Source organism: Staurois parvus, unplaced genomic scaffold, assembly GCF_062004578.1.
Source record: "Staurois parvus isolate SC_StPar_1 unplaced genomic scaffold, SC_StPar_1.0 ptg001952l, whole genome shotgun sequence".
NCBI lineage: Eukaryota > Metazoa > Chordata > Amphibia > Anura > Ranidae > Staurois > Staurois parvus.
Window position 1 is genome coordinate 157,652 of NW_028319748.1, and position 71,780 is coordinate 229,431.

Genomic DNA, 71,780 nt, shown 5'->3' on the forward strand with positions numbered 1-71,780 from the left:
TGAGTAACAATTCTGTGGCCCTAAGTAACAGTTCTGTGGCCCTCAGTAACAGTTCTGTGGCCCTCAGTAACAGTTCTGTGTCTGTGCGAGTAACAATTCTGTGGCCCTAAGTAACAGTTCTGTGGCCCTCAGTAACAGTTCTGTGTCCCTGAATAACAATTCTGTGTCTGTGCGAGTAACAATTCTGTGGCCCTAAGTAACAGTTCTGTGGCCCTCAGTAACAATTCTGTGTCCCTGAGTAACAATTCTGTGGCCCTAAGTAACGGTTCTGTGGCCCTCAGTAACAATTCTGTGTCCCTGTTTAACAATTCTGTGTCTGTGCGAGTAACAATTCTGTGGCCCTAAGTAACAGTTCTGTGGCCCTCAGTAACAATTCTGTGTCCCTGAGTAACAATTCTGTGTCTGTGCGAGTAACAATTCTGTGGCCCTAAGTAACAGTTCTGTGGCCCTCGGTAACAGTTCTGTGTCCCTGAGTAACAATTCTGTGTCTGTGCGAGTAACAATTCTGTGGCCCTAAGTAACAGTTCTGTGGCCCTCAGTAACAGTTTTGTGTCCCTGAGTAACAATTCTGTGTCTGTGCGAGTAACAATTCTGTGGCCCTAAGTAACAGTTCTGTGGCCCTCAGTAACAATTCTGTGTCCCTGAGTAACAATTCTGTGGCCCTAAGTAACGGTTCTGTGGCCCTCAGTAACAATTCTGTGTCCCTGTGTAACAATTCTGTGTCTGTGCGAGTAACAATTCTGTGGCCCTAAGTAACAGTTCTGTGGCCCTCAGTAACAATTCTGTGTCCCTGAGTAACAATTCTGTGTCTGTGCGAGTAACAATTATGTGGCCCTAAGTAACAGTTCTGTGGCCCTCAGTAACAATTCTGTGTCCCTGAGTAACAATTCTGTGTCTGTGCGAGTAACAATTCTGTGGCCCTAAGTAACAGTTCTGTGGCCCTCAGTAACAGTTCTGTGGCCCTCAGTAACAGTTCTGTGTCTGTGCGAGTAACAATTCTGTGGCCCTAAGTAACAGTTCTGTGTCCCTCAGTAACAGTTCTGTGTCCCTGAATAACAATTCTGTGTCTGTGCGAGTAACAATTCTGTGGCCCTAAGTAACAGTTCTGTGGCCCTCAGTAACAATTCTGTGTCCCTGAGTAACAATTCTGTGGCCCTAAGTAACGGTTCTGTGGCCCTCAGTAACAATTCTGTGTCCCTGTTTAACAATTCTGTGTCTGTGCGAGTAACAATTCTGTGGCCCTAAGTAACAGTTCTGTGGCCCTCAGTAACAATTCTGTGTCCCTGAGTAACAATTCTGTGTCTGTGCGAGTAACAATTCTGTGGCCCTAAGTAACAGTTCTGTGGCCCTCGGTAACAGTTCTGTGTCCCTGAGTAACAATTCTGTGTCTGTGCGAGTAACAATTCTGTGGCCCTAAGTAACAGTTCTGTGGCCCTCGGTAACAGTTCTGTGTCCCTGAGTAACAATTCTGTGTCTGTGCGAGTAACAATTCTGTGGCCCTAAGTAACAGTTCTGTGGCCCTCAGTAACAGTTCTGTGTCCCTGAGTAACAATTCTGTGTCTGTGCGAGTAACAATTCTGTGGCCCTAAGTAACAGTTCTGTGGCCCTCAGTAACAATTCTGTGTCCCTGAGTAACAATTCTGTGGCCCTAAGTAACGGTTCTGTGGCCCTCAGTAACAATTCTGTGTCCCTGTGTAACAATTCTGTGTCTGTGCGAGTAACAATTCTGTGGCCCTAAGTAACAGTTCTGTGGCCCTCAGTAACAATTCTGTGTCCCTGAGTAACAATTCTGTGTCTGTGCGAGTAACAATTCTGTGGCCTTAAGTAACAGTTCTGTGGCCCTCAGTAACAGTTCTGTGTCCCTGAGTAACAATTCTGTGTCTGTGCGAGTAACAATTCTGTGGCCCTAAGTAACAGTTCTGTGGCCCTCAGTAACAGTTCTGTGGCCCTGAGTAACAATTCTGTGTCTGTGCGAGTAACAATTCTGTGGCCCTAAGTAACAGTTCTGTGGCCCTCAGTAACAATTCTGTGTCCCTGAGTAACAATTCTGTGGCCCTAAGTAACGGTTCTGTGGCCCTCAGTAACAATTCTGTGTCCCTGTGTAACAATTCTGTGTCTGTGTGAGTAACAATTCCGTGGCCCTAAGTAACAGTTCTGTGGCCCTCAGTAACAATTCTGTGTCCCTGAGTAACAATTCTGTGTCTGTGCGAGTAACAATTCTGTGGCCCTAAGTAACAGTTCTGTGGCCCTCAGTAACAATTCTGTGTCCCTGAGTAACAATTCTGTGTCTGTGCGAGTAACAATTCTGTGGCCCTAAGTAACAGTTCTGTGGCCCTCAGTAACAATTCTGTGTCCCACAGTAACAATTCTATGTCCCTGAGTAACAATTGTGTGTCTGTCCCTGAGTAACAATTCTGTGTCTGTCCCTGAGTAACAATTCTGTGTCCCTAAGTAACGTTTATGTGGCCCTAAGTAACGTTTCTGTGGCCCTCAGTAACAAATCTGTGTCCCTCAGTAACAATTCTGTGTCTGTCCCTGAGTAACAATTCTGTGTCCCTAAGTAACGTTTCTGTGGCCCTAAGTAACGTTTCTGTGGCCCTAAGTAACGTTTCTGTGTCCCTAAGTAACGTTTATGTATCCCTAAGTAACGTTTCTGTGGCCCTAAGTAACGATTCTGTGGCCCTAAGTAACGATTCTGTGGCCCTAAGTAACGTTTCTGTAGCCCTAAGTAACGTTTCTGTGGCCCTAAGTAACAGTTCTGTGGCCCTCAGTAACAGTTCTGTGTCCCTGAGTAACAATTCTGTGTCTGTGCGAGTAACAATTCTGTGGCCCTAAGTAACAGTTCTGTGGCCCTCAGTAACAATTCTGTGTCCCTGAGTAACAATTCTGTGGCCCTAAGTAACGGTTCTGTGGCCCTCAGTAACAATTCTGTGTCCCTGTGTAACAATTCTGTGTCTGTGCGAGTAACAATTCTGTGGCCCTAAGTAACAGTTCTGTGGCCCTCAGTAACAATTCTGTGTCCCTGAGTAACAATTCTGTGTCTGTGCGAGTAACAATTCTGTGGCCTTAAGTAACAGTTCTGTGGCCCTCAGTAACAGTTCTGTGTCCCTGAGTAACAATTCTGTGTCTGTGCGAGTAACAATTCTGTGGCCCTAAGTAACAGTTCTGTGGCCCTCAGTAACAGTTCTGTGGCCCTGAGTAACAATTCTGTGTCTGTGCGAGTAACAATTCTGTGGCCCTAAGTAACAGTTCTGTGGCCCTCAGTAACAATTCTGTGTCCCTGAGTAACAATTCTGTGGCCCTAAGTAACGGTTCTGTGGCCCTCAGTAACAATTCTGTGTCCCTGTGTAACAATTCTGTGTCTGTGTGAGTAACAATTCCGTGGCCCTAAGTAACAGTTCTGTGGCCCTCAGTAACAATTCTGTGTCCCTGAGTAACAATTCTGTGTCTGTGCGAGTAACAATTCTGTGGCCCTAAGTAACAGTTCTGTGGCCCTCAGTAACAATTCTGTGTCCCTGAGTAACAATTCTGTGTCTGTGCGAGTAACAATTCTGTGGCCCTAAGTAACAGTTCTGTGGCCCTCAGTAACAATTCTGTGTCCCACAGTAACAATTCTATGTCCCTGAGTAACAATTGTGTGTCTGTCCCTGAGTAACAATTCTGTGTCTGTCCCTGAGTAACAATTCTGTGTCCCTAAGTAACGTTTATGTGGCCCTAAGTAACGTTTCTGTGGCCCTCAGTAACAAATCTGTGTCCCTCAGTAACAATTCTGTGTCTGTCCCTGAGTAACAATTCTGTGTCCCTAAGTAACGTTTCTGTGGCCCTAAGTAACGTTTCTGTGGCCCTAAGTAACGTTTCTGTGTCCCTAAGTAACGTTTATGTATCCCTAAGTAACGTTTCTGTGGCCCTAAGTAACGATTCTGTGGCCCTAAGTAACGATTCTGTGGCCCTAAGTAACGTTTCTGTAGCCCTAAGTAACGTTTCTGTGGCCCTAAGTAACGTTTCTGTGGCCCTAAGTAACGTTTCTGTGGCACTCAGTAACAGTTCTGTGTCCCTCAGTAACAGTTCTGTGTCCCTCAGTAACAATTCTGTGTCCCTCAGTAACGTTTCTGTGTCCCTAAGTAACGTTTCTGTGGCCCTAAGTAACGATTCTGTGGCCCTAAGTAACGATTCTGTGGCCCTAAGTAACGATTCTGTGGCCCTAAGTAACGTTTCTGTGGCCCTAAGTAACGGTTCTGTGGCCCACAGTAACAATTCTGTGTCCCTCAGTAACAATTCTGTGTCTGTCCCTAAGTAACAATTCTGTGTCCCTAAGTAACGTTTCTGTGGCCCTAAGTACCGTTTCTGTGGCCCTAAGTAACGTTTCTGTGTCCCTCAGTAACAATTCTGTGTCCCTCAGTAACAATTCTGTGTCTGTCCCTGAGTAACAATTCTGTGTCCCTAAGTAATGTTTCAGTGGCCCTAAGTAACGTTTATGTGTCCCTCAGTAACAATTCTGTATCCCTCAGTTACAATTCTGTGTCTGTCCCTGAGTAACAATTCTGTGGCCCTAAGTAACATTTCTGTGGCCCTAAGTAACGGTTCTGTGTCCCTCAGTAACAATTCTGTGTCCCTCAGTAACAATTCTGTGTCTGTCCCTAAGTAACAATTTTGTGGCCCTAAGTAACGTTTCTGTAGCCCTAAGTAACGTTTCTGTGGCCCTAAGTAACGTTTCTGTGGCCCTAAATAACGGTTCTGTGTCCCTCAGTAACAATTCTGTATACCTCAGTAACAATTCTGTGTCTGTCCCTGAGTAACAATTCTGTGTCCCTAAGTAACGTTTCTGTGGCCCTAAGTAACGGTTCTGTGGCCCTCAGTAACAATTCTGTGTCCCTCAGTAACAATTCTGTATCCCTCAGTAACAATTTTGTGTCTGTCCCTGAGTAACAATTCTGTATCCCTAAGTAACAATTCTGTGGCCCTAAGTAAAGTTTCTGTGACCCTAAGTAATGTTTCTGTGGCCCTAAGTAACGATTCTGTGGCCCTAAGTAATGTTTCTGTGGCCCTCAGTAACAAATCTGTGTCCCTCAGTAACAATTCTGTGTCTGTCCCTAAGTAACGTTTCTGTGGCCCTAAGTAACGTTTCTGTGGCCCTAAGTAACGGTTCTGTGTCCCTCAGTAACAATTCTATATCCCTCAGTAACAATTCTGTGTCTGTCCCTGAGTAACAATTCTGTGGCCCTAAGTAACATTTCTGTGGCCCTAAGTAACGGTTCTGTGTCCCTCAGTAACAATTCTGTGTCCCTCAGTAACAATTCTGTGTCTGTCCCTAAGTAACAATTTTGTGGCCCTAAGTAACGTTTCTGTGGCCCTAAGTAACGATTCTGTGGCCCTATGTAACGTTTCTGTGGCCCTATGTAACGTTTCTGTGGCCCTTAGTAACAAATCTGTGTCCCTCAGTAACAAATCTGTGTCCCTCAGTAACAATTCTGTGGCCCTAAGTAACGTTTCTGTGGCCCTAAGTAACGTTTCTGTGGCCCTAAGTAACAGTTCTGTGGCCCTCAGTAACAGTTCTGTGGCCCTCAGTAACAGTTCTGTGTCCCTGAGTAACAATTCTGTGTCCCTGAGTAACAATTCTGTGTCCCTGAGTAACGATTCTGTGGCCCTAAGTAACGATTCTGTGGCCCTAAGTAACGTTTCTGTAGCCCTAAGTAACGTTTCTGTGGCCCTAAGTAACGTTTCTGTGGCCCTAAGTAACGTTTCTGTGGCCCTAAGTAACGTTTCTGTGGTCCTAAGTAACAGTTCTGTGGCCCTCAGTAACAGTTCTGTGGCCCTCAGTAACAGTTCTGTGTCCATCAGTAACAATTCTGTGTCCCTCAGTAACAATTCTGTGTCTGTCCCTGAGTAACAATTCTGTGTCCCTAAGTAACGTTTCTCTGTCCCTAAGTAACGTTTCTGTGGCCCTAAGTAACGTTTCTCTGTCCCTAAGTAACGTTTCTGTGGCCCTAAGTAACGTTTCTGTGGCCCTAAGTAACAGTTCTGTGGCCCTCAGTAACAGTTCTGTGGCCCTCAGTAACAATTCTGTGTCCCTCAGTAACAATTCTGTGTCCCTCAGTAACAATGCTGTTTCTGTCCCTGAGTAACAATTCTGTGTCCCTAAATAACGTTTCTGTGTCCCTAAGTAACGTTTCTGTTGCCCTAAGTAACGATTCTGTGGCCCTAAGTAACGTTTCTGTGGCCCTAAGTAACAGTTCTGTGGCCCTCAGTAACAGTTCTATGGCCCTCAGTAACAATTCTGTGTCCCTCAGTAACAATTCTGTGTCTGTCCCTGAGTAACAATTCTGTGTCCCTAAGTAACGTTTCTGTGTCCCTAAGTAACGTTTCTGTGGCCCTAAGTAACGATTCTGTGGCCCTAAGTAACGGTTCTGTGGCCCTAAGTAACGGTTCTGTGTCCCTCAGTAACAATTCTGTGTCTGTCCCTGAGTAACAATTCTGTGTCCCTAAGTAACGTTTCTGTGGCCCTAAGTAACGGTTCTGTGGCCCTCAGTAACAATTCTGTGTCCCTCAGTAACAATTCTGTATCCCTCAGTAACAATTCTGTGTCTGTCCCTGAGTAACACTTCTGTGTCCCTAAGTAACAATTCTGTGGCCCTAAGTAAAGTTTCTGTGGCCCTAAGTAACATTTCTGTGGCCCTAAGTAACGATTCTGTGGCCCTAAGTAACGTTTCTGTGTCCCTAAGTAACGTTTCTGTGGCCCTAAGTAACGTTTCTGTGGCCCTCAGTAACAAATCTGTGTCCCTCAGTAACAATTCTGTGTCTGTCCCTAAGTAACAATTCTGTGGCCCTAAGTAATGTTTCTGTGGCCCTAAGTAACGGTTCTGTGGCCCTCAGTAACAATTCTGTGTCCCTCAGTAACAATTCTGTGTCTGTCCCTAAGTAACAATTCTGTGGCCCTAAGTAAAGTTTCTGTGGCCCTAAGTAACGTTTCTGTGGCCCTAAGTAACGATTCTGTGGCCCTAAGTAACGTTTCTGTGGCCCTAAGTAACGATTCTGTGGCCCTAAGTAACGTTTCTGCGGCCCTAAGTAACGGTTCTGTGGCCCTCAGTAACAATTCTGTGTCCCTCAGTAACAATTCTGTGTCTGTCCCTAAGTAACAATTCTGTGGCCCTAAGTAATGTTTCTGTGGCCCTAAGTAACGGTTCTGTGGCCCTCAGTAACAATTCTGTGTCCCTCAGTAACAATTCTGTGTCTGTCCCTAAGTAACAATTCTGTGGCCCTAAGTAAAGTTTCTGTGTCCCTAAGTAACGTTTCTGTGGCCCTAAGTAACGGTTCTGTGTCCCTCAGTAACAATTCTGTGTCTGTCCCTGAGTAACAATTCTGTGTCCCTAAGTAACGTTTCTGTGGCCCTAAGTAACGGTTCTGTGGCCCTCAGTAACAATTCTGTGTCCCTCAGTAACAATTCTGTATCCCTCAGTAACAATTCTGTGTCTGTCCCTGAGTAACAATTCTGTGGCCCTAAGTAACGGTTCTGTGGCCCTCAGTAACAATTCTGTGTCCCTCAAGAAACAATTCTGTGTCTGTCCCTGAGTAACAATTCTGTGGCCCTAAGTAACGGTTCTGTGGCCCTCAGTAACAATTCTGTGTCCCTGATTAACGTTTCTGTGACCCCAAGTAACGGTTCTGTGGCCCTCAGTAACAATTCGGTGTCCCTGATTAACGTTTATGTGGCCCTAAGTAACGGTTCTGTGGCCCTCAGTAACAATTCTGTGTCCCTGAGTAACAATTCTGTGTCTGTGCGAGTAACAATTCTGTGGCCCTAAGTAACAGTTCTGTGGCCCTCAGTAACAGTTCTGTGTCCCTGAGTAACAATTCTGTGTCTGTGCGAGTAGCAATTCTGTGGCCCTAAGTAACAGTTCTGTGGCCCTCAGTAACAGTTCTGTGTCACTGAGTAACAATTCTGTGTCTGTGCGAGTAACAATTATGTGGCCCTAAGTAACAGTTCTGTGGCCCTCAGTAACAATTCTGTGTCCCTGAGTATCAATTCTGTGGCCCTAAGTAACGGTTCTGTGGCCCTCAGTAACAATTCTGTGTCCCTGTGTAACAATTCTGTGTCTGTGCGAGTAACAATTCTGTGGCCCTAAGTAACAGTTCTGTGGCCCTCAGTAACAATTCTGTGTCCCTGAGTAACAATTCTGTGTCTGTGCGAGTAACAATTCTGTGGCCCTAAGTAACAGTTCTGTGGCCCTCAGTAACAGTTCTGTGTCCCTGAGTAACAATTCTGTGTCTGTGCGAGTAACAATTCTGTGGCCCTAAGTAACAGTTCTGTGGCCCTCAGTAACAATTCTGTGTCCCTGAGTAACAATTCTGTGGCCCTAAGTAACGGTTCTGTGGCCCTCAGTAACAATTCTGTGTCCCTGTGTAACAATTCTGTGTCTGTGCGAGTAACAATTCTGTGGCCCTAAGTAACAGTTCTGTGGCCCTCAGTAACAATTCTGTGTCCCTGAGTAACAATTCTGTGTCTGTGTGAGTAACAATTATGTGGCCCTAAGTAACAGTTCTGTGGCCCTCAGTAACAATTCTGTGTCCCTGAGTAACAATTCTGTGTCTGTGCGAGTAACAATTCTGTGGCCCTAAGTAACAGTTCTGTGGCCCTCAGTAACAGTTCTGTGGCCCTCAGTAACAGTTCTGTGTCTGTGCGAGTAACAATTCTGTGGCCCTAAGTAACAGTTCTGTGGCCCTCAGTAACAGTTCTGTGTCCCTGAATAACAATTCTGTGTCTGTGCGAGTAACAATTCTGTGGCCCTAAGTAACAGTTCTGTGGCCCTCAGTAACAATTCTGTGTCCCTGAGTAACAATTCTGTGGCCCTAAGTAACGGTTCTGTGGCCCTCAGTAACAATTCTGTGTCCCTGATTAACGTTTCTGTGGCCCCAAGTAACGGTTCTGTGGCCCTCAGTAACAATTCGGTGTCCCTGATTAACGTTTATGTGGCCCTAAGTAACGGTTCTGTGGCCCTCAGTAACAATTCTGTGTCCCTGAGTAACAATTCTGTGTCTGTGCGAGTAACAATTCTGTGGCCCTAAGTAACAGTTCTGTGGCCCTCAGTAACAGTTCTGTGTCCCTGAGTAACAATTCTGTGTCTGTGCGAGTAGCAATTCTGTGGCCCTAAGTAACAGTTCTGTGGCCCTCAGTAACAGTTCTGTGTCGCTGAGTAACAATTCTGTGTCTGTGCGAGTAACAATTATGTGGCCCTAAGTAACAGTTCTGTGGCCCTCAGTAACAATTCTGTGTCCCTGAGTATCAATTCTGTGGCCCTAAGTAACGGTTCTGTGGCCCTCAGTAACAATTCTGTGTCCCTGTGTAACAATTCTGTGTCTGTGCGAGTAACAATTCTGTGGCCCTAAGTAACAGTTCTGTGGCCCTCAGTAACAATTCTGTGTCCCTCAGTAACAATTCTGTGTCTGTCCCTAAGTAACAATTCTGTGGCCCTAAGTAATGTTTCTGTGGCCCTAAGTAACGGTTCTGTGGCCCTCAGTAACAATTCTGTGTCCCTCAGTAACAATTCTGTGTCTGTCCCTAAGTAACAATTCTGTGGCCCTAAGTAAAGTTTCTGTGTCCCTAAGTAACGTTTCTGTGGCCCTAAGTAACGGTTCTGTGTCCCTCAGTAACAATTCTGTGTCTGTCCCTGAGTAACAATTCTGTGTCCCTAAGTAACGTTTCTGTGGCCCTAAGTAACGGTTCTGTGGCCCTCAGTAACAATTCTGTGTCCCTCAGTAACAATTCTGTATCCCTCAGTAACAATTCTGTGTCTGTCCCTGAGTAACAATTCTGTGGCCCTAAGTAACGGTTCTGTGGCCCTCAGTAACAATTCTGTGTCCCTCAAGAAACAATTCTGTGTCTGTCCCTGAGTAACAATTCTGTGGCCCTAAGTAACGGTTCTGTGGCCCTCAGTAACAATTCTGTGTCCCTGATTAACGTTTCTGTGACCCCAAGTAACGGTTCTGTGGCCCTCAGTAACAATTCGGTGTCCCTGATTAACGTTTATGTGGCCCTAAGTAACGGTTCTGTGGCCCTCAGTAACAATTCTGTGTCCCTGAGTAACAATTCTGTGTCTGTGCGAGTAACAATTCTGTGGCCCTAAGTAACAGTTCTGTGGCCCTCAGTAACAGTTCTGTGTCCCTGAGTAACAATTCTGTGTCTGTGCGAGTAGCAATTCTGTGGCCCTAAGTAACAGTTCTGTGGCCCTCAGTAACAGTTCTGTGTCACTGAGTAACAATTCTGTGTCTGTGCGAGTAACAATTATGTGGCCCTAAGTAACAGTTCTGTGGCCCTCAGTAACAATTCTGTGTCCCTGAGTATCAATTCTGTGGCCCTAAGTAACGGTTCTGTGGCCCTCAGTAACAATTCTGTGTCCCTGTGTAACAATTCTGTGTCTGTGCGAGTAACAATTCTGTGGCCCTAAGTAACAGTTCTGTGGCCCTCAGTAACAATTCTGTGTCCCTGAGTAACAATTCTGTGTCTGTGCGAGTAACAATTCTGTGGCCCTAAGTAACAGTTCTGTGGCCCTCAGTAACAGTTCTGTGTCCCTGAGTAACAATTCTGTGTCTGTGCGAGTAACAATTCTGTGGCCCTAAGTAACAGTTCTGTGGCCCTCAGTAACAATTCTGTGTCCCTGAGTAACAATTCTGTGGCCCTAAGTAACGGTTCTGTGGCCCTCAGTAACAATTCTGTGTCCCTGTGTAACAATTCTGTGTCTGTGCGAGTAACAATTCTGTGGCCCTAAGTAACAGTTCTGTGGCCCTCAGTAACAATTCTGTGTCCCTGAGTAACAATTCTGTGTCTGTGTGAGTAACAATTATGTGGCCCTAAGTAACAGTTCTGTGGCCCTCAGTAACAATTCTGTGTCCCTGAGTAACAATTCTGTGTCTGTGCGAGTAACAATTCTGTGGCCCTAAGTAACAGTTCTGTGGCCCTCAGTAACAGTTCTGTGGCCCTCAGTAACAGTTCTGTGTCTGTGCGAGTAACAATTCTGTGGCCCTAAGTAACAGTTCTGTGGCCCTCAGTAACAGTTCTGTGTCCCTGAATAACAATTCTGTGTCTGTGCGAGTAACAATTCTGTGGCCCTAAGTAACAGTTCTGTGGCCCTCAGTAACAATTCTGTGTCCCTGAGTAACAATTCTGTGGCCCTAAGTAACGGTTCTGTGGCCCTCAGTAACAATTCTGTGTCCCTGTTTAACAATTCTGTGTCTGTGCGAGTAACAATTCTGTGGCCCTAAGTAACAGTTCTGTGGCCCTCAGTAACAGTTCTGTGGCCCTCAGTAACAGTTCTGTGTCTGTGCGAGTAACAATTCTGTGGCCCTAAGTAACAGTTCTGTGGCCCTCAGTAACAGTTCTGTGTCCCTGAATAACAATTCTGTGTCTGTGCGAGTAACAATTCTGTGGCCCTAAGTAACAGTTCTGTGGCCCTCAGTAACAATTCTGTGTCCCTGAGTAACAATTCTGTGGCCCTAAGTAACGGTTCTGTGGCCCTCAGTAACAATTCTGTGTCCCTGTTTAACAATTCTGTGTCTGTGCGAGTAACAATTCTGTGGCCCTAAGTAACAGTTCTGTGGCCCTCAGTAACAATTCTGTGTCCCTGAGTAACAATTCTGTGTCTGTGCGAGTAACAATTCTGTGGCCCTAAGTAACAGTTCTGTGGCCCTCGGTAACAGTTCTGTGTCCCTGAGTAACAATTCTGTGTCTGTGCGAGTAACAATTCTGTGGCCCTAAGTAACAGTTCTGTGGCCCTCAGTAACAGTTTTGTGTCCCTGAGTAACAATTCTGTGTCTGTGCGAGTAACAATTCTGTGGCCCTAAGTAACAGTTCTGTGGCCCTCAGTAACAATTCTGTGTCCCTGAGTAACAATTCTGTGGCCCTAAGTAATGGTTCTGTGGCCCTCAGTAACAATTCTGTGTCCCTGTGTAACAATTCTGTGTCTGTGCGAGTAACAATTCTGTGGCCCTAAGTAACAGTTCTGTGGCCCTCAGTAACAATTCTGTGTCCCTGAGTAACAATTCTGTGTCTGTGCGAGTAACAATTATGTGGCCCTAAGTAACAGTTCTGTGGCCCTCAGTAACAATTCTGTGTCCCTGAGTAACAATTCTGTGTCTGTGCGAGTAACAATTCTGTGGCCCTAAGTAACAGTTCTGTGGCCCTCAGTAACAGTTCTGTGGCCCTCAGTAACAGTTCTGTGTCTGTGCGAGTAACAATTCTGTGGCCCTAAGTAACAGTTCTGTGGCCCTCAGTAACAGTTCTGTGTCCCTGAATAACACTTCTGTGTCTGTGCGAGTAACAATTCTGTGGCCCTAAGTAACAGTTCTGTGGCCCTCAGTAACAATTCTGTGTCCCTGAGTAACAATTCTGTGGCCCTAAGTAACGGTTCTGTGGCCCTCAGTAACAATTCTGTGTCCCTGATTAACGTTTCTGTGGCCCCAAGTAACGGTTCTGTGGCCCTCAGTAACAATTCGGTGTCCCTGATTAACGTTTATGTGGCCCTAAGTAACGGTTCTGTGGCCCTCAGTAACAATTCTGTGTCCCTGAGTAACAATTCTGTGTCTGTGCGAGTAACAATTCTGTGGCCCTAAGTAACAGTTCTGTGGCCCTCAGTAACAGTTCTGTGTCCCTGAGTAACAATTCTGTGTCTGTGCGAGTAGCAATTCTGTGGCCCTAAGTAACAGTTCTGTGGCCCTCAGTAACAGTTCTGTGTCGCTGAGTAACAATTCTGTGTCTGTGCGAGTAACAATTATGTGGCCCTAAGTAACAGTTCTGTGGCCCTCAGTAACAATTCTGTGTCCCTGAGTATCAATTCTGTGGCCCTAAGTAACGGTTCTGTGGCCCTCAGTAACAATTCTGTGTCCCTGTGTAACAATTCTGTGTCTGTGCGAGTAACAATTCTGTGGCCCTAAGTAACAGTTCTGTGGCCCTCAGTAACAATTCTGTGTCCCTGAGTAACAATTCTGTGTCTGTGCGAGTAACAATTCTGTGGCCCTAAGTAACAGTTCTGTGGCCCTCAGTAACAGTTCTGTGTCCCTGAGTAACAATTCTGTGTCTGTGCGAGTAACAATTCTGTGGCCCTAAGTAACAGTTCTGTGGCCCTCAGTAACAATTCTGTGTCCCTGAGTAACAATTCTGTGGCCCTAAGTAACGGTTCTGTGGCCCTCAGTAACAATTCTGTGTCCCTGTGTAACAATTCTGTGTCTGTGCGAGTAACAATTCTGTGGCCCTAAGTAACAGTTCTGTGGCCCTCAGTAACAATTCTGTGTCCCTGAGTAACAATTCTGTGTCTGTGTGAGTAACAATTATGTGGCCCTAAGTAACAGTTCTGTGGCCCTCAGTAACAATTCTGTGTCCCTGAGTAACAATTCTGTGTCTGTGCGAGTAACAATTCTGTGGCCCTTAAGTAACAGTTCTGTGGCCCTCAGTAACAGTTCTGTGGCCCTCAGTAACAGTTCTGTGTCTGTGCGAGTAACAATTCTGTGGCCCTAAGTAACAGTTCTGTGGCCCTCAGTAACAGTTCTGTGTCCCTGAATAACAATTCTGTGTCTGTGCGAGTAACAATTCTGTGGCCCTAAGTAACAGTTCTGTGGCCCTCAGTAACAATTCTGTGTCCCTGAGTAACAATTCTGTGGCCCTAAGTAACGGTTCTGTGGCCCTCAGTAACAATTCTGTGTCCCTGTTTAACAATTCTGTGTCTGTGCGAGTAACAATTCTGTGGCCCTAAGTAACAGTTCTGTGGCCCTCAGTAACAATTCTGTGTCCCTGAGTAACAATTCTGTGTCTGTGCGAGTAACAATTCTGTGGCCCTAAGTAACAGTTCTGTGGCCCTCGGTAACAGTTCTGTGTCCCTGAGTAACAATTCTGTGTCTGTGCGAGTAACAATTCTGTGGCCCTAAGTAACAGTTCTGTGGCCCTCAGTAACAGTTTTGTGTCCCTGAGTAACAATTCTGTGTCTGTGCGAGTAACAATTCTGTGGCCCTAAGTAACAGTTCTGTGGCCCTCAGTAACAATTCTGTGTCCCTGAGTAACAATTCTGTGGCCCTAAGTAACGGTTCTGTGGCCCTCAGTAACAATTCTGTGTCCCTGTGTAACAATTCTGTGTCTGTGCGAGTAACAATTCTGTGGCCCTAAGTAACAGTTCTGTGGCCCTCAGTAACAATTCTGTGTCCCTGAGTAACAATTCTGTGTCTGTGCGAGTAACAATTATGTGGCCCTAAGTAACAGTTCTGTGGCCCTCAGTAACAATTCTGTGTCCCTGAGTAACAATTCTGTGTCTGTGCGAGTAACAATTCTGTGGCCCTAAGTAACAGTTCTGTGGCCCTCAGTAACAGTTCTGTGGCCCTCAGTAACAGTTCTGTGTCTGTGCGAGTAACAATTCTGTGGCCCTAAGTAACAGTTCTGTGTCCCTCAGTAACAGTTCTGTGTCCCTGAATAACAATTCTGTGTCTGTGCGAGTAACAATTCTGTGGCCCTAAGTAACAGTTCTGTGGCCCTCAGTAACAATTCTGTGTCCCTGAGTAACAATTCTGTGGCCCTAAGTAACGGTTCTGTGGCCCTCAGTAACAATTCTGTGTCCCTGTTTAACAATTCTGTGTCTGTGCGAGTAACAATTCTGTGGCCCTAAGTAACAGTTCTGTGGCCCTCAGTAACAATTCTGTGTCCCTGAGTAACAATTCTGTGTCTGTGCGAGTAACAATTCTGTGGCCCTAAGTAACAGTTCTGTGGCCCTCGGTAACAGTTCTGTGTCCCTGAGTAACAATTCTGTGTCTGTGCGAGTAACAATTCTGTGGCCCTAAGTAACAGTTCTGTGGCCCTCGGTAACAGTTCTGTGTCCCTGAGTAACAATTCTGTGTCTGTGCGAGTAACAATTCTGTGGCCCTAAGTAACAGTTCTGTGGCCCTCAGTAACAGTTCTGTGTCCCTGAGTAACAATTCTGTGTCTGTGCGAGTAACAATTCTGTGGCCCTAAGTAACAGTTCTGTGGCCCTCAGTAACAATTCTGTGTCCCTGAGTAACAATTCTGTGGCCCTAAGTAACGGTTCTGTGGCCCTCAGTAACAATTCTGTGTCCCTGTGTAACAATTCTGTGTCTGTGCGAGTAACAATTCTGTGGCCCTAAGTAACAGTTCTGTGGCCCTCAGTAACAATTCTGTGTCCCTGAGTAACAATTCTGTGTCTGTGCGAGTAACAATTCTGTGGCCTTAAGTAACAGTTCTGTGGCCCTCAGTAACAGTTCTGTGTCCCTGAGTAACAATTCTGTGTCTGTGCGAGTAACAATTCTGTGGCCCTAAGTAACAGTTCTGTGGCCCTCAGTAACAGTTCTGTGGCCCTGAGTAACAATTCTGTGTCTGTGCGAGTAACAATTCTGTGGCCCTAAGTAACAGTTCTGTGGCCCTCAGTAACAATTCTGTGTCCCTGAGTAACAATTCTGTGGCCCTAAGTAACGGTTCTGTGGCCCTCAGTAACAATTCTGTGTCCCTGTGTAACAATTCTGTGTCTGTGTGAGTAACAATTCCGTGGCCCTAAGTAACAGTTCTGTGGCCCTCAGTAACAATTCTGTGTCCCTGAGTAACAATTCTGTGTCTGTGCGAGTAACAATTCTGTGGCCCTAAGTAACAGTTCTGTGGCCCTCAGTAACAATTCTGTGTCCCTGAGTAACAATTCTGTGTCTGTGCGAGTAACAATTCTGTGGCCCTAAGTAACAGTTCTGTGGCCCTCAGTAACAATTCTGTGTCCCACAGTAACAATTCTATGTCCCTGAGTAACAATTGTGTGTCTGTCCCTGAGTAACAATTCTGTGTCTGTCCCTGAGTAACAATTCTGTGTCCCTAAGTAACGTTTATGTGGCCCTAAGTAACGTTTCTGTGGCCCTCAGTAACAAATCTGTGTCCCTCAGTAACAATTCTGTGTCTGTCCCTGAGTAACAATTCTGTGTCCCTAAGTAACGTTTCTGTGGCCCTAAGTAACGTTTCTGTGGCCCTAAGTAACGTTTCTGTGTCCCTAAGTAACGTTTATGTATCCCTAAGTAACGTTTCTGTGGCCCTAAGTAACGATTCTGTGGCCCTAAGTAACGATTCTGTGGCCCTAAGTAACGTTTCTGTAGCCCTAAGTAACGTTTCTGTGGCCCTAAGTAACAGTTCTGTGGCCCTCAGTAACAGTTCTGTGTCCCTGAGTAACAATTCTGTGTCTGTGCGAGTAACAATTCTGTGGCCCTAAGTAACAGTTCTGTGGCCCTCAGTAACAATTCTGTGTCCCTGAGTAACAATTCTGTGGCCCTAAGTAACGGTTCTGTGGCCCTCAGTAACAATTCTGTGTCCCTGTGTAACAATTCTGTGTCTGTGCGAGTAACAATTCTGTGGCCCTAAGTAACAGTTCTGTGGCCCTCAGTAACAATTCTGTGTCCCTGAGTAACAATTCTGTGTCTGTGCGAGTAACAATTCTGTGGCCTTAAGTAACAGTTCTGTGGCCCTCAGTAACAGTTCTGTGTCCCTGAGTAACAATTCTGTGTCTGTGCGAGTAACAATTCTGTGGCCCTAAGTAACAGTTCTGTGGCCCTCAGTAACAGTTCTGTGGCCCTGAGTAACAATTCTGTGTCTGTGCGAGTAACAATTCTGTGGCCCTAAGTAACAGTTCTGTGGCCCTCAGTAACAATTCTGTGTCCCTGAGTAACAATTCTGTGGCCCTAAGTAACGGTTCTGTGGCCCTCAGTAACAATTCTGTGTCCCTGTGTAACAATTCTGTGTCTGTGTGAGTAACAATTCCGTGGCCCTAAGTAACAGTTCTGTGGCCCTCAGTAACAATTCTGTGTCCCTGAGTAACAATTCTGTGTCTGTGCGAGTAACAATTCTGTGGCCCTAAGTAACAGTTCTGTGGCCCTCAGTAACAATTCTGTGTCCCTGAGTAACAATTCTGTGTCTGTGCGAGTAACAATTCTGTGGCCCTAAGTAACAGTTCTGTGGCCCTCAGTAACAATTCTGTGTCCCACAGTAACAATTCTATGTCCCTGAGTAACAATTGTGTGTCTGTCCCTGAGTAACAATTCTGTGTCTGTCCCTGAGTAACAATTCTGTGTCCCTAAGTAACGTTTATGTGGCCCTAAGTAACGTTTCTGTGGCCCTCAGTAACAAATCTGTGTCCCTCAGTAACAATTCTGTGTCTGTCCCTGAGTAACAATTCTGTGTCCCTAAGTAACGTTTCTGTGGCCCTAAGTAACGTTTCTGTGGCCCTAAGTAACGTTTCTGTGTCCCTAAGTAACGTTTATGTATCCCTAAGTAACGTTTCTGTGGCCCTAAGTAACGATTCTGTGGCCCTAAGTAACGATTCTGTGGCCCTAAGTAACGTTTCTGTAGCCCTAAGTAACGTTTCTGTGGCCCTAAGTAACGTTTCTGTGGCCCTAAGTAACGTTTCTGTGGCACTCAGTAACAGTTCTGTGTCCCTCAGTAACAGTTCTGTGTCCCTCAGTAACAATTCTGTGTCCCTCAGTAACGTTTCTGTGTCCCTAAGTAACGTTTCTGTGGCCCTAAGTAACGATTCTGTGGCCCTAAGTAACGATTCTGTGGCCCTAAGTAACGATTCTGTGGCCCTAAGTAACGTTTCTGTGGCCCTAAGTAACGGTTCTGTGGCCCACAGTAACAATTCTGTGTCCCTCAGTAACAATTCTGTGTCTGTCCCTAAGTAACAATTCTGTGTCCCTAAGTAACGTTTCTGTGGCCCTAAGTACCGTTTCTGTGGCCCTAAGTAACGTTTCTGTGTCCCTCAGTAACAATTCTGTGTCCCTCAGTAACAATTCTGTGTCTGTCCCTGAGTAACAATTCTGTGTCCCTAAGTAATGTTTCAGTGGCCCTAAGTAACGTTTATGTGTCCCTCAGTAACAATTCTGTATCCCTCAGTTACAATTCTGTGTCTGTCCCTGAGTAACAATTCTGTGGCCCTAAGTAACATTTCTGTGGCCCTAAGTAACGGTTCTGTGTCCCTCAGTAACAATTCTGTGTCCCTCAGTAACAATTCTGTGTCTGTCCCTAAGTAACAATTTTGTGGCCCTAAGTAACGTTTCTGTAGCCCTAAGTAACGTTTCTGTGGCCCTAAGTAACGTTTCTGTGGCCCTAAATAACGGTTCTGTGTCCCTCAGTAACAATTCTGTATACCTCAGTAACAATTCTGTGTCTGTCCCTGAGTAACAATTCTGTGTCCCTAAGTAACGTTTCTGTGGCCCTAAGTAACGGTTCTGTGGCCCTCAGTAACAATTCTGTGTCCCTCAGTAACAATTCTGTATCCCTCAGTAACAATTTTGTGTCTGTCCCTGAGTAACAATTCTGTATCCCTAAGTAACAATTCTGTGGCCCTAAGTAAAGTTTCTGTGACCCTAAGTAATGTTTCTGTGGCCCTAAGTAACGATTCTGTGGCCCTAAGTAATGTTTCTGTGGCCCTCAGTAACAAATCTGTGTCCCTCAGTAACAATTCTGTGTCTGTCCCTAAGTAACGTTTCTGTGGCCCTAAGTAACGTTTCTGTGGCCCTAAGTAACGGTTCTGTGTCCCTCAGTAACAATTCTATATCCCTCAGTAACAATTCTGTGTCTGTCCCTGAGTAACAATTCTGTGGCCCTAAGTAACATTTCTGTGGCCCTAAGTAACGGTTCTGTGTCCCTCAGTAACAATTCTGTGTCCCTCAGTAACAATTCTGTGTCTGTCCCTAAGTAACAATTTTGTGGCCCTAAGTAACGTTTCTGTGGCCCTAAGTAACGATTCTGTGGCCCTATGTAACGTTTCTGTGGCCCTATGTAACGTTTCTGTGGCCCTTAGTAACAAATCTGTGTCCCTCAGTAACAAATCTGTGTCCCTCAGTAACAATTCTGTGGCCCTAAGTAACGTTTCTGTGGCCCTAAGTAACGTTTCTGTGGCCCTAAGTAACAGTTCTGTGGCCCTCAGTAACAGTTCTGTGGCCCTCAGTAACAGTTCTGTGTCCCTGAGTAACAATTCTGTGTCCCTGAGTAACAATTCTGTGTCCCTGAGTAACGATTCTGTGGCCCTAAGTAACGATTCTGTGGCCCTAAGTAACGTTTCTGTAGCCCTAAGTAACGTTTCTGTGGCCCTAAGTAACGTTTCTGTGGCCCTAAGTAACGTTTCTGTGGCCCTAAGTAACGTTTCTGTGGTCCTAAGTAACAGTTCTGTGGCCCTCAGTAACAGTTCTGTGGCCCTCAGTAACAGTTCTGTGTCCATCAGTAACAATTCTGTGTCCCTCAGTAACAATTCTGTGTCTGTCCCTGAGTAACAATTCTGTGTCCCTAAGTAACGTTTCTCTGTCCCTAAGTAACGTTTCTGTGGCCCTAAGTAACGTTTCTCTGTCCCTAAGTAACGTTTCTGTGGCCCTAAGTAACGTTTCTGTGGCCCTAAGTAACAGTTCTGTGGCCCTCAGTAACAGTTCTGTGGCCCTCAGTAACAATTCTGTGTCCCTCAGTAACAATTCTGTGTCCCTCAGTAACAATGCTGTTTCTGTCCCTGAGTAACAATTCTGTGTCCCTAAATAACGTTTCTGTGTCCCTAAGTAACGTTTCTGTTGCCCTAAGTAACGATTCTGTGGCCCTAAGTAACGTTTCTGTGGCCCTAAGTAACAGTTCTGTGGCCCTCAGTAACAGTTCTATGGCCCTCAGTAACAATTCTGTGTCCCTCAGTAACAATTCTGTGTCTGTCCCTGAGTAACAATTCTGTGTCCCTAAGTAACGTTTCTGTGTCCCTAAGTAACGTTTCTGTGGCCCTAAGTAACGATTCTGTGGCCCTAAGTAACGGTTCTGTGGCCCTAAGTAACGGTTCTGTGTCCCTCAGTAACAATTCTGTGTCTGTCCCTGAGTAACAATTCTGTGTCCCTAAGTAACGTTTCTGTGGCCCTAAGTAACGGTTCTGTGGCCCTCAGTAACAATTCTGTGTCCCTCAGTAACAATTCTGTATCCCTCAGTAACAATTCTGTGTCTGTCCCTGAGTAACACTTCTGTGTCCCTAAGTAACAATTCTGTGGCCCTAAGTAAAGTTTCTGTGGCCCTAAGTAACATTTCTGTGGCCCTAAGTAACGATTCTGTGGCCCTAAGTAACGTTTCTGTGTCCCTAAGTAACGTTTCTGTGGCCCTAAGTAACGTTTCTGTGGCCCTCAGTAACAAATCTGTGTCCCTCAGTAACAATTCTGTGTCTGTCCCTAAGTAACAATTCTGTGGCCCTAAGTAATGTTTCTGTGGCCCTAAGTAACGGTTCTGTGGCCCTCAGTAACAATTCTGTGTCCCTCAGTAACAATTCTGTGTCTGTCCCTAAGTAACAATTCTGTGGCCCTAAGTAAAGTTTCTGTGGCCCTAAGTAACGTTTCTGTGGCCCTAAGTAACGATTCTGTGGCCCTAAGTAACGTTTCTGTGGCCCTAAGTAACGATTCTGTGGCCCTAAGTAACGTTTCTGCGGCCCTAAGTAACGGTTCTGTGGCCCTCAGTAACAATTCTGTGTCCCTCAGTAACAATTCTGTGTCTGTCCCTAAGTAACAATTCTGTGGCCCTAAGTAATGTTTCTGTGGCCCTAAGTAACGGTTCTGTGGCCCTCAGTAACAATTCTGTGTCCCTCAGTAACAATTCTGTGTCTGTCCCTAAGTAACAATTCTGTGGCCCTAAGTAAAGTTTCTGTGTCCCTAAGTAACGTTTCTGTGGCCCTAAGTAACGGTTCTGTGTCCCTCAGTAACAATTCTGTGTCTGTCCCTGAGTAACAATTCTGTGTCCCTAAGTAACGTTTCTGTGGCCCTAAGTAACGGTTCTGTGGCCCTCAGTAACAATTCTGTGTCCCTCAGTAACAATTCTGTATCCCTCAGTAACAATTCTGTGTCTGTCCCTGAGTAACAATTCTGTGGCCCTAAGTAACGGTTCTGTGGCCCTCAGTAACAATTCTGTGTCCCTCAAGAAACAATTCTGTGTCTGTCCCTGAGTAACAATTCTGTGGCCCTAAGTAACGGTTCTGTGGCCCTCAGTAACAATTCTGTGTCCCTGATTAACGTTTCTGTGACCCCAAGTAACGGTTCTGTGGCCCTCAGTAACAATTCGGTGTCCCTGATTAACGTTTATGTGGCCCTAAGTAACGGTTCTGTGGCCCTCAGTAACAATTCTGTGTCCCTGAGTAACAATTCTGTGTCTGTGCGAGTAACAATTCTGTGGCCCTAAGTAACAGTTCTGTGGCCCTCAGTAACAGTTCTGTGTCCCTGAGTAACAATTCTGTGTCTGTGCGAGTAGCAATTCTGTGGCCCTAAGTAACAGTTCTGTGGCCCTCAGTAACAGTTCTGTGTCACTGAGTAACAATTCTGTGTCTGTGCGAGTAACAATTATGTGGCCCTAAGTAACAGTTCTGTGGCCCTCAGTAACAATTCTGTGTCCCTGAGTATCAATTCTGTGGCCCTAAGTAACGGTTCTGTGGCCCTCAGTAACAATTCTGTGTCCCTGTGTAACAATTCTGTGTCTGTGCGAGTAACAATTCTGTGGCCCTAAGTAACAGTTCTGTGGCCCTCAGTAACAATTCTGTGTCCCTGAGTAACAATTCTGTGTCTGTGCGAGTAACAATTCTGTGGCCCTAAGTAACAGTTCTGTGGCCCTCAGTAACAGTTCTGTGTCCCTGAGTAACAATTCTGTGTCTGTGCGAGTAACAATTCTGTGGCCCTAAGTAACAGTTCTGTGGCCCTCAGTAACAATTCTGTGTCCCTGAGTAACAATTCTGTGGCCCTAAGTAACGGTTCTGTGGCCCTCAGTAACAATTCTGTGTCCCTGTGTAACAATTCTGTGTCTGTGCGAGTAACAATTCTGTGGCCCTAAGTAACAGTTCTGTGGCCCTCAGTAACAATTCTGTGTCCCTGAGTAACAATTCTGTGTCTGTGTGAGTAACAATTATGTGGCCCTAAGTAACAGTTCTGTGGCCCTCAGTAACAATTCTGTGTCCCTGAGTAACAATTCTGTGTCTGTGCGAGTAACAATTCTGTGGCCCTAAGTAACAGTTCTGTGGCCCTCAGTAACAGTTCTGTGGCCCTCAGTAACAGTTCTGTGTCTGTGCGAGTAACAATTCTGTGGCCCTAAGTAACAGTTCTGTGGCCCTCAGTAACAGTTCTGTGTCCCTGAATAACAATTCTGTGTCTGTGCGAGTAACAATTCTGTGGCCCTAAGTAACAGTTCTGTGGCCCTCAGTAACAATTCTGTGTCCCTGAGTAACAATTCTGTGGCCCTAAGTAACGGTTCTGTGGCCCTCAGTAACAATTCTGTGTCCCTGATTAACGTTTCTGTGGCCCCAAGTAACGGTTCTGTGGCCCTCAGTAACAATTCGGTGTCCCTGATTAACGTTTATGTGGCCCTAAGTAACGGTTCTGTGGCCCTCAGTAACAATTCTGTGTCCCTGAGTAACAATTCTGTGTCTGTGCGAGTAACAATTCTGTGGCCCTAAGTAACAGTTCTGTGGCCCTCAGTAACAGTTCTGTGTCCCTGAGTAACAATTCTGTGTCTGTGCGAGTAGCAATTCTGTGGCCCTAAGTAACAGTTCTGTGGCCCTCAGTAACAGTTCTGTGTCGCTGAGTAACAATTCTGTGTCTGTGCGAGTAACAATTATGTGGCCCTAAGTAACAGTTCTGTGGCCCTCAGTAACAATTCTGTGTCCCTGAGTATCAATTCTGTGGCCCTAAGTAACGGTTCTGTGGCCCTCAGTAACAATTCTGTGTCCCTGTGTAACAATTCTGTGTCTGTGCGAGTAACAATTCTGTGGCCCTAAGTAACAGTTCTGTGGCCCTCAGTAACAATTCTGTGTCCCTCAGTAACAATTCTGTGTCTGTCCCTAAGTAACAATTCTGTGGCCCTAAGTAATGTTTCTGTGGCCCTAAGTAACGGTTCTGTGGCCCTCAGTAACAATTCTGTGTCCCTCAGTAACAATTCTGTGTCTGTCCCTAAGTAACAATTCTGTGGCCCTAAGTAAAGTTTCTGTGTCCCTAAGTAACGTTTCTGTGGCCCTAAGTAACGGTTCTGTGTCCCTCAGTAACAATTCTGTGTCTGTCCCTGAGTAACAATTCTGTGTCCCTAAGTAACGTTTCTGTGGCCCTAAGTAACGGTTCTGTGGCCCTCAGTAACAATTCTGTGTCCCTCAGTAACAATTCTGTATCCCTCAGTAACAATTCTGTGTCTGTCCCTGAGTAACAATTCTGTGGCCCTAAGTAACGGTTCTGTGGCCCTCAGTAACAATTCTGTGTCCCTCAAGAAACAATTCTGTGTCTGTCCCTGAGTAACAATTCTGTGGCCCTAAGTAACGGTTCTGTGGCCCTCAGTAACAATTCTGTGTCCCTGATTAACGTTTCTGTGACCCCAAGTAACGGTTCTGTGGCCCTCAGTAACAATTCGGTGTCCCTGATTAACGTTTATGTGGCCCTAAGTAACGGTTCTGTGGCCCTCAGTAACAATTCTGTGTCCCTGAGTAACAATTCTGTGTCTGTGCGAGTAACAATTCTGTGGCCCTAAGTAACAGTTCTGTGGCCCTCAGTAACAGTTCTGTGTCCCTGAGTAACAATTCTGTGTCTGTGCGAGTAGCAATTCTGTGGCCCTAAGTAACAGTTCTGTGGCCCTCAGTAACAGTTCTGTGTCACTGAGTAACAATTCTGTGTCTGTGCGAGTAACAATTATGTGGCCCTAAGTAACAGTTCTGTGGCCCTCAGTAACAATTCTGTGTCCCTGAGTATCAATTCTGTGGCCCTAAGTAACGGTTCTGTGGCCCTCAGTAACAATTCTGTGTCCCTGTGTAACAATTCTGTGTCTGTGCGAGTAACAATTCTGTGGCCCTAAGTAACAGTTCTGTGGCCCTCAGTAACAATTCTGTGTCCCTGAGTAACAATTCTGTGTCTGTGCGAGTAACAATTCTGTGGCCCTAAGTAACAGTTCTGTGGCCCTCAGTAACAGTTCTGTGTCCCTGAGTAACAATTCTGTGTCTGTGCGAGTAACAATTCTGTGGCCCTAAGTAACAGTTCTGTGGCCCTCAGTAACAATTCTGTGTCCCTGAGTAACAATTCTGTGGCCCTAAGTAACGGTTCTGTGGCCCTCAGTAACAATTCTGTGTCCCTGTGTAACAATTCTGTGTCTGTGCGAGTAACAATTCTGTGGCCCTAAGTAACAGTTCTGTGGCCCTCAGTAACAATTCTGTGTCCCTGAGTAACAATTCTGTGTCTGTGTGAGTAACAATTATGTGGCCCTAAGTAACAGTTCTGTGGCCCTCAGTAACAATTCTGTGTCCCTGAGTAACAATTCTGTGTCTGTGCGAGTAACAATTCTGTGGCCCTAAGTAACAGTTCTGTGGCCCTCAGTAACAGTTCTGTGGCCCTCAGTAACAGTTCTGTGTCTGTGCGAGTAACAATTCTGTGGCCCTAAGTAACAGTTCTGTGGCCCTCAGTAACAGTTCTGTGTCCCTGAATAACAATTCTGTGTCTGTGCGAGTAACAATTCTGTGGCCCTAAGTAACAGTTCTGTGGCCCTCAGTAACAATTCTGTGTCCCTGAGTAACAATTCTGTGGCCCTAAGTAACGGTTCTGTGGCCCTCAGTAACAATTCTGTGTCCCTGTTTAACAATTCTGTGTCTGTGCGAGTAACAATTCTGTGGCCCTAAGTAACAGTTCTGTGGCCCTCAGTAACAATTCTGTGTCCCTGAGTAACAATTCTGTGTCTGTGCGAGTAACAATTCTGTGGCCCTAAGTAACAGTTCTGTGGCCCTCGGTAACAGTTCTGTGTCCCTGAGTAACAATTCTGTGTCTGTGCGAGTAACAATTCTGTGGCCCTAAGTAACAGTTCTGTGGCCCTCAGTAACAGTTTTGTGTCCCTGAGTAACAATTCTGTGTCTGTGCGAGTAACAATTCTGTGGCCCTAAGTAACAGTTCTGTGGCCCTCAGTAACAATTCTGTGTCCCTGAGTAACAATTCTGTGGCCCTAAGTAATGGTTCTGTGGCCCTCAGTAACAATTCTGTGTCCCTGTGTAACAATTCTGTGTCTGTGCGAGTAACAATTCTGTGGCCCTAAGTAACAGTTCTGTGGCCCTCAGTAACAATTCTGTGTCCCTGAGTAACAATTCTGTGTCTGTGCGAGTAACAATTATGTGGCCCTAAGTAACAGTTCTGTGGCCCTCAGTAACAATTCTGTGTCCCTGAGTAACAATTCTGTGTCTGTGCGAGTAACAATTCTGTGGCCCTAAGTAACAGTTCTGTGGCCCTCAGTAACAGTTCTGTGGCCCTCAGTAACAGTTCTGTGTCTGTGCGAGTAACAATTCTGTGGCCCTAAGTAACAGTTCTGTGGCCCTCAGTAACAGTTCTGTGTCCCTGAATAACAATTCTGTGTCTGTGCGAGTAACAATTCTGTGGCCCTAAGTAACAGTTCTGTGGCCCTCAGTAACAATTCTGTGTCCCTGAGTAACAATTCTGTGGCCCTAAGTAACGGTTCTGTGGCCCTCAGTAACAATTCTGTGTCCCTGATTAACGTTTCTGTGGCCCCAAGTAACGGTTCTGTGGCCCTCAGTAACAATTCGGTGTCCCTGATTAACGTTTATGTGGCCCTAAGTAACGGTTCTGTGGCCCTCAGTAACAATTCTGTGTCCCTGAGTAACAATTCTGTGTCTGTGCGAGTAACAATTCTGTGGCCCTAAGTAACAGTTCTGTGGCCCTCAGTAACAGTTCTGTGTCCCTGAGTAACAATTCTGTGTCTGTGCGAGTAGCAATTCTGTGGCCCTAAGTAACAGTTCTGTGGCCCTCAGTAACAGTTCTGTGTCGCTGAGTAACAATTCTGTGTCTGTGCGAGTAACAATTATGTGGCCCTAAGTAACAGTTCTGTGGCCCTCAGTAACAATTCTGTGTCCCTGAGTATCAATTCTGTGGCCCTAAGTAACGGTTCTGTGGCCCTCAGTAACAATTCTGTGTCCCTGTGTAACAATTCTGTGTCTGTGCGAGTAACAATTCTGTGGCCCTAAGTAACAGTTCTGTGGCCCTCAGTAACAATTCTGTGTCCCTGAGTAACAATTCTGTGTCTGTGCGAGTAACAATTCTGTGGCCCTAAGTAACAGTTCTGTGGCCCTCAGTAACAGTTCTGTGTCCCTGAGTAACAATTCTGTGTCTGTGCGAGTAACAATTCTGTGGCCCTAAGTAACAGTTCTGTGGCCCTCAGTAACAATTCTGTGTCCCTGAGTAACAATTCTGTGGCCCTAAGTAACGGTTCTGTGGCCCTCAGTAACAATTCTGTGTCCCTGTGTAACAATTCTGTGTCTGTGCGAGTAACAATTCTGTGGCCCTAAGTAACAGTTCTGTGGCCCTCAGTAACAATTCTGTGTCCCTGAGTAACAATTCTGTGTCTGTGTGAGTAACAATTATGTGGCCCTAAGTAACAGTTCTGTGGCCCTCAGTAACAATTCTGTGTCCCTGAGTAACAATTCTGTGTCTGTGCGAGTAACAATTCTGTGGCCCTTAAGTAACAGTTCTGTGGCCCTCAGTAACAGTTCTGTGGCCCTCAGTAACAGTTCTGTGTCTGTGCGAGTAACAATTCTGTGGCCCTAAGTAACAGTTCTGTGGCCCTCAGTAACAGTTCTGTGTCCCTGAATAACAATTCTGTGTCTGTGCGAGTAACAATTCTGTGGCCCTAAGTAACAGTTCTGTGGCCCTCAGTAACAATTCTGTGTCCCTGAGTAACAATTCTGTGGCCCTAAGTAACGGTTCTGTGGCCCTCAGTAACAATTCTGTGTCCCTGTTTAACAATTCTGTGTCTGTGCGAGTAACAATTCTGTGGCCCTAAGTAACAGTTCTGTGGCCCTCAGTAACAATTCTGTGTCCCTGAGTAACAATTCTGTGTCTGTGCGAGTAACAATTCTGTGGCCCTAAGTAACAGTTCTGTGGCCCTCGGTAACAGTTCTGTGTCCCTGAGTAACAATTCTGTGTCTGTGCGAGTAACAATTCTGTGGCCCTAAGTAACAGTTCTGTGGCCCTCAGTAACAGTTTTGTGTCCCTGAGTAACAATTCTGTGTCTGTGCGAGTAACAATTCTGTGGCCCTAAGTAACAGTTCTGTGGCCCTCAGTAACAATTCTGTGTCCCTGAGTAACAATTCTGTGGCCCTAAGTAACGGTTCTGTGGCCCTCAGTAACAATTCTGTGTCCCTGTGTAACAATTCTGTGTCTGTGCGAGTAACAATTCTGTGGCCCTAAGTAACAGTTCTGTGGCCCTCAGTAACAATTCTGTGTCCCTGAGTAACAATTCTGTGTCTGTGCGAGTAACAATTATGTGGCCCTAAGTAACAGTTCTGTGGCCCTCAGTAACAATTCTGTGTCCCTGAGTAACAATTCTGTGTCTGTGCGAGTAACAATTCTGTGGCCCTAAGTAACAGTTCTGTGGCCCTCAGTAACAGTTCTGTGGCCCTCAGTAACAGTTCTGTGTCTGTGCGAGTAACAATTCTGTGGCCCTAAGTAACAGTTCTGTGTCCCTCAGTAACAGTTCTGTGTCCCTGAATAACAATTCTGTGTCTGTGCGAGTAACAATTCTGTGGCCCTAAGTAACAGTTCTGTGGCCCTCAGTAACAATTCTGTGTCCCTGAGTAACAATTCTGTGGCCCTAAGTAACGGTTCTGTGGCCCTCAGTAACAATTCTGTGTCCCTGTTTAACAATTCTGTGTCTGTGCGAGTAACAATTCTGTGGCCCTAAGTAACAGTTCTGTGGCCCTCAGTAACAATTCTGTGTCCCTGAGTAACAATTCTGTGTCTGTGCGAGTAACAATTCTGTGGCCCTAAGTAACAGTTCTGTGGCCCTCGGTAACAGTTCTGTGTCCCTGAGTAACAATTCTGTGTCTGTGCGAGTAACAATTCTGTGGCCCTAAGTAACAGTTCTGTGGCCCTCGGTAACAGTTCTGTGTCCCTGAGTAACAATTCTGTGTCTGTGCGAGTAACAATTCTGTGGCCCTAAGTAACAGTTCTGTGGCCCTCAGTAACAGTTCTGTGTCCCTGAGTAACAATTCTGTGTCTGTGCGAGTAACAATTCTGTGGCCCTAAGTAACAGTTCTGTGGCCCTCAGTAACAATTCTGTGTCCCTGAGTAACAATTCTGTGGCCCTAAGTAACGGTTCTGTGGCCCTCAGTAACAATTCTGTGTCCCTGTGTAACAATTCTGTGTCTGTGCGAGTAACAATTCTGTGGCCCTAAGTAACAGTTCTGTGGCCCTCAGTAACAATTCTGTGTCCCTGAGTAACAATTCTGTGTCTGTGCGAGTAACAATTCTGTGGCCCTAAGTAACAGTTCTGTGGCCCTCAGTAACAGTTCTGTGTCCCTGAGTAACAATTCTGTGTCTGTGCGAGTAACAATTCTGTGGCCCTAAGTAACAGTTCTGTGGCCCTCAGTAACAGTTCTGTGGCCCTGAGTAACAATTCTGTGTCTGTGCGAGTAACAATTCTGTGGCCCTAAGTAACAGTTCTGTGGCCCTCAGTAACAATTCTGTGTCCCTGAGTAACAATTCTGTGGCCCTAAGTAACGGTTCTGTGGCCCTCAGTAACAATTCTGTGTCCCTGTGTAACAATTCTGTGTCTGTGTGAGTAACAATTCCGTGGCCCTAAGTAACAGTTCTGTGGCCCTCAGTAACAATTCTGTGTCCCTGAGTAACAATTCTGTGTCTGTGCGAGTAACAATTCTGTGGCCCTAAGTAACAGTTCTGTGGCCCTCAGTAACAATTCTGTGTCCCTGAGTAACAATTCTGTGTCTGTGCGAGTAACAATTCTGTGGCCCTAAGTAACAGTTCTGTGGCCCTCAGTAACAATTCTGTGGCCCTAAGTAATGGTTCTGTGGCTCTAAGTAACAATTCTGTGTCCCTGTGTAACAATTCTGTGTCTGTGCGAGTAACAATTCTGTGGCCCTAAGTAACAGTTCTGTGGCCCTCAGTAACAATTCTGTGTCCCTGAGTAACAATTCTGTGTCTGTGCGAGTAACAATTCTGTGGCCCTAAGTAACAGTTCTGTGGCCCTCAGTAACAATTCTGTGTCTGTCCCTGAGTAACAATTCTGTGGCCCTAACTAAAGTCTCTGTGGCCCTAAGTAACAGTTCTGTGGCCCTCAGTAACAATTCTGTGTCTGTCCCTGAGTAACAATTCTGTGGCCCTAACTAAAGTTTCTGTGGCCCTAAGTAACAGTTCTGTGGTCCTCAGTAACAATTCTGTGTCTGTCCCTGAGTAACAATTCTGTGGCCCTAACTAAAGTTTCTGTGGCCCTAAGTAACAATTCTCTGTCACTCAGTAACAATTCTGTCTGTCCCTGAGTAACAATTTTGTGGCCCTAATAACGTTTCTGTGGCCCTAAGTAACAGTTCTGTGGCCCTCAGTAACAATTCTGTGTCTGTCCCTGAGTAACAATTCTGTGGCCCTAAGTAACAATTCTCTGGCACTCAGTAACAATTCTGTCTGTCCCTGAGTAACAATTCTGTGGCCCTAATAACGTTTCTGTGGCCCTAAGTAACAATTCTCTGGCACTCAGTAACAATTCTGTCTGTCCCTGAGTAAGAATTCTGTGGCCCTAACTAGCGTTTCTTTGTCCCTAAGTAACGATTCTGTGGCCCTTATTAACGATTCTGTGTCCCTGAGTAATGGTTCTCTGTCCCTAAGTAACGTTTCTCTGTCCCCAAGTATCGTTTCTGTGGCCCTAACTCTGTCCCTGTCCCTAGTACAGAGCGGTCTGCCTCTGTTCAATGACTGCAGGCAAATGAAGAATTCCAAAATGGCCGCTATTTATAGCTCGACCATTACACAGTGCTGGCTGGCTGGCTGCTGATTGGCTGATGCGATCACATGTCGTTGAGGAATGCATTATGGGTCAGCGCGCCTTGTCTGCGCGCCTTCCCAGACATCCCCGCTCCGTCGCCGCACATGTCAGCCGCCATTTTTGGAAAAATTTCGATTTGCGCGTCCGAAGTAGGCTATTTTTCGGATTCGGCGCGAATCAAAATTTTTCCGATATTCGACTCGAATTCCACTTCGGCTACTTCGATTCGCTCATCTCTAGTCATAAGACCAGGCTGGAGAGGTGGTAATTATGTGCATAGAAAATCAAAACAAGAATTCAAGTGGCTATAAGAGTTGGACACCAAAGCTTTTTTTTCAGTGGGAACAAGGGGGAACATAGTTCCAGTGCCTCCCGCAGTATGCAATGACAAGGGATGGTGTGGTGTGCTGGTGGGGCTATTGTTGCTGGGGGGAATCTATTGTTCTCTGAGGGAGGCTATTGTTTCTGGTTTAATTTTGCTGGTGGGGTATCTTTTGTTGCTGGGGAGTCTTATGTGGCTGGTGGAGTCAATTGCTGTTGGGAGGGATCTGTTGTTGAGAGAGGAATCTACAGTATTGTTGATAGCTGCTGGAGGGTCTATTGATGCTGGCTGCTAGGAGATCCATTGTCACTGTATGGGGTCTATTGTTACTGGGGTGGATCTTTTATTATTGGGGGAAAATTTTGTTGTGGTGTCTATTGATGCTATTAAGGATCTATTGTTGCTGGGGAGTCTATTGCTGCTGGCTGCAAGGCATCTATTTTACTGCTTTTCTTGTTATCATTGACAAATTCCATACAGATACTTAGGACCACAAAATTATACTTGCTTCTGTATTCTCTAAACAGAGCTGTAGTGGGAGGTGGATAGGGTGGTAGAACCAAGGGATGGTGCTTGGAGGTGGGTAGGGGGGTAGAACCAAGGGATGGTGCTTGGAGGTGGGTAGGGGGGTAGAACCAAGGGACGGTGCTTGGAGGTGGGTAGGGGGGAGAACCAAGGGATGGTGCTTGGAGGTGGGTAGGGGGGAGAACCAAGGGATGGTGCTTGGAGGTGGGTAGGGGGGAGAACCAAGGGACGGTGCTTGGAGGTGGATAGGGGGTGGAACTAAGGGACGGTGCTTGGAGGTGGGTAGGGGGGCGAAAACAAGAAGTGACTCAGAAGTGGGGGGGTACCTGCACCCATTCTTTGAAAAGAAAACCCTTTAGACACAATGGTCTCTAAAGGGACTGAATCCCGAAACTGAACTTTTTGCATTGGAATAAATACGGAAGTTTACAGTAACTTTATATACATTTTTATAAATTGTCATAATTAGGAGAAATGCGCTATAAAAAGCACAAATCCATTCCCAGTTCTAACCTATTAGCCAGCAGCCAAAAGGAATACACACCCTGGTATTCACAAAGCGAACACAAAAATATCAGCACTAGTTAGTAAAACCTCTAATATATTAAAGTGATTATATCCAATTCCCTTCACATACAATGTAGTGTAATACTTAAATGAATATAACATATATGATATGATGACATTCAAAGATCTCAATAGTGAAGTCTGTGATCAATAAATTATCCTTTATATTCACCAAAGTCTTCAACTCCCAGAAAATATTCCACCAGTGTGCTCTGTGGGCTTTGGGAAAAAAATAAAGGCTCCCCAGAATGTACTGACCCCCTATAATTACAGTAAGTTGGTCAAACAACGCTTTTTCACCATAGGGTTTGATTAAACAGGTACTCAGGTCATCCCCTTCACAGGGTTTAATTAAACAGATACTCATGTCGGCCTCTTCTCCTAGATTTATCTGGGTTCTCTTTAGGTAGGATTCCCCACATTGCTACTCTCAATTCAACAAATCCATTCTCTTGGCAGATGTAGAAAAATCGGTTTATTATTCAAGTTTCATGAGACTTCCCCACAGGTAAGTGTACATGGTCCAGGATGTCCCACCAGGATTTTTCCATGTATATAAAAAGACTAGTCAGGTGCAGATTGAAAAAAAAAATGTTTTGTTTCATTTCATTTTGATTCTTATTTAACCAATAGGGGACTGCCCCCAGTACATATAATGTGACAAGGCGGCCCCTGTGCGCAGGATCACGTATATAAACGTGATCGTGCATTTCCGGGTAGTGGGCACGTGCGAGCTGATCACGGCCCCGGGAGTCAACCACCGGGTCCCGGCAGGTGATTACCCGCCGGAGCCCAGTGATTGCTGGCAAACACCGACAGGGAGGACGGCTGCATTGTTTACAATGCAGCTCTCCTCCCTGTCAGTTTGGGCACACTGCTCGGGATGGCTGAGCATAGCTGTCCCGAACAGTGTGCTTACAGTGAAGCACCCCCCCCCCCAGTAAAACACTCCAACACTCCCATCACATAGTTAACCCTTTGAACACTTCTCATTGTTAAACCCTTCCTCCTCAGTATCATTAGTACAGTGTCAGTGCTTTTCTTTAGCACTGATCACTGTATTGTTGTCACTGGGGATCTCAGTGAAGTCAATCCCCCCCCCCCCAGTGTCAGAATGTCCACTGCAGTCCAGCCATAAGTCGCTGATCGCCGCTATTATTAGTATTTGAAAAAAAAAAATCCAGTTTCTATACCGCCATTTATAGACGCTTTAACTTTCACGTAAGCCAATTTATACGTATTGGGTTTTTTAGTAAAGACACAGAGCAGAATACATTTTCACCTAAATTTATGATAAAATTTGATTTTTTACATTGTTTTATTGGACATGTTTAATAGCAAAAAGTCCAAAATATTGTTTTTTTTCTCAAAATTGTCGGGCTTTTTTTTTTATACCACATAAAATAAAAAACGCACATGCGATAAAATACCTCCAAAAGAAAGCCCAATTCATGGGGAAAAAAGGACATAAACTTAATGTTGGTGCAGCGTTGCATGACATCACAATTGTCAGTTAAAATAATGCAGTACCTTAACACAAACCGCTTCTGTAACCACTTCCTGACCGCCCTATAGCAGAAATACTGCTACAGGGCGGCACAGGTGCTCAAAATCACATATATATCTGATTCACGCTCCCTTGCTTTTTACTCCCCTCCCAGATGGCGTCAGATTGCCTGTCAGTACGCCAGTCATCACATTTAACCCCTTGATTGCCAGGAAGATGCTCATACACAATAAACCTCCATTGCTAGTATAGTGTCTGAACGGATCAATATCTTTGGTCAGATCAGCACTATACCAGCGTTCACATTAGTATAGTGTCCTAAAAAATGCAGCATTAGCGGGATCAGCCCCGGCACCTTCCAGCACCTGCGTTTAGCCCCTATGCTTACCCCCCCCTTCTCCCCCAGCAAGTGCAGTGTCAGTAGGTTGCTGTCACTTCTTGATACATTGCACACAGTACCGCAGTGTTGGCAGAATGTAGCCTGATCTCTGTTAGCATTTGCCAGTAAATATTGATGACTCTCATATGCAGCAGAGTGCCAGTACTAGTGCCGCGCTACCTTTTGGTGAACTGGCGAGCACCAGCGGCCTAGTACATCCTGGTCTTTCACATACCAGCACTGCAGTATCACTTGGTGGCTTGGTGACTCCCATAAGCGCAGTACAAGCCGGTGTGGTGGTGAGCACAAGTATTGTCCTGTAACCACCAAGAATTCGCACACAGGCCCGTAGATCCCCTATTATCCTTCTGGATGTGCTTGCATATCCTGATTGGCAGCCCACAAATTCTGCAGCACCCGTACTTCCCCCATCCACTGCCCAACCTAGAATTCAGGTGGAAACCGCAAATTTAACTACTCCATTTGATTTTTTGGAGCTGCTTTTCACGGAAGATCTGTATGCATTGATTGCGGATCAAAGCAGTTTATATGCACAACAATTTATCACCGCCAACCCAAATTCAAACCTTGCCAGACCATTCGCATGGAAACCCATTACGGTTTCGGAATTAAAATTTTTGGGGGGCCTAACCCTCGACATGGGCATAAAAAAATGAATTGCATCTGTATTGGTCCACAGACCCGATTCATCACATGCCCGTCTGCTCTGCTGATATGAGAGTATATAATGTGTTTGACCGTCTCCACAAGTTCGGCCCCTCGTTAATCACCTTAACCAAAAATTTACAGATGTCTATACTACACAGCAAAAAATCTATGTTGATGAGTCCCTCATTAATTTTTCTGGCCGCCTTTCATTCAAACAATTTCTCCCCAGCAAGCGTGCCAGATATGGGGTCAAGATGTAGAAGACCTGTGAGAGGGCAACAGGCTATACATATAAGTTTTGGGTTTTCAAGGGAAGAGAGCCCCCCGGATGCCCAGAATGCATGGGGAGCAGTGAAAAGATAGTTTGGGACTTGGTGTCATCCTTTTTCCATATGGGGTACCACTTATACGTGGACAATTTTTTTTTCAAGCGTGCCACTATTTACACATTTGTACAGTCTTGGACTTGGTACATGTGGCACCATGTGACCTAATGCCCACCATTAGAAGTGGGTGGATGCAGGGTGGTATATTCTAATGGTGGGCATACTACACACTTTTTTCTGGCAGATTTCTTCTCTTTTTTTCATTCAGCCCACAGGTTGCATACAAAAAAAAAAAAACATAACATATACAGTTGTGACCAAAATTATTCAACCCCCACTGAAATTGAGTGTTTTGGCCAGTTTGACATTGCTTTTGATCATTCAGTCATCTTGCTTACATTTACATTAAAGAGGCACTTGTAGGTCAGACAAATATAACATAACAGTTATAATGAAATAACCACAAATGTCTTTTCTGTGCTCACAGCATTATCAGTTTTATTCAACCCCCAAGTGACATTCAATCTTAGTACTTAGTACAGCATCCTTTTACAGTTATAACAGCTTTTAAACGTGAAGCATAGCTTGACACAAGTGTCTTGCAGCGATCTACGGGTATCTTCGCCCATTCTTCATGGGCAAAGGCCTCCAGTTCAGTCACATTCTTAGGCTTGCGCACTGCAACTGCTTTCTTTAAGTCCCACCAGAGGTTCTCAATCGGATTTAAGTCTGGTGACTGCGATGGCCACTCCAAAATGTTCCAGCCTTTCCTCTGCAACCATGCTCTAGTGGACTTGGAGGTATGCTTGGGATCATTGTCCTGTTGAAAGGTCCAACGTCTCCCAAGCCTCAGGTGTGTGACGGACTGCATCACGTTTCCATCCAATATCTCCTGGTACTGAAGAGAATTCATGGTACCTTGCACACGCTGAAGCTTCCCTGTACCTGCAGAAGCAAAACAGCCCCAAAGCATGATTGACCCTCCACCATGCTTCACAGTAGGCAAGGTGTTCTTTTCATCATAGGCCTTGTTCTTCCTCCTCCAAACATAGCGTTGATCCATGGGCCCAAACAGTTCTAATTTTGTTTCATCAGTCCACAGAACACTATCCCACAACTTTTGTGGTTTGTCCACATGGCTTTTGGCATACTGCAGTCGACTCTTCTTATTCTTTGGAGACAGCAAGGGGGTACGCCTGGGAGTTCTGGCACGGAGGCCTTCATTACGCAGTGTGCGTCTTATTGTCTGGGCTGAAACTTCTGTACCCACATCTGACAAATCTTTTCTCAGTTCCTCAGCAGTCACACGGGGACTTCTCTCCACTCTACGCTTCAGGTAGCGCACAGCAGTCGAAGTCAGCATCTTCTTTCTGCCACGACCAGGTAGCGTTTCAACAGTGCCCTTTGCCTTGAATTTGCGAATGATGCTTCCTAAGGTGTCTCTTGGTATGTTTAACATCTTTGCAATCTTCTTATAGCCATTGCCCTTCCTGTGAAGAGAAATCACCTCTTCTCTTGTCTTCCTGGACCATTCTCTTGCCTTCACCATGTTTGTAACCACACCAGTAAATGTCTAGAAGGAGCTGAGTATCACAGTCATTTTAAAGCTGCCTAATTGGTGCTTATTATGCTTGATTGCTGCTCGGTGACATCCACAGGTGTTTTCAATACCTGATGGAAAGCACCTGTATGAACCTCTGTTCTTCAGAGTGGTAGTCTTTAAGGGGTTGAATAATTGTGGCAATGAAGAAACCACATAAGAACCATTTACTACTGTATTACATAAACAATTGATGTCATTTTAGTTGCATTTGGGTAGTTACAACGTCCTTGTAGGATTTGATTCTGAATACAATTCCAAATGTACACTATAGTCCCTAAACCCCTTTACAGCATTGGGGGTTGAATAATTTTGGTCACAACTGTATACCCAATAAGGACCAGCGACATACTGGTACATCACTGGACTTGCTTATACCAGGATGATGCCTACAACTGCAGGCATCCTCCTGGTATCGTTTTTTTTCAGCTGGCGATCGGATTTCATGTGAAATGAAATTAGCTACAGGATTGCTTTCACAAGCACTGCCTTCCACAGCCTTCTCGGGCAGTCCCGTGCCATCGGGGGAACCTGAGAATGCAGCCGGTGTTTCTGCCAGCTGACTATAGAGCTGATTGGAGATGAGAATGGTGCCAATCATCTCTATAGTCTAAGAAATTGGAAGCTACAAGCATTTCATCACTTCAATTTTGCAATTTAAACAGCTCCATTTGTAAATTGGGAAAGCATCTGATCACACCGATCTTGGAGAGATTAGATAATGTAAGGGCAGAGGAGATATCCAGAGTCTGATAGACCCCAGATTCCTAAAAAAAGAATATATAACAATGCCCATTGAACTTATAGGGGATACTTGCATTCCCTGTGATAGCATTAAAAGTGATCAAAAAAATGAAAGGCACAGTGTAAAAATAGTAAAAAAAATCGAAATAACTTAAAATAAAAGCACCTTCGCCCCCCTGCGCACGCTTGTACCTGTGTGCGCGAGCGTTGACCCTGTGCCAGTATCTAAACAACGGTTGCACCATGCATGTGAAAACCTGACACAGGCAGTCATTGTTGCAGAGTTGGGTATATATAAAGGCCTTGTAATGGTATCTGAGTACATATCTTGTACAGCGGGGGGGGGGGAGATGATAGTACAGTCCGATATCCTGGTCCACGGAACAACAAGAACACTAATAACCCAAAAACAATAGAAAACAAGAAACTCTAGTATAAACTGGGGGTTTTTAAAAACCCAATTTCAGAGAATTTCTGCTCAAGCATGTGGGAGCAAAATATTTGGCTTGAGCTCCTAATGGCAGAAAGTGCTGTAATGGGAAATACGTTCAAATACATGAAGATGCCTTAAGGCACTGAATGGTATTCAAGAATTGGATACACACTTCCAATCTGATATTATCTTGTTAGTGCTACTGAGAGGCAGTGTTTTTGGTGCTTCATTGTGAATAATATTCCAGGTTATCAGCAGTTGCAAACCTTTGTTAGGCGATGTGATGACGTGGGTGGTACCATTGTTGGTAATGACAAGCTTCGTAGGATAGCCCCACTTGAACCCAATGTTGTGGTTCCGGAGGGCCTTTGTGATATTATTCAAGCCTTTATGCAGTAGTAGTGTATGCTGTGATAGATCTGTGCAACATTGAAGATCAGAATAAGTGGTGGAGCGGTGTTCTTCTTTTTGTGTTAACAACATTAGTCGCTCCTTTATGTGAAAAAAGTGGATGTGGAGTAATACGTCCCTGGGTACATGTTCTGAGATGTGTGGAGGTTTGGGAATACAATGTATCCTATCTACTGTAAGCTCCAAAGGGAACAAGTCTGGCATTAGAGATGAAAACATAGTAGTAGCATAGGAATGGAGTAATGCCAGTACTACTGTTTCTGGGATCCCTCTGATTTTAACATTGTTCCTCCTAGACCTGTCCTCTAGGTCTGCAAGTTTTGCCTTCAACCACACCTGTTCTTCTTCATTAGACTCATTTGCATCAATTAATTTGTTGATTGTGGAGGCGTATTCCCCCATTTTATTTTCAATGTGGGTAACTCTGTCCCTCACAGCTATAAGCTCTTTGTTAAATTTCCGCATACAAGGCATCATGGCAGTAAGTATAGTGCTTCTTCAGAAATTAACATATCTTTTAGAGTGGTGTCTAAAATAGGTTGATTTGATGTGGGAAATGATGTAATGGATTCTGGTAATTCTCTAGTGTCCTCCTGTGTATCAGGGTTTGAGCTCACATTGCTGCAAGTTTGAATCCTCCATCCTAATCCTGGATTTTTCAGGACTTTTGACCGATGGGGTAGAGCAGCAATGGGCAAACTACGGCCCGCGGAGCGTGGCAAACATCGGCTGTCAGGATGAGTGTAGGCGGGGCAGCGTGACGAACGTGAGGGGAGGGGAGCTAGGCTCCTCTCACAGTCCGCCCTGAAGACCGGAACGGCGGGAGAACACGGCGAGAGGAACGCGCGGAGCAAAGGTAAGTGAATTGACACAGGGGGGACTTGGGGACTTAATATGGGGGATGAATTAATATGGGGAATGAATTACTATAGGGGGGATGAATTACTATATGGGGGATGAATTACTATGGGGGATGAATTACTATGGGGGATGAATTACTATATGGGGGATGAATTACTATATGGGGGATGAATTACTATGGGGGATGAATTACTATATGGGGGATGAATTACTATATGGGGGATGAATTACTATATGGGGGATGAATTACTATGGGGGATGAATTACTATGGGGGATGAATTACTATATGGGGGATGAATTACTATATGGGGGATGAATTACTATATGGGGGATGAATTACTACGGGGGATGAATTACTATATGGGGGATGAATTACTATGGGGGATGAATTACTATGGGGGATGAATTACTATGGAGGATGAATTACTATATGGGGGATGAATTACTATATGGGGGATGAATTACTATGGGGGATGAATTACTATGGGGGATGAATTACTATATGGGGGATGAATTACTATATGGGGGATGAATTACTATGGGGGATGAATTACTATATGGGGGATGAATTACTATATGGGGGATGAATTACTACGGGGGATGAATTACTATATGGGGGATGAATTACTATGGGGGATGAATTACTATGGGGGATGAATTACTATATGGGGGATAAATTACTATGTGGGATGAATTACTATATGGGGGTTGAATTACTATAGGGGTGATGAATTACTATGGGGGATGTATTACTATATGGGGGATGAATTACTATGTGGGATGAATTACTATGTGGGATGAATTACTATATGGGGGATGAATTACTATATGGGGGATGAATTACTATGGGGGATGAATTACTATATGGGGGATGAATTACTATATGGGGGATGTATTACTATGGGGGATGAATTACTATGTGGGATAAATTACTATATGGGGGATGAATTACTATGGGGGATGAATTACTATATGGGGGATTAATTACTATGCTTACTATGGGGGAATATTACTATACTTACTATGGATGACACATGCACATCATTCATCTACTCTTGGTCCGGCCCCCGGGTCCAATATATGAACCCATTGCGGCCCTCAAGTCAAAAAGTTTGCCCACCCCTGGGGTAGAGGCTTGATATATTGTGGCTGACTCTATGTTGTCACCATAGAAACAATTCTATCCCTGTGTAGGGAATGAGGAGTTGCTGGAGGAGAAGAGGAATGTGAGCCGGCGCCATCTTGGCCACGCCACAGCTGTGGCTGGGAGAAGTATGCCGTAAGTTTCTGGGGTTTGTGACCCTCTTTTTGCTTTCTGGGCATGTTACCTGGATGTAGAAAGACAAACCGCCAAGTTGGGGTGAGTGAACAAAGCCCCTGTAAGCCGTGAGCCGCTATTGTTTTCCTCCATGTGCCAGAGTGTTAAGCCGCCATCTTGGCTGTGATCAAGCCACACACCTCCCCCCCCCCTTCTTATACTTACCTGAGCTTTATCTCAATCCAGCGATGTGCATAAGAGCTCTCTCAGCTCTCTCCCTCCTCATTGACTCAGATGCAACCATTGGCTCCCGCTGCTGCCAAAAATAGGCTGTGCACTTTGCAAAGTGCAGTCAGACTCTGAATGTGCAGTTGCTCCAGAACTTAGTAAAGGAGGTAAAGCTTCACTTTGCAAACAACACCCAATCACATGCAAGGAAAATATAAAAAAAAATAGCAGTTTTGCTTGCACATGATTGGATGATGGAAGTCAGCAAATCATCTCCTCATTTACTAAGCTCTGGACCAACTTTCCTTGCAGTTTTTTTGCCTTTAGTTAATCAACTCCACGGAGCCAGCCTGGGAGCAAGTACATATGAGGGCCCCCATTGCAAGTGGCTTGATCTAGTGGGCCATGGGTAAGGGGGAGGGGTCAGGAGCGACAGCAGGGGACCCAAGAAGAGGGTGATTGGTGCAAAACTATTACACAAAGCAGGTAAGTATACCATGTTTGTTATTTTTTTAAATTTACAATCGCTTTAAAGCCTGCCATACATGGATCGAAATTGTGGCAGTTCAGGAGGGACCGGCTACATTTCAATCCATGTATGGGCAGATACAATCTATAGATCAACTTCTCATTTAATTTATCTGGCTAGTTTTGGTTATGTGGAGTCAAGTCAAAACTTTTTTTTATTTTTAATTTTGTATGGAGTGGAAAAGTAAGTGTTGGGTTTTTACTGTTATCCCGATTCCCGAGCTTTGTTGAAGAGCTTTCCTGTCCTGGTGACTATGATTTTACCAGACATGATGTGCGAGCAAATCACACAAAGACAAAAATAAAGAAAAATGTTTTGTAGTAGTGTATTGCTACCCCCTCAGGGGCCACTGAATTTTTCTTGGGTCCCACTAAGCTCTGCACGGCCAGGCAACATGCATTTTCCCACTTGCACATTCAGAGTCAGTAAGCAGCCCTTGAGCTGGCTTTTAGTTGTTTTTATTATGGGGGTAACAACTTGGATGGGGTCTAGGGGTATATGGGATGCCTGAGGAACTTTAAACTTAACAACAACTTCTTGGAAACCTGTACACTATAAAAATATGTGTATCCAAAAAATAGCACTGTCTCTTTAAAGAAGCACTTCTCAGACACCACATGAATCCCTCCTCCTCACCTGGCTGCAAAGAGGATATCTGTCAGGGACTCCGGGAGTTACCATGGCGCGCGAGTCTGCGCATGTGCAGTCTGTCTAGGCGCACTAGCGTGCGTGCGCTAGGACCTGGGTGCCCACGGCAGCAACGGCGGCCGCGCATGCGCACTTGCACTCACGCGCCTGGCACCAATGAGTGCACACTATTTAAACAGACTCTGGCAATACTCAAATTGCCGTATGGCCTGTCCTGCTTTTCCTGTTATCTTGTGTTCCAGAGAGATTGCTATTTGCCGACCCTGCCTGATCCGTTGACCGTCTCCTGCTCTGATCCCTGGCTCGTCCCTGACTACTCTTCTGCCTACTCCTGAATTATTTGACCTCCTGTTCCCGAACCTTTGCTCGTGACCCGGTTACTCTCTGCCTGCTGCCCTGTACCGTTCTGCCTCTGCTGTTACCGACCTGGCTTGTCTGACCCCACTATACTCCATACTGTCATCCACCCATCCATCCCGCTCAGATCCAGTCGCTACTGTCCAGGGCCTGCCAGTTTCTTCACATCAGGCTCTCCTCCTGTACATACCTCTGGCGGCCCTCTCTACCACAGTTGGGCATACACAGGGGCCGCGACCTTGTCTCAGTTCTGCTCCAAGTCCATCCCCACCATCAGGGGTTCTGGCGAATAATCAGACTGGGGCTTAGACTCCGCGCCCTGGGGAATCCTGTTCTGTGGTTCACTAGAGATACCGCCGGGCGGTACCTAACGGGACCGTTCGGCCATGACTGAGTCTGGAAGAGGCCCCTCTCTGCTGGATGACATATGCCAGCACCTGGCGGTGCTCACCCAAGCTGTCAAGACTCTTCAAGAGGGGTATACGCATCTGGAGGGACGCATTCAGACACTCTCCCTGCCAGCAACTCCACCGGCAGGCACAGGAATCTTGACTCCAGCCCAGGGACCTACTGAAACCCCCGCCGGAGCAATGGTCGCCATACCCCCACCGGAACCTCGTGTACCAACACCGGAGCGTTTCAATGGGGATCGAGGGAAGTTCAGGGCCTTCCAGAACTCCTGCCAGCTATATTTTGACCTGCAACCGCGGACGTTTTCCTCAGAGTCTGTGTTATATCCCTGCTGCAGGGTGAACCCCTGGGCTGGGCACACCGTCTGCTGGAAGCTCACTATCCACACCTGAACTCAGTTGGTGCATTCTTTAAAGCGATGCGCAGTTATACGACGACCCTCAACGAGCTGCTTCGGCTGAGGCAGCTCTACATACCTTACAGCAGGGTCGCCGGGCAGCAGAGGATTACGCCTCTGCATTTAGGTGCTGGAGCGGAGACATTCAGTGGAACGACGCGGCTCTGCGCCATCAGTTCCGCCTAGGGTTGTCTGATCCACTTAAAGATGAGTTGGCAAGAGTGGGAGTACCTGACTCCTTGGAAGATTTGATCATCCTGGCCATCCAGATCGACTGCAGGTTGTGGGAACGGAGGCAAGAAAGGTCCAGCCAAGGGCCAAGACCAACATGGATGCTGCCACGGGTGCCTGTCCTGCCGAATCCCGCAGTCAGTAATAAGAATCTAGAGCCATCAGACCGGACTGAACCCATGCAGCTCAGACTAATGTGGCCTTTTCTCATGGTGAAAGAATGCCAGAGATGCCGGATAAACAATCTGTGACCTCTAGCGGGTCATATGGTGTGCTCCTGTCCGGAGAAGTTATGTAAGTACTCTTCTTTTGTTTCTGCTATGTCTCCTGCTGGCCTAGATGACCCAACTCATTTAGCCGTACCAATCTCATTCCAGCTCCCTGGAAGAACTGTATAAGTGATGGCCATTATTGACTCAGGGACCTGCAGCTGCTTCATAGACCTTAGCTTTGCAGCCCAACAGCAGATTCCGTTACTGTCTAAAGAGCAGTGCCCGAACATCTTCCTGGCTGACGGGTCTCAAATTAAGTCCGGGTTGGTAGATCGGGAGACCCCTCCTATACACACCACAGTGGCCAGTCATCATCAAGAACTCCTTCGCTTGGACGCCATTGCATCCCCTTTCATTCCAGTCATTTTGGGGCTCCCCTGGCTACGAGCGCATGATCCCCAAATTGACTGGAGAACCGGGTCTGTCCAGTTCCATTCACCCTACTGTCAGGAGCATTGTTTTCTAAGGTCATCACTAGACACCCCGACTCTGTTATGTGTGAATACCGACACTGAGCTAGCTCAAACTGTTCCTATTGCTTATCAGCATTACCTTGATGTTTTCAGTCCACGTGGAGCAGACATTCCCCCTCTGCACCGGGTTTATGACTGTCCCATTGACCTTCTTCCGGGATCTGAGATTCCCTTTGGCTGAATCTTTCCCCTGTCAGAGCGGGAGTTGGGTGCTTTGAAGGAATATATTGATGAAAGCCTTCGGAAGGGATTCATCCGTCCTTCCACATCACCGGCTGGGATCGGAATCTTTTTTGTGGAAAAAAAGGACCAGTCCCTGAGGCCCTGTGTTGACTATAGGGATCTGAACAAAATTACAGTTAAGAACCGTTATCCCCTTCCCTTAGTCCCTGAATTGTTTCAAAGGTTAAAGTCGGCATCTGTTTTTACTAAGCTAGATCTTAGGTGTGCTTACAATCTGGTCCGCATACGCGAAGGGGATGAGTGGAAAACCGCTTTCCGCACTTGGTTCGGGCACTTCGAATACTTAGTTATGCCATTCGAGTTATGTAACGCACCGGCCACCTTTCAGCATTTTGTGAACAATGTTTTGGATATCTTTGTGATCGTGTACTTAGACGATATTCTGATTTTTTCCTCATCTCTGGAGGCGCATCGAGGTCATGCCAGAAACGTGCTGGGACATCTTCGCCAGCACGGGCTTTATGCCAAAGCCGAGAAGTGTAGCTTCGAACAGCACAGTATCCCATTCCTGGGGCTGATCATTTCCACCACTGGAATTGCTATGGACCCCCAGAAGATCTCTGCGATCTTAGAATGGCCGGTCCCCACAGATAAGAAAGGGGTTCAGCGATTTATTGGCTTCGCCAATTTCTACAGGAAATTTATTAAGAATTTCTCAGGCCTAGTATCTTCCATCACCCAACTTACGAAAATGGGGGTAAGCTTTCAGTGGACCCCAGAGGCACAGGCCGCCTTTGAGTCCTTGAAGAAGCTGTTCACGGCAGCTCCTATCCTAAGTCACCCCAATGCATCACTGCCTTATATCTTAGAGGTAGATGCGTCAGAAAACGGAGTGGGAGCAATACTGTCTCAAAGGGTAGGGGTAAAGGAGCTTATGCATCCGGTGGCCTTCTTTTCTAGGAAGCTTACCCCATCAGAAAGGAATTATGACATCGAAGATTGGGAGTTGTTGGCAATCAAAACGGCATTGGAGGAATGGAGATACTTGTTGGAGGGAGCCTCGCATCCCATTCTGGTCTACACAGACTATAAAAACTTGGAATACCTGAGGACAGCTAAACGCCTCAGACCGCATCAGGCCAGATGGGCGTTATTCTTTTCAAGATTCACTCTGCATATAACCTACTGACCTGGATCTAAGAATACCAAGCTTGACACTCTCTCATGGATGTTTGAAGACCCTAAAGAAATGCCCAAGCCAGATACCATCTTGCCGGCAGGTAGTTTCTTATTGCTACAGTCTGAACTCCTGTCTAAGTTACAGGCTGCATCCACAAGGGCCCCCAACCTACCTGGAGTCTCTATACAGAGCAGAGAAGGTCTCTTATGGAGGGGGGAGAAGATCCTGGTACCCAAAGAAGCTTGGACCCTGGTCCTGGGCTATTGCCACGATCACCCATTGGCGGGTCATTTTGGAACACACAAGACTTTAGAGTTAGTACGATGTACATTTTGGTGGCCAAGTATGTCCAAAGACTGCGAGATGTACGTTAAGACCTGTGTTATCTGCAAATGGAACAAGCCCACCAGGGACAAGGCTTGGGGTCTGTTGCGACCCTTGCCGGTACCCAGGAGCATGATCTCTATAGATTTTATTGTGGAATAGCCACCATCGCAGAATCATACTGTGATTTTCATAGTGGTGGACTGTCTCTCTAAGATGGCTCATTTCCTCCCATTGAAAAGTACACCTCCTGCTTCCGAAATGGCACAAGTGTTCATTAAGGAAATAGTGAGACTCCATGAAGTGCCGAACAATATCGTTTCAGATCGGGGAGTCCAGTTCACTTCTAAGTTTTGGAAGGCCTTGCGCGAAGGTTTGGAAATCAAACTGTCTTTCTCTTCAGCATATCATCCGCAAACGAACGGACAGACTGAGCAAACTAACCAAATTCTGGAACAATACCTTAGGTGTTACACCTCGTTCCTCCAAGATAACTGGCTGGTACTCCTGCCCCTAGCAGAGTTTGCTTATAACAATGCATGCCATTCGGCCACTAAGCAGTCCCCGTTCTTCGCCAACTATGGGTTCCATCCCACTTTTCTGCCTGATCTGGTCCCGGAAAACTCAGTCCCAGCGGCTCAAGAGACCCTAAATTTTTTTACGTCCAATAACAAATTGTTATAGGAGACAATGGCAAGGGCCCAGGAGGATAGCAAGAGAACTTTTGATAAGAGAAGAAGAGGGGAACTGGTCGTGCACCCAGGGGACCAAGTTTGGTTGGCAACGACCAATCTGAAACTAGCATGTCCTTCAAGGAAATTGGCACCCAGATTCATGGGCCCATTCCGGGTAGAACGTAAGATCAATGAGGTTGCTTATAAGCTGGCACTTACGGAATCTTTTAAGATACACCCTGTCTTTGATGTGTCTTTGCTGAAACCTGCAGCACCAGATCCCTTTTCAGATTGTAGATCTAGACTCCCGGAGGCCATAGACATTGATGGAGAAGAGGAATTTGAGATACAAGCAATTATTGACTGCAGGAGGAGGGGTGGTCAGACGCAATACCTCATCAAATGGAAAGGCTATGGGCGAGAAGAAAATTTGTGGGAGCCTGCTCAAAATGTTCATGCTCCTAGGTTTATTCGTGAATTCCTTCACAACCAGTCCCAAAGGAGAAATCAGTTGGGCATCTGGAGGCTGCCCGTAGGGAGGGGGGGGCAATGTCAGGGACTCTGGGAGTTACCGCGGCTCATGAGTCTGCGCAAGCGCGGTCTGTCTAGGCGCAATAGCGTGCGGGTGCTAGGACCTGGGCGCCCACGCATGCGCACTCGCGCTCACAGACGCGCGCCTGGCACCAATGAGTGCACAGGGCGCACTATTTTAACAGACTCTGGCAATACTCAAATTGCCGTATGGTCTTTCCTGCTTTTCCTGTTATCTTGTGTTCCAGAGAGATTGCTAGTTGCCGACCCTGCCTGACCCTGATCCGTTGACCGTCTCCTGCTCTGATCCCTGGCTCGTCCCTGACTACTCTTCTGCCTACTCCTGAATTATTTGACCTTCTATTGCCAAACCTTTGCTCGTGACCCGGTTACTCTCTGCCTGCTGCCCTGTACCGTTCTGCCTCTGCTGTTACCGACCTGGCTTGTCCGACCCCGCTATACTCCATACTGTCATCCACCCATCCATCCATCCCGCTCGGATCCAGTCACTACTGTCCAGGGCCTGCCAGTCTCTTCACATCAGGCTCTTCTCCTGTACATACCTCCGGCGACCCTCTCTACCACAGTTGGGTGTACCCAGGGGCTGCGACCTGGTCTCAGTTCTGCTCCAAGTCCATCCCCACCAACAGGGACTCTGGCGAATAAGCAGACTGGGGCTTAGACTCCACAACCTGGGGAATCCCGTTCTGTGGTTCACTAGAGATACCGCCGGGCGGTACCTAACATTGTCCCAGGGCAAGGGATTCCAAGATATAACAATTAAGTAGTCCCGAATGAGAACTAGTTGGATATTTCACCTGACCTCCTACTACCTTTATCTGGCCCAGGGGATATAGAAGTACTCACACTGTCCTGTCCTGTCAGCGTGGTGGGTTGCTGACTGCTTTCAGGCCTTTTGACAAGCGTGGCCGTGGTACATCGCTGAACAGTAGATGACCTCCTCTTTCCACCACCCAAGATGTAGGCACGCATATGCAGGAGCCCATGGGAGTTCCCATGGAGGTCCCCCTTATCAGGCGATAACTGGTTCCTAAAAATTTAAAGCAGTTGTGGCTAAGAGCAAATTCAAGTAATTTCAAGATAAATTCATTTTGAGCTCCCATTTCAGGATAATATGACTGTAGGAAATGAACCATTGCTCCCAGTCCCCATTGATGGGGAATGGAAGTATAAAGCGACTCAACATCAATACCCACAAGTATAGTACCTACTTTAACTTCCACATGGTTTAATTGGATGAGAACGTCCCTAGTGTCCTGAACATATGATGGTAGGCGTGTCACCATCGATTGATTAAGATATCCTTCCTATGTGCTCCAGGGTACCCTTAATGGTCGATATAATGGGCCTTTTCAGGGGGGTTGTTTACATTTTATGTACCTTGGGAATGATGTATATTGCAGAATCCTTCTTGGTTATCAAGCCCACATCATGTGCCCAGGACAGTTTTTCATTAAGGGACATGACCAGTGATGGAAAAAGGTTGCTAGATAGTTTAACATACGTTGAGGTATCACCTAATTGTTGCTTTATTTCCATTTCATATGCTGTTTCTGATAGCAACATCACATTTCCCCCTTTATTGCTAGGTTTTATTACTAGGTTGGGTGTGTCCATATGTTCCTTAAGAGCCAATCTTTCATCCCTGAGTTCCTTAAGAGCCAATCTTTCATCCCAGCTCATCTGGCTAAGTATCCAATCCAAGAACAAGGAACTGGCTAAGCATTAGACTGCCAAGACTTGCCAAGAACTTGCATCCAGCAGAATTCTCCCTTCTAGGCCCTGGGGGTATAGAGGTGCTCACATTGTCCTTGTCCTGCAGCGGTGGATAGAATTGCTTTCAGGCCTCTGTAGCTGAAATAATTCCTCTCCAGGCTATGGAGGCTGTTCTTCCCCAGTGGACTGCAGGGCTCTTCTTCAGCTTCCAGCCTCTCCAGGCTACACAGCAACACTTCTCAAAGCATTACATTTTCCACCCACCTCTCCTGCAAGCATGGCTCTCTCATATTTATGGGGTGGTCTGCCACACTACAAGGCCTCTGCCTAGGATTGATCAGACTCTCATAAATATGCAGATCGGCCCCTCCTCACCTCTGCCTACTGGATTCTAGAAACTTCTCCAAGTTTCAAGCAGGGGCAGATACCAGAGGACTCACCTACAGAGCCCCCTAGCCCTGACCTGAAGTAACCCTCTAACTAAACTCAGGCTTCTAACATGCCTCAAACTACTTTAAAAAACAATGTACACTATAGGGTGCTACATTGAATTCATACTGGCTTGCAGTAAAATGCAGGGAAACTGGATGTACTGTATTATAAATATACAATTATAACATATCATCTACTGGTCACCCATTAACCCCCAATATTTACAATCTTTAGGCACAAAAGTCAGAGAAAAGAGAGTTCTTTTCAGTTTCACACTTTTGGGTTACACATGTTTTTCCTGAATGGCGCCCTAACACTCTAAGGCAAAGGACCTGCACTGCAGCACATGGCGATGAACAATAACTCACTCCTATGCATTGTGGTGTCCTGTGCTGCCAATAAAAGGGCAGCCCCTCTCTTGTTTAATATCCTTTTTTATAAACCACTATGGGGGAGATTTACTAAAACTTTAGCACTCTTAAGCTTTGATGAAAAAACCTGGAAGCTGATTGGTTTCTATGCAGAGTTGCACCAGATTTTGCACTCTCCAGTTTTAGTAAATCCCCCCCCAAGGAACTGTTAGAGTAGAATTTCAGCCTAAACCTAACTTATCTTAACTCGGGGCCAAGTGCACGCAAATATGGGGCCTCTTGGTGGCTGGGCCTTGGCGCTGAGGGACCGCATATTTGTGTACCCAATGTAAACAAAATATGCACCGAGAGTGAGCACCATGTGTGCATCCAGCAAATTTACCGGTGCCTCACAGAAAGGTCCTGATCACTACTTGCGATTTCCGATCATGTGACCGCCGTGATAACCAATCACCCTAACCTCCTCCTGGCACCACAAACCCTTTAAAGGGCTGGGAGGCGCTGACACCAAGGGATTCAAAATGCCCCCCCCCCCCAGCACCTGTTAATCCGAGTAAGAAAGATGTATATACACTGCTCAAAAAAATGAAAGGAAGACTTTGAAAACACATCAGTTCTTAATGGGGAAAATATCATGCTGGATATCTATACTGATATGGACGGGGTAATTCAACCTACAAGGGACTGAATTCAAAGACACCCCAAAAATTAAAAAATGATGCCGCAAGCTAGTCCATTTGACTGAAATGTCATTGCATCAACTCAGAATGGTCCTCAGTAGTTTGTATGGCCCCCACGTGCTTGTATGCATGCCTGACAATGTCGGGGCATGCTCCTAATGAGACCACGGATGGTGTCCTGGGGGATTTCCTCCCAGATCTGGACCAGGGCATCACTGAGCTCCTGGACAGTCTGAGGTGCAACCTGGCAGCATCGGATGGACCCAAACATTATATCCCAGAGGTGTTCTATTGGACTTAGGTCAAGTGAGTGTGGGGGCCTTTCAATGGTATCAATTCATTCATCCTCCAGGAACTACCTGCATACTCTTGCCACATGAGGCCAGTCATTGTCGTGCACCAGGAGGAACCCAGGACCCATTGCACCAGGAGGAACCCAGGACCCACTGCACCAGCGTAGGGTCTGACAATGAGTCCAAGGATTTCATCATGATACCTAATGGCAGTCAGGGTCCAATTATCTAGCCTGTAGGGGTCTTTGCATACCTCCATGGATATGCCTCCCCAGACCATCACTGAACCACCACCAAAACCGTCATGCTGAACTATGTTACAGGCAGCAGAACATTCTCCATGGCTTCTTAAGACCCTTTCACGTCTGTCACATGTGCTCAGGGTGAACCTGCTCTCATCTGTGAAAAGCACAGGGCACCAGTGGCGGACCTGCCAATGTTGGTGTTCAATGGCAAATGCCAATCCATCTCTATGGTGCCGGGCAGTGATCACAGGGCCACTAGAGGACGTCGGGCCCTCAAGCCACCCTCATGAAGTCTGTTTCTGATTGTTTGGTCAAAGACATTCACACCAATGTCCTGCTGGAGGTCATTTTGTAGGGCTCTGGCAGTGCTCATCCTGTTCCTCCTTGTACAAAGGAGCAGATACCGGTTCTGCTGATGGGTTAAGGACCTTCTACGGCCCTGTCCAGCCCTCCTAGACTAACTGCCTGTTTCCTGGAATCTCCTCCATGCTCTTGAGACTGTGCTGGGAGACACAGCAAACCTTCTGGCAATGGCACGTATTGATGTGACATCCTGGAGGAGTTGGACTGCCTGTGAAACCTCTGTAGGGTCCAGGTATGGCCTCATGCTACCAGTACTAACACTGATGCTAGCCAAATACAAAACTAACGAAAAACAGGAAAGTTGAGTAGGGAAAAAAATGTCAGTGGCCTCCTCCTGTAAAACCATTCCTGTTTGGGAGTCATCTCATTGTTGCCCATCTAGTCCACCTGTTGTTCATTTCTTTAAGACCAAAGCAGCTGAAACTGATTAACAACCCCCTCTGTGACTTAACTGACCAGATCAATATCCCAGGAGTGTCATGGACTTGATGCTAGACTCGGATTACAAAGTCTTTCTTTCATTTTTTTTGAGCCGTGTACTTATACACTTATGCCTATTACCTATTTTCAGCCCTCTCTGGTCTGGTTACATGATCTCCCTTGTGTCAGCCAGTGGCAGCTGCAGGGGAGAGGAGGGAGCGCTGAACAATGACTGGGAAAGCCTAGAGCGGTGATGTCCCTTATAGGCCCCCATGTCACAGCCATTGTTGTCGCTCCCTCCTTTGCCTTGCACCCACTGCTGGCTGACACAAGGGAGCCGGATCATGTGACCCAACTGGAACGAGATGAAGAAGGGTTAGTACTGTATATACATCTTTCTTATACAGGTTAGCCAACATAGGTGCTAGAAAGGGGGGGGGGGCATTTTTAAGTTTTATTTAGCCTGTAATTCTACCATTTTTAGTTGGAGTGGACATGGATTAGAACCCCTGCCAAGTGTATATTGCCGATTGTGCCCCCGTCGGGGAGATTCATCCTCTCTATTCATCTTATTTACCATTACTGTACAGAGTGAAATTGAAAAAAAAAAACATTTTTGTTGTTACCAGCACAGGAATAGAAAGGGAAATCTCCCATTGGGGACACTAGTTCTGGTCAGGGCTTCTTTCATCAGGAACGTGGGGGAACACATTCCAGCACTTCCAGCACTAATTGTATGTAGAGGCAAAGGGGCGCTGGGGTGTCCTGGAGGGTCTATTGATGCTGGCTGCTGAGGATCTATTGTTGCTGGGGATCTATTTTTGCGGGGGGTCTCTTGTTGAGGGAAGGGTCTATTGTTCTTGACTGCTGGAGGGTCAATTCAATAGACCCCTCCCTCAAAAGGGTCTATTGTTCCTGACTGCTGGAGGGTCAGTAACAATAGACCCCTCCCTCAAAAGTAGATCCCACGCATCAACAACTGACCCCCATGTAACATAAGGGCTGAGAGAAGATCTGTTGTTTCTGCTTGGAGTCTTGTGTTGCTGGGGGGTATTTTGTTGCTGGCTGCAGGGGATCTATTTTACTGCTTTTCTTGTTGTTAACAAATTACATAACACAACAAAATGATACTTCTGTATGCTCTAAAAAAAGTAACACGGGGGGGGGGGGGTTTAGGGGGTGGAACCAAGGAACAGTGCTTGGAGGTGGGTGAGGGGCGGGGACAAGGGCGCCTAGGATAGAGAGAGTTCCTGCACCTATTCTTTGAGAAAAAGAGCCCTGGTTGTGGTGAGAACCTTCTGTCAATTTGGAGGGATTTCCTCCCACTTCCTGTTGTGGCTATGGGACAGGAAGTGAAAAGAAATCTCCCCAATAGGACACAGATGGAAAAAAACAAAACAAAAACAGAAACAAACAAACATAACCCTCCCTTATGGTATCCAAATATGGAAAAAATAAATACACGTTTTTCCTATAGTTGTGTGTAAGATACAAGGGCAGGACCCGGTTCAGTTTGTGGCATGTTGTTATACCTGTGTGCAAGGAATGTAATCTGTATAAGAAACATTTCAGCACACTCCCATCACCTTTGTACACAGCAAAAGTGGAAGCATATTTTTACATTTACCAGAAACAGAATATCACAGAAACAAGACACTGGGCAATGTTTCCAGCAATTGACCCCACACAATACAAGCAATTCATCCTTGATTTTCATCTTCCAGGAGGTTTCTCAGAGGACCAGACATACACCAGGGTGCTCCTGCAGCTGTTTGGTTATACCGGTCATGGCAAATCGGCTTTTGTCAACTCCTGTATCTATGCCCTTGGAGAAGAAGAATTCTGGACCCGTGCCACAACTGGATCAACTGAATCCTCCGTTATCACAACGAGGAGAAACAAGTATGAACTTACTGATACCATCTCCATCGTGGACAACAGAGGATTCAGAACAAAGGACGGAGCTGAGGAGACGGTGGCTTTTGCACAACTAGGTAATCTATAAAATATTTTCTTTGTCAACCTATTATGCTTGGGAGGAAAGTTCATACAATGTTAATGAAATGTTTCATAAAATATGTTTATATTGTATTCAGCTGCCCCAAATCTAATGAATTTGTTGCCATTTTTCACTTTTAAATAGAAATTGCAAAGACTGGAAACATTTTGCCACAAACCTCTGACAATGAAGGAGGTCTTTTATGTCATATGTCAGCATTTTTGGTTGGTAGTATGGTGTAAAAAAAGAAAAAAAGACCGATGGACTATAACATAGACTATAATCCTATAGAGAAAACAGCAACAGATGGTGTCATGGTGAGGGAGATTTACTAAAGCAAATGTTCAATTATCAATTATTAACCACTACAGAGCGGTTCTCTGAGTCTGGGAGGGTGTCTATAGATGTTCTCGAGGTTTCTCTACATCAGGGGTCTCCAAATTTTCAAAACAAAGGGCCAGTTTACTTTATGGGGGTTCGGACTGTGGCCAGTGGGAGTAGAAAATGCTCCGCCATCACAATGTCATAGGCTTGGTGGCATGGCTTTTGTTTCTCAGAGAATAGGTGCAGGTACTCCCCCCTTCCGAGTCACCCCTTGTCTCCATCCCTCACCCACCTTTGAGCACTGTCCCTTGGTCCCACCTCTCAGTACAGTCCTTTTAGAGAATACAGAACCAAAATAAAATAGACCCCCTCGCAACAAATACCCCCCCAGCAATAATAGACCCTTGCTAGAAACAATAGATCTCCCAGCAGCCAGCATCAGTAGATCCCTCCCAGCAACATAACACCCCCTCCAGCAGCAATAGTTCTCCCACAAGACACAATAGAGCCCCCGTCAACAACCATAGACCCCCTGCAACAATAGATCCTCCAAGTGACAACTGATCCTGTACAAGCCAGCATCAATAGATACTCCAACACACCCCAGTATCCCTAGCCATAACATACATTTAGTGATGGAACTACATTCCCCCATATTCCCACTGAAATAAAGCCCTGCTTGGTGGTCAGTGGGAGTAAAAAAATGACACCATTGGTTCCAGTGGGAGGAATTGTGCCCTATAATTAGTGTCAGTAGGAGATTTAGTTCCCCATCTCTGGTCTCAAGGGGAGATATAGTATCTTGTCTTTGGTGTCAGTTGAAGGAATAGTACCCCATGATTGGTGTCAGTGGGAAAATTAATTCCTCATTTCTGGTGTCAGGGGGAGTAATAGTCCCCTAAGGGCCAGCTTGGAGACACCTGCCACCTTCTCCTTTCTCCCTACTTCATGTCCTTAAAATGATGGTAAAACCTAGACATTTTTTACCTTAATACATTCCCTGCATTAAAATGGTTGCAAAGGCAGAAAGTTGTTTACATTCTCTGTATTAAGGTAAAAATCCTTCTGTGTTCAGCTGCCCTACCCCCCCCCCCTCCCCCCACCAAATACTTACCTGAGCCCAATCTCAATCCCCAGAGCAGTGGCTCCCTCCTCTCTCTTCCTCCTCACTGGACATTGGCTCTTGCTACTGTTAGGCACAGCCTGTGAGGGAGGAGCAGTGGTCTTGCTGAGCTGCAATGTGTGTGTCAATGGACACACACAGCGCAGCTTGGGAGTAAGCCTGCACTAGTATCTCCATAGTAAGTGGCTTATTATAGGGGTACTTGGAAGGGGAAAGGAGTCAGGAGCACTGGTGGGTGACCACAGAGGAGGAGGTTGGGGGCTGTTGTGTGCAGAACCATTGTAAGTATAACCTGCCTAAAATGTTAAGAAAAAAAAGATCCCGATCATTTTAAAGTGATACTAAAGGTTATTTTTTTTCTGTAAAATAACAAACATGATATACTTACCTGCTCTGTGCAGTGGTTTTGCACAGAGCAGCCCGGATCCTCCACTTCTTGGGTCCCCTTCCGGCACTCCTGGCTCCTCCTTTCTGTCGGACGCCCCCATAACAAGCAGCTTGCTACGGGGGCACCTGAGTAGGCATGTTGCCAAGCTGCTGCTGTGTGTATCTATTCACACACAGAGCTGTGGCTTCGCCTTGCCCCCTCTCTCTCCTCATTGGCTGACTGGCTGTGATTGACAGCAGTGAGAGCCAATGAGGAGGAAGAGACCCGGGACAGCTGAAGCTGTTATGCACATCGATGGATTGGAATGGGACTCAGGTAAGTATTGGGGGGAGGCTGTACACAGAAAGTTTTTTACCTTCATGCATACAATGCATGAAGGTGAAAAACCTTGAACCTTTACAACCACTTTAAGGTAGTAAATGTCCCATTATTTGACCCCCCCTCCCCTTCCCCAACTACTTGAGTCCTCACTCCATCCAGCACTGTGCCCGTCTGTGGTGGCTCTTTTCTCCCTCCATGCATTCACAGGACACAAAGGCAGCAGTGGGAGCCATTGGTTTCTGTTGCTGTCAATCAAATGCTGTAGGAAAGGAATGTGAGGCAGGACCAAGCTGCGCTATGTGTGTCTATGGACTCAGGAGTGGATCTACAGGTGTGCCACCACAGCAAGCGGCGGCTGTCATTGCTCGTCGTCATTGGCCACACACACGTGGGAGTTCCATAAGGTTCGGCATCGCTGAATTTGTACAGTGAGCGGCTCACTCTACAGGGGTGGACAGGCAGGTAAGTAACTTTAGTGCAGAAGAGGCAAAGCATGAGTCTGCTGCATTACAATTCCTGCCTGTCTGACAGTTTTTATATTTTAGTTAAAGTTCCACATTAAATAAGTGAATTTGCACTTAGAGGATGCGCTGAATCTGGCTGACTTCAGTCCTCCTATCATGGCCAAGCCAACATCTTTATTTTTTCTTTAATTTTCCATGCAGATGGTAAGATATCCTGAACAAAAGAATTGTGCTTTCATTTTCTCCTCATGTACTAAGCTACTGTAAGTGAGAAAACTGACTCTGCAAAGTGGTCATGCTCTAATCTTTAGTAAATTGGCCCCGATGTGTGACGTTATGGTGGACACCAGTCATGTAGTTCCTATAACTCTGGTATCTTTTTATGTCTGTCTGTTGTCACTCGCAGGTCATTTTCTCCCCTTGGATGAGGAAGTGGTGCTGACTAAGGACTTTGATCGGATAATGCCCCAGGTGGAGAATTCTGACCTGACACCAAACTACACCGATTTTATTGTCCCCATATTTATTTACAGGTATGGATCTATAGAAAGCTTTGCATACATTGTTATGACAAAATTATAATATTTGATGTATGTTTTGTGCTACTTTGCATGACTGTAATTGGCTATAAAGTATAACCACTTGTGGACCGTCCCATGTACTGTTACTGCGGCAGGTCAGCCGCTCTGCGCTGGGAACATACATGTACGTGATGCAGCATTTCCAGGTATGGGGAGCGCATGCGGGCGCAATGCCCATCTGTACTGTCATACAGTACAGCACAAGTTGGTCAGCAGGTTCCGGCCAATGATGTATGACCAGGACCTGCTGATCAGCTTAGCAAATCACAGTACAGAGCCCTGTGTTTACTAAAAACACAGGGCTCTGTACATAGAGCAGCAATGTGCCTGTTTTTTCTCCCTGCAAATCAGGGAGAAGAGACAGCCACATCTATTAGTAAAAGCAGCACATATTGCATACATCACACACTTTACAGATTGGTAGGCACACAGTTAACCCTTTGATTGCCCCTAGATGTTAACCCCTTCCCAGCCAGTGTCTTTAGTACAGTGACAGTGTACAGCATTATCATTGAAAACTGTATTAGTATCACTGGCGATGTCAGTGTCAGTCAGTTCCCACCCCAGTGTCAATTAGGGGTTTATTTACTAACGCCGGTAGAGTTCAAAATCAGGCTCATTTCTACATAGAAACCAATAAATTGGACAAATAAATTGGTTGAATGTCTTAACCTTTCAATACCGGGCAATTTTACACCTTCTTGCCCAGGCCATTTTTCACACTCTCACACTTTGAATGACAATTGCGCGGTCATACAACATTGTACCCAAACTAAAATTTTATCATTTTCTTCACACAGCTAGAGCTTTATTTTGGTGGTATTTAATCACCGCTGGGGTTTTTATTTTTTGCTAAATTAACAAAAAAAGACCAAACATTTTGAAAAAAAAAACACATTTTTCTTTGTTTCTGTTATAAAAGTTTACAAATAAATAATTGTTCTTCATAAATTTAGGCCGAGATGTATTCTGCTACATGTCTTTGGTGAAAAGAACACAAATTAGGATGTATTATTTAGTCTGTAGGAAAGTTATAGAGTTCACCAACTATGGTATAGTTCTGAATATTGATCAATCCTGAAGTACTGACAGCCAATCTAATTTCTTGAGACAGTACAGATATCCCCAAATGTCAGGACAGTACAGATATCCCCCAAATGTCAGAACAGTACAGATATCCCCCAAATGTCAGAACAGTACAGATATCCCCCAAATGTCAGAACAGTACAGATATCCCCCAAATGTCAGAACAGTACAGATATCCCCCAAATGTCAGAACAGTATAGATATCCCCAAATGTCAGGACAGTACAGATATCCCCAAATGTCAGGACAGTACAGATATCCCCCAAATGTCAGAACAGTACAGATATCCCCCAAATGTCAGAACAGTATAGATATCCCCAAATGTCAGGACAGTACAGATATCCCCAAATGTCAGGACAGTACAGATATCCCCCAAATGTCAGAAAAGTACAGATATCCCCCAAATGTCAGAACAGTACAGATATCCCCCAAATGTCAGAACAGTACAGATATCCCCCAAATGTCAGAACAGTACAGATATCCCCCAAATGTCAGGACGGTACAGATATCCCCCAAATGTCAGAACGGTACAGATATCCCCCAAATGTCAGGACGGTACAGATATCCCCCAAATGTCAGGACGTACAGATATCCCCCAAATGTCAGAACGGTACAGATATCCCCCAAATGTCAGAACAGTACAGATATCCCCCAAATGTCAGGACAGTACAGATATCCCCCAAATGTCAGGACGGTACAGATATCCCCCAAATGTCAGGACGGTACAGATATCCCCCAAATGTCAGAACAGTACAGATATCCCCCAAATGTCAGAACAGTACAGATATCCCCCAAATGTCAGGACAGTACAGATATCCCCCAAATGTCAGGACAGTACAGATATCCCCCAAATGTCAGGACAGTACAGATATCCCCCAAATGTCAGAACAGTACAGATATCCCCCAAATGTCAGAACAGTTCAGATATCCCCCAAATGTCAGAACAGTACAGATATCCCCCAAATGTCAGGACAGTACAGATATCCCCCAAATGTCAGGACTAGAGATGAGCGAAGAAATGAAAAATTTGATTCGACTGATTCGGCGAATTCGTGGACAATATTTGATTCGAGTCGAATAAATTCGCTGTGAATTTAACTTAAAAAAGGGTGTTTCTAGGCTTCAGAGAGACTTAATATTAGTGCAGAACACTGTACCTTTAATTTAAATGCCCTTGGAGTCTGCTGGGGAAGAGAAATAATACTGTCAGTCAGTATGACATGCAGATGAGTGCCGTCGATCTTAGAATCACCGCACACTTCACTCATTTGGCCAGTCACGGGGCCAAAACCAGTGTTTGGAGCCACAGTGTGGCGGTGGAGGCAGCAGCAATGGGAGGCCATACAGCAACCTATGACAAAATGGAAACCAGCAGGAGTGTGAGGAGACCTGAAAGTGGCACATGGCAGAGTGGAAGCAATGGGAGGACGTACAGGGACCCAGGTCACACTGTGGGCCCAGCAGCAGCGTGACCAGGCGGTACGGGGGCCCATGGCCGATATGGGGCCTGGCGGCACCTATGGGAGGCCTGTAATCTGCCAGCAACCTATGTCAAAATGGAAAAGCACAGGAGTGTGAGGAGACCTCAAAGTGGCACATGGCAGAGTGGAAGCAATGGGAGGCCGCACAGGGACCCAGGTCACACTGTGGGCCCAGCAGCAGCGTGACCAGGCGGTACGGGGGCCCATGGCCGATTTGGGGCCTGGCGGCACCTATGGAAGGCCTGTAATCTGCCAGCAACCTATGACAAAATGGACAACCGCAGGAGTGTGAGGAGATTTCAAAGTGGCACATGGCAGAGTGGAAGCAATGGGAGGACGTACAGGGACCCAGGTCACACTGTGGGCTCAACAGCAGCGTGACCAGGCGGTACGGGGGCCCATGGCCGATATGGGGCCTGGCGGCACCTATGGGAGGCCTGTAATCTGCCAGCAACCTATGTCAAAATGGAAAAGCACAGGAGTGTGAGGAGACCTCAAAGTGGCACATGGCAGAGTGGAAGCAATGGGAGGCCGCACAGGGACCCAGGTCACACTGTGGGCCCAGCAGCAGCGTGACCAGGCGGTACGGGGGCCCATGGCCGATTTGGGGCCTGGCGGCACCTATGGAAGGCCTGTAATCTGCCAGCAACCTATGACAAAATGGACAACCGCAGGAGTGTGAGGAGATTTCAAAGTGGCACATGGCAGAGTGGAAGCAATGGGAGGCCGTACAGGGACCCAGGTCACACTGTGGGCTCAACAGCAGCGTGACCAGGCGGTACGGGGGCCCATGGCCGATATGGGGCCTGGCGGCACCTATGGAAGGCCTGTAATCTGCCAGCAACCTATGACAAAATGGACAACCGCAGGAGTGTGAGGAGATTTCAAAGTGGCACATGGCAGAGTGGAAGCAATGGGAGGCCGTACAGGGACCCAGGTCACACTGTGGGCTCAGCAGCAGTGTGACCAGGCGGTACGGGGGCCCATGGCCGATATGGGGCCTGGCGGCACCTATGGAAGGCCTGTAATCTGCCAGCAACCTATGACAAAATGGACAACCGCAGGAGTGTGAGGAGATTTCAAAGTGGCACATGGCAGAGTGGAAGCAATGGGAGGCCGTACAGGGACCCAGGTCACACTGTGGGACCAGCAGCAGCGTGACCAGGCGGTACGGGGGCCCATGGCCGATTTGGGGCCTGGTGGCACCTATGGAAGGCCTGTAATCTGCCAGCAACCTATGACAAAATGGACAACCGCAGGAGTGTGAGGAGATTTCAAAGTGGCACATGGCAGAGTGGAAGCAATGGGAGGCCGTACAGGGACCCAGGTCACACTGTGGGACCAGCAGCAGCGTGACCAGGCGGTACGGGGGCCCATGGCCGATTTTGGGCCTGGCGGCACCTATGGAAGGCCTGTAATCTGCCAGCAACCTATGTCAAAATGGAAAAGCACAGGAGTGTGAGGAGACCTCAAAGTGGCACATGGCAGAGTGGAAGCAATGGGAGGCCGTACAGGGACCCAGGTCACACTGTGGGCTCAGCAGCAGCGTGACCAGGCGGTACGGGGGCCCATGGCCGATATGGGGCCTGGCGGCACCTATGGAAGGCCTGTAATCTGCCAGCAACCTATGACAAAATGGACAACCGCAGGAGTGTGAGGAGATTTCAAAGTGGCACATGGCAGAGTGGAAGCAATGGGAGGCCGTACAGGGACCCAGGTCACACTGTGGGACCAGCAGCAGCGTGACCAGGCGGTACGGGGGCCCATGGCCGATTTTGGGCCTGGCGGCACCTATGGAAGGCCTGTAATCTGCCAGCAACCTATGTCAAAATGGAAAAGCACAGGAGTGTGAGGAGACCTCAAAGTGGCACATGGCAGAGTGGAAGCAATGGGAGGCCGTACAGGGACCCAGGTCACACTGTGGGCTCAGCAGCAGCGTGACCAGGCGGTACGGGGGCCCATGGCCGATTTTGGGCCTGGCGGCACCTATGGAAGGCCTGTAATCTGCCAGCAACCTATGTCAAAATGGAAAAGCACAGGAGTGTGAGGAGACCTCAAAGTGGCACATGGCAGAGTGGAAGCAATGGGAGGCCGTACAGGGACCCAGGTCACACTGTGGGCCCAGCAGCAGCGTGACCAGGCGGTACGGGGGCCCATGGCCGATATGGGGCCTGGCGGCACCTATGGGAGGCCTGTAATCTGCCAGCAACCTATGACAAAATGGAAAACCGCAGGAGTGTGAGGAGACCTCAAAGTGGCACATGGTAGAGTTTGAGCAATGGGAGGCCGTACAGGGACCCAGGTCACACTGTGGGACCAGCAGCAGCGTGACCAGGCGGTACGGGGGCCCATGTCCGATTTGGGGCCTGGTGGCACCTATGGAAGGCCTGTAATCTGCCAGCAACCTATGACAAAATGGACAACCGCAGGAGTGTGAGGAGATTTCAAAGTGGCACATGGCAGAGTGGAAGCAATGGGAGGCCGTACAGGGACCCAGGTCACACTGTGGGACCAGCAGCAGCGTGACCAGGCGGTACGGGGGCCCATGGCCGATTTGGGGCCTGGTGGCACCTATGGAAGGCCTGTAATCTGCCAGCAACCTATGACAAAATGGACAACCGCAGGAGTGTGAGGAGATTTCAAAGTGGCACATGGCAGAGTGGAAGCAATGGGAGGCCGTACAGGGACCCAGGTCACACTGTGGGACCAGCAGCAGCGTGACCAGGCGGTACGGGGGCCCATGGCCGATTTGGGGCCTGGTGGCACCTATGGAAGGCCTGTAATCTGCCAGCAACCTATGACAAAATGGACAACCGCAGGAGTTTGAGGAGATTTCAAAGTGGCACATGGCAGAGTGAAAGCAATGGGAGGCCGTACAGGGACCCAGGTCACACTGTGGGCCCAGCAGCAGCGTGACCAGGCGGTACGGGGGCCCATGGCCGATATGGGGCCTGGCGGCACCTATGGGAGGCCTGTAATCTGCCAGCAACCTATGACAAAATGGAAAACCGCAGGAGTGTGAGGAGACCTCAAAGTGGCACATGGCAGATTAGGAGCAATGGGAGGCCGTACAGGGACCCAGGTCACACTGTGGGACCAGCAGCAGCGTGACCAGGCGGTACGGGGGCCCATGGCCGATTTGTGGCCTGGCGGCACCTATGGAAGGCCTGTAATCTGCCAGCAACCTATGTCAAAATGGAAAAGCACAGGAGTGTGAGGAGACCTCAAAGTGGCACATGGCAGAGTGGAAGCAATGGGAGGCCGTACAGGGACCCAGGTCACACTGTGGGCCCAGCAGCAGCGTGACCAGGCGGTACGGGGGCCCATGGCCGATTTGGGGCCTGGCGGCACCTATGGAAGGCCTGTAATCTGCCAGCAACCTATGACAAAATGGACAACCGCAGGAGTGTGAGGAGATTTCAAAGTGGCACATGGCAGAGTGGAAGCAATGGGAGGCCGTACAGGGACCCAGATCACACTGTGGGACCAGCAGCAGCGTGACCAGGCGGTACGGGGGCCCATGGCCGATTTTGGGCCTGGCGGCACCTATGGAAGGCTTGTAATCTGCCAGCAACCTATGTCAAAATGGAAAAGCACAGGAGTGTGAGGAGACCTCAAAGTGGCACATGGCAGAGTGGAAGCAATGGGAGGCCGTACAGGGACCCAGGTCACACTGTGGGCCCAGCAGCAGCGTGACCAGGCGGTACGGGGGCCCATGGCCGATTTGGGGCCTGGCGGCACCTATTGGAGGCCCGTAATCTGCCAGCACCCTATGACAAAATGGAACCCTGGGCTGGGGCAGGCAGAACCGCCGTATCTTTATCACGTTTTTCCCAGGCCACCGAATGGTGACGCTGCATATGCTGACGCAACGCTGTAGTCCCAACATGGGCCCCCTGGCCACGCTTGACTTTCTGGCCACATAGTCGACATTAGGCTACGTTTACTTCCTCGGGCGGCTTGACGAAAACTTGCCACACCGCCGAGTAGGAAACTTTGCACCCGCTACTCCTCACTGGCTGACTGCTACTTCCTCCGTGCACACCGGCACCACTACTGGCTGTGGTGGTAGGCTGCAGTGGAGCTGCTGCTCTACTCCGTGGCCGTTTGCCTCCACTGACACTGCTGCGACCCTGCTGCCTCCTGGCAGCAGCAATGGGAGGCCGTACAGGGACCCAGGTCACAATGTGGGCCCAGCAGCAGCGTGACCTGGCGGTACGGGGGCCCATGGCCGATTTGGGGCCTGGAGGCACCTATGGAAGGCCTGTAATCTGCCAGCAACCTATGACAAAATGGACAACCGCAGGAGTGTGAGGAGATTTCAAAGTGGCACATGGCAGAGTGGAAGCAATGGGAGGCCGTACAGGGACCCAGGTCACACTGTGGGACCAGCAGCAGCGTGACCAGGCGGTACGGGGGCCTATGGCCGATTTGGGGCCTGGTGGCACCTATGGAAGGCCTGTAATCTGCCAGCAACCTATGTCAAAATGGAAAAGCACAGGAGTGTGAGGAGACCTCAAAGTGGCACATGGCAGAGTGGAAGCAATGGGAGGCCGTACAGGGACCCAGGTCACACTGTGGGCCCAGCAGCAGCGTGACCAGGCGGTACGGGGGCCCATGGCCGATATGGGGCCTGGCGGCACCTATGGGAGGCCTGTAATCTGCCAGCAACCTATGACAAAATGGAAAACCGCAGGAGTGTGAGGAGACCTCAAAGTGGCACATGGTAGAGTGGGAGCAATGGGAGGCCGTACAGGGACCCAGGTCACACTGTGGGACCAGCAGCAGCGTGACCAGGCGGTACGGGGGCCCATGGCCGATTTGGGGCCTGGCGGCACCTATGGAAGGCCTGTAATCTGCCAGCAACCTATGACAAAATGGACAACCGCAGGAGTGTGAGGAGATTTCAAAGTGGCACATGGCAGAGTGGAAGCAATGGGAGGCCGTACAGGGACCCAGGTCACACTGTGGGACCAGCAGCAGCGTGACCAGGCGGTACGGGGGCCCATGGCCGATTTGGGGCCTGGTGGCACCTATGGAAGGCCTGTAATCTGCCAGCAACCTATGACAAAATGGACAACCGCAGGAGTGTGAGGAGATTTCAAAGTGGCACATGGCAGAGTGGAAGCAATGGGAGGCCGTACAGGGACCCAGGTCACACTGTGGGCCCAGCAGCAGCGTGACCAGGCGGTACGGGGGCCCATGGCCGATATGGGGCCTGGCGGCACCTATGGGAAGCCTGTAATCTGCCAGCAACCTATGACAAAATGGAAAACCGCAGGAGTGTGAGGAGACCTCAAAGTGGCACATGGCAGAGTGGGAGCAATGGGAGGCCGTACAGGGACCCAGGTCACACTGTGGGACCAGCAGCAGCGTGACCAGGCGGTACGGGGGCCCATGGCCGATTTGGGGCCTGGCGGCACCTATGGAAGGCCTGTAATCTGCCAGCAACCTATGTCAAAATGGAAAAGCACAGGAGTGTGAGGAGACCTCAAAGTGGCACATGGCAGAGTGGAAGCAATGGGAGGCCATACAGGGACCAAGGTCACACTGTGGGCCCAGCAGCAGCGTGACCAGGCGGTACGGGGGCCCATGGCTGATTTGGGGCCTGGCGGCACCTATGGAAGGCCTGTAATCTGCCAGCAACCTATGACAAAATGGACAACCGCAGGAGTGTGAGGAGATTTCAAAGTGGCACATGGCAGAGTGGAAGCAATGGGAGGCCGTACAGGGACCCAGGTCACACTGTGGGACCAGCAGCAGCGTGACCAGGCGGTACGGGGGCCCATGGCCGATTTTGGGCCTGGCGGCACCTATGGAAGGCCTGTAATCTGCCAGCAACCTATGTCAAAATGGAAAAGCACAGGAGTGTGAGGAGACCTCAAAGTGGCACATGGCAGAGTGGAAGCAATGGGAGGCCGTACAGGGACCCAGGTCACACTGTGGGCCCAGCAGCAGCGTGACCAGGCGGTACGGGGGCCCATGGCCGATTTGGGGCCTGGCGGCACCTATGGGAGGCCCGTAATCTGCCAGCACCCTATGACAAAATGGAACCCTGGGCTGGGGCAGGCAGAACCGCCGTATCTTTATCACGTTTTTCCCAGGCCACCGAATGGCGACGCTGCATATGCTGACGCAACGCTGTAGTCCCAACATGGGCCCCCTGGCCACGCTTGACTTTCTGGCCACATAGTCGACATTAGGCTACGTTTACTTCCTCGGGCGGCTTGACGAAAACTTGCCACACCGCCGAGTAGGAAACTTTGCACCCGCTACTTCTCACTAGCTGACTGCTACTTCCTCCGTGCACACCGGCACCACTACTGGCTGTGGTGGTAGGCTGCAGTGGAGCTGCTGCTCTACTCCGTGGCCGTTTGCCTCCACTGACACTGCTGCGACCCTGCTGCCTCCTGGCAGCAGCAATGGGAGGCCGTACAGGGACCCAGGTCACACTGTGGGACCAGCAGCAGCGTGACCAGGCGGTACGGGGGCCCATGTCCGATTTGGGGCCTGGTGGCACCTATGGAAGGCCTGTAATCTGCCAGCAACCTATGACAAAATGGACAACCGCAGGAGTGTGAGGAGATTTCAAAGTGGCACATGGCAGAGTGGAAGCAATGGGAGGCCGTACAGGGACCCAGGTCACACTGTGGGACCAGCAGCAGCGTGACCAGGCGGTACGGGGGCCCATGGCCGATTTGGGGCCTGGTGGCACCTATGGAAGGCCTGTAATCTGCCAGCAACCTATGTCAAAATGGAAAAGCACAGGAGTGTGAGGAGACCTCAAAATGGCACATGGCAGAGTGGAAGCAATGGGAGGCCGTACAGGGACCCAGGTCACACTGTGGGCCCAGCAGCAGCGTGACCAGGCAATACGGGGGCCCATGGCCGATATGGGGCCTGGCGGCACCTATGGGAGGCCTGTAATCTGCCAGCAACCTATGACAAAATGGAAAACCGCAGGAGTGTGAGGAGACCTCAAAGTGGCAAATGGTAGAGTTGGAGCAATGGGAGGCCGTACAGGGACCCAGGTCACACTGTGGGACCAGCAGCAGCGTGACCAGGCGGTACGGGGGCCCATGGCCGATTTGGGGCCTGGCGGCACCTATGGAAGGCCTGTAATCTGCCAGCAACCTATGACAAAATGGACAACCGCAGGAGTGTGAGGAGATTTCAAAGTGGCACATGGCAGAGTGGAAGCAATGGGAGGCCGTACAGGGACCCAGGTCACACTGTGGGACCAGCAGCAGCGTGACCAGGCGGTACGGGGGCCCATGGCCAATTTGGGGCCTGGTGGCACCTATGGAAGGCCTGTAATCTGCCAGCAACCTATGACAAAATGGACAACCGCAGGAGTGTGAGGAGATTTCAAAGTGGCACATGGCAGAGTGGAAGCAATGGGAGGCCGTACAGGGACCCAGGTCACACTGTGGGCCCAGCAGCAGCGTGACCAGGCGGTACGGGGGCCCATGGCCGATATGGGGCCTGGCGGCACCTATGGGAAGCCTGTAATCTGCCAGCAACCTATGACAAAATGGAAAACCGCAGGAGTGTGAGGAGACCTCAAAGTGGCACATGGCAGAGTGGGAGCAATGGGAGGCCGTACAGGGACCCAGGTCACACTGTGGGACCAGCAGCAGCGTGACCAGGCGGTACGGGGGCCCATGGCCGATTTGGGGCCTGGCGGCACCTATGGAAGGCCTGTAATCTGCCAGCAACCTATGTCAAAATGGAAAAGCACAGGAGTGTGAGGAGACCTCAAAGTGGCACATGGCAGAGTGGAAGCAATGGGAGGCCGTACAGGGACCAAGGTCACACTGTGGGACCAGCAGCAGCATGACCAGGTGGTACGGGGGCCCATGGCCGATTTGGGGCCTGGTGGCACCTATGGAAGGCCTGTAATCTGCCAGCAACCTATGACAAAATGGACAACCGCAGGAGTGTGAGGAGATTTCAAAGTGGCACATGGCAGAGTGGAAGCAATGGGAGGCGGTACAGGGACCCAGGTCACACTGTGGGCTCAGCAGCAGTGTGACCAGGCGGTACGGGGGCCCATGGCCGATTTGGGGCCTGGTGGCACCTATGGAAGGCCTGTAATCTGCCAGCAACCTATGTCAAAATGGAAAAGCACAGGAGTGTGAGGAGACCTCAAAGTGGCACATGGCAGAGTGGAAGCAATGGGAGGCCGTACAGGGACCAAGGTCACACTGTGGGCCCAGCAGCAGCGTGACCAGGCGGTACGGGGGCCCATGGCCGATTTGGGGCCTGGTGGCACCTATGGAAGGCCTGTAATCTGCCAGCAACCTATGTCAAAATGGAAAAGCACAGGAGTGTGAGGAGACCTCAAAGTGGCACATGGCAGAGTGGAAGCAATGGGAGGCCGTACAGGGACCAAGGTCACACTGTGGGCCCAGCAGCAGCGTGACCAGGCGGTACGGGGGCCCATGGCCGATTTGGGGCCTGGCGGCACCTATGGGAGGCCTGTAATCTGCCAGCAACCTATGACAAAATGGACAACCGCAGGAGTGTGAGGAGATTTCAAAGTGGCACATGGCAGAGTGGAAGCAATGGGAGGCCGTACAGGGACCCAGGTCACACTGTGGGACCAGCAGCAGCGTGACCAGGCGGTACGGGGGCCCATGGCCGATTTTGGGCCTGGCGGCACCTATGGAAGGCCTGTAATCTGCCAGCAACCTATGTCAAAATGGAAAAGCACAGGAGTGTGAGGAGACCTCAAAGTGGCACATGGCAGAGTGGAAGCAATGGGAGGCCGTACAGGGACCCAGGTCACACTGTGGGCCCAGCAGCAGCGTGACCAGGCGGTACGGGGGCCCATGGCCGATTTGGGGCCTGGCGGCACCTATGGGAGGCCCGTAATCTGCCAGCACCCTATGACAAAATGGAAACCTGGGCTGGGGCAGGCAGAACCGCCGTATCTTTATCACGTTTTTCCCAGGCCACCGAATGGCGACGCTGCATATGCTGACGCAACGCTGTAGTCCCAACATGGGCCCCCTGGCCACGCTTGACTTTCTGGCCACATAGTCGACATTAGGCTACGTTTACTTCCTCGGGCGGCTTGACGAAAACTTGCCACACCGCCGAGTAGGAAACTTTGCACCCGCTACTCCTCACTGGCTGACTGCTACTTCCTCCGTGCACACCGGCACCACTACTGGCTGTGGTGGTAGGCTGCAGTGGAGCTGCTGCTCTACTCCGTGGCCGTTTGCCTCCACTGACACTGCTGCGACCCTGCTGCCTCCTGGCAGCAGCAATGGGAGGCCGTACAGGGACCCAGGTCACACTGTGGGACCAGCAGCAGCGTGACCAGGCGGTACGGGGGCCCATGTCCGATTTGGGGCCTGGTGGCACCTATGGAAGGCCTGTAATCTGCCAGCAACCTATGACAAAATGGACAACCGCAGGAGTGTGAGGAGATTTCAAAGTGGCACATGGCAGAGTGGAAGCAATGGGAGGCCGTACAGGGACCCAGGTCACACTGTGGGACCAGCAGCAGCGTGACCAGGCGGTACGGGGGCCCATGGCCGATTTGGGGCCTGGTGGCACCTATGGAAGGCCTGTAATCTGCCAGCAACCTATGTCAAAATGGAAAAGCACAGGAGTGTGAGGAGACCTCAAAGTGGCACATGGCAGAGTGGAAGCAATGGGAGGCCGTATAGGGACCCAGGTCACACTGTGGGCCCAGCAGCAGCGTGACCAGGCGGTACGGGGGCCCATGGCCGATATGGGGCCTGGCGGCACCTATGGGAGGCCTGTAATCTGCCAGCAACCTATGACAAAATGGAAAACCGCAGGAGTGTGAGGAGACCTCAAAGTGGCACATGGTAGAGTGGGAGCAATGGGAGGCCGTACAGGGACCCAGGTCACACTGTGGGACCAGCAGCAGCGTGACCAGGCGGTACGGGGGCCCATGGCCGATTTGGGGCCTGGCGGCACCTATGGAAGGCCTGTAATCTGCCAGCAACCTATGACAAAATGGACAACCGCAGGAGTGTGAGGAGATTTCAAAGTGGCACATGGCAGAGTGGAAGCAATGGGAGGCCGTACAGGGACCCAGGTCACACTGTGGGACCAGCAGCAGCGTGACCAGGCGGTACGGGGGCCCATGGCCGATTTGGGGCCTGGTGGCACCTATGGAAGGCCTGTAATCTGCCAGCAACCTATGACAAAATGGACAACCGCAGGAGTGTGAGGAGATTTCAAAGTGGCACATGGCAGAGTGGAAGCAATGGGAGGCCGTACAGGGACCCAGGTCACACTGTGGGCCCAGCAGCAGCGTGACCAGGCGGTACGGGGGCCCATGGCCGATATGGGGCCTGGCGGCACCTATGGGAAGCCTGTAATCTGCCAGCAACCTATGACAAAATGGAAAACCGCAGGAGTGTGAGGAGACCTCAAAGTGGCACATGGCAGAGTGGGAGCAATGGGAGGCCGTACAGGGACCCAGGTCACACTGTGGGACCAGCAGCAGCGTGACCAGGCGGTACGGGGGCCCATGGCCGATTTGGGGCCTGGCGGCACCTATGGAAGGCCTGTAATCTGCCAGCAACCTATGTCAAAATGGAAAAGCACAGGAGTGTGAGGAGACCTCAAAGTGGCACATGGCAGAGTGGAAGCAATGGGAGGCCGTACAGGGACCAAGGTCACACTGTGGGACCAGCAGCAGCATGACCAGGTGGTACGGGGGCCCATGGCCGATTTGGGGCCTGGTGGCACCTATGGAAGGCCTGTAATCTGCCAGCAACCTATGACAAAATGGACAACCGCAGGAGTGTGAGGAGATTTCAAAGTGGCACATGGCAGAGTGGAAGCAATGGGAGGCGGTACAGGGACCCAGGTCACACTGTGGGCTCAGCAGCAGTGTGACCAGGCGGTACGGGGGCCCATGGCCGATTTGGGGCCTGGCGGCACCTATGGAAGGCCTGTAATCTGCCAGCAACCTATGTCAAAATGGAAAAGCACAGGAGTGTGAGCAGACCTCAAAGTGGCACATGGCAGAGTGGAAGCACTGGGAGGCCGTACAGGGACCCAGGTCACACTGTGGGCTCAGCAGCAGTGTGATCAGGCGGTACGGGTGCCCATGGCCGATTTGGGGCCTGGCGGCACCTATGGGAGGCCTGTAATCTGCCAGCAACCTATGTCAAAATGGAAAACCACAGGAGTGTGAGGAGACCTCAAAGTGGCACATGGCAGAGTGGAAGCAATGGGAGGCGGTACAGGGACCCAGGTCACACTGTGGGCTCAGCAGCAGTGTGACCAGGCGGTACGGGGGCCCATGGCCGATTTGACCTCGTTCATCCCATAGTCCTGCCGACTCACGAATAGCGTGGCCTCCTCAAAGGGCCTGAGCAAGCGCAGGTGTCACGCATGAGCTGCCAATGGCTGACATCTAAGTTACACAGGGAGTACCTTTATCCGCTTTTAACATCAGGAAATCTGTGATGGCCTTTCGCTGTTCGTAAAGGCGGTCTAACATATGTAGGGTTGAATTACACCTTGTTGCAACGTCACAGCATGAGGAGTCGGTACGGGGGCCCATGGCAGATTAGGGGCCTGGCAGCAGCTATGGGATGCCCGTAATCTGCCAGCACCCTATGTCAAAAAATTCAACACACCAGCAGTGTGAAGAGTAGAGATGAGCGAATCGAAGTATCCGAAGTGGAATTCGAGTCGAATATCGGAAAAATTTCGATTCGTGCCGAATCCGAAAAACAGCCTAATTCGGACGCGCGAATCGAAATTTTTCCGAAAATGGCGGCTGACATGTGCGGCGACGGAGCGGGGATGTCGGGGAAGGCGCGCAGACAAGGCGCGCTGCCCCATAATGCATTCCTCAACGACATGTGATCGCATCAGCCAATCAGCAGCCAGCCAGCCAGCACTGTGTAATGGTCGAGGTATATATAGCGGCCATTTTGGAAATCTTCATTTGCCTGCAGTCATTGAACAGAGGCAGACCGCTCTGTACTAGGGACAGGGACAGAGTTAGGGCCACAGAAACGAGAATTGGGGACAGAGAGAAGTTACTTAGGGACAGAGAACCATTACTCAGGGACACAGACTTGTTAATGAGGGCCACAGAATCGTTATTTAGGGACAAAGAAACGCTAGTTAGGGCCACAGAATTCATACTCAGGGACAGACAGAATTTTCACTCAGTGCCAGAGAATTGTTACTTAGGGCCACAGAAACGTTATTAGGGCCACAGAATTTTTACTCAGGGACAGACAGAATTGTTACTGAGTGCCAGAGAATTGTTACTCAGGGACAGACAGAATTGTTACTGAGTGCCAGAGAATTCTTACTCAGGGCCACAGAATTCATACTCAGGGACAGACAGAATTGTTACTCAGGGACAGACAGAATTGTTACTGAGTGCCAGAGAATTGTTACTCAGGGACAGACAGAATTGTTACTGAGTGCCAGAGAATTGTTACTCAGGGACAGACAGAATTGTTACTGAGTGCCAGAGAATTCTTACTCAGGGCCACAGAATTCATTCTCAGGGACAGACAGAATTGTTACTCAGGGACAGACAGAATTGTTACTGAGTGCCAGAGAATTGTTACTCAGGGACAGACAGAATTGTTACTGAGTGCCAGAGAATTGTTACTCAGGGACAGACAGAATTGTTACTGAGTGCCAGAGAATTGTTACTCAGGGACAGACAGAATTGTTACTGAGTGCCAGAGAATTGTTACTCAGGGACAGACAGAATTGTTACTGAGTGCCAGAGAATTGTTACTCGCACAGACACAAAATTGTTACTTGCACAGACACAGAATTGTTACTCGCACAGACACAGAATTGTTACTCAGGGCCACAGAATTCATACTCAGGGACAGACAGAATTGTTACTGAGTGCCAGAGAATTGTTACTCAGGGACAGACAGAATTGTTACTGAGTGCCAGAGAATTGTTACTCAGGGACAGACAGAATTGTTACTGAGTGCCAGAGAATTGTTACTCAGGGACAGACAGAATTGTTACTGAGTGCCAGAGAATTGTTACTCGCACAGACACAAAATTGTTACTTGCACAGACACAGAATTGTTACTCGCACAGACACAGAATTGTTACTCAGGGCCACAGAATTCATACTCAGGGACAGACAGAATTGTTACTGAGTGCCAGAGAATTGTTACTCAGGGACAGACAGAATTGTTACTGAGTGCCAGAGAATTGTTACTCAGGGACAGACAGAATTGTTACTGAGTGCCAGAGAATTGTTACTCGCACAGACACAAAATTGTTACTTGCACAGACACAGAATTGTTACTCGCACAGACACAGAATTGTTACTCAGGGCCACAGAATTCATACTCAGGGACAGACAGAATTGTTACTGAGTGCCAGAGAATTGTTACTCAGGGACAGACAGAATTGTTACTGAGTGCCAGAGAATTGTTACTCAGGGACAGACAGAATTGTTACTGAGTGCCAGAGAATTGTTACTCGCACAGACACAAAATTGTTACTTGCACAGACACAGAATTGTTACTCGCACAGACACAGAATTGTTACTCAGGGCCACAGAATTCATACTCAGGGACAGACAGAATTGTTACTGAGTGCCAGAGAATTGTTACTCAGGGACAGACAGAATTGTTA

The 71,780-nt window shown here is 47.9% G+C and overlaps 1 protein-coding gene across 1 annotated transcript; it reads left to right on the forward strand.

Moving 5' to 3' along the window:
- Nucleotides 1–45,326: 45,326 nt before the first annotated feature.
- On the forward strand, nucleotides 45,327–55,534 carry LOC149433164 (uncharacterized; the record flags this gene model as incomplete). Its single annotated transcript, XM_089664575.1, has 3 exons — nucleotides 45,327–45,690; nucleotides 51,981–52,376; nucleotides 55,408–55,534. Coding segments are annotated over exons 1-3 (887 nt in total), but the record flags the coding sequence as incomplete, so codon positions are not given.
- Between the last annotated feature and the right edge of the window lie 16,246 nt (nucleotides 55,535–71,780).